The 72,089-nt window shown below is 37.2% G+C and overlaps 3 protein-coding genes across 4 annotated transcripts; all 3 read left to right on the forward strand.

Annotated features, from left to right (window-relative positions):
- Positions 1-33,089: 33,089 nt before the first annotated feature.
- Positions 33,090-36,054, forward strand: LOC149390888 (glycine-rich RNA-binding protein 4, mitochondrial-like). 2 transcript variants are annotated; one of them, XM_089620237.1, is made up of 5 exons: positions 33,090-33,232; positions 34,466-34,615; positions 34,701-34,769; positions 35,256-35,362; positions 35,617-36,054. In XM_089620237.1, exons 2-5 carry the CDS (start codon positions 34,492-34,494, stop codon positions 35,764-35,766), a joined length of 450 nt encoding a protein of 149 aa, XP_089476363.1. In that variant the 5' UTR covers positions 33,090-33,232; positions 34,466-34,491; the 3' UTR covers positions 35,767-36,054. The 2 variants fall into 2 exon arrangements, with proteins under 2 accessions (XP_089476363.1, XP_089476362.1); XM_089620236.1 differs by having other exon boundaries at positions 33,115-33,232; positions 34,474-34,615.
- Positions 36,055-40,040: 3,986 nt separating this feature from the next.
- On the forward strand, positions 40,041-47,197 carry LOC149390889 (ABC1 family protein). Its single transcript, XM_089619394.1, has 19 exons — positions 40,041-40,139; positions 40,754-40,864; positions 40,960-41,187; positions 41,750-41,836; positions 41,947-42,036; positions 42,156-42,282; positions 42,507-42,607; positions 42,901-43,069; positions 43,227-43,348; positions 43,597-43,725; positions 43,841-43,939; positions 44,037-44,094; positions 44,171-44,246; positions 44,325-44,454; positions 44,584-44,741; positions 45,490-45,562; positions 45,666-45,860; positions 46,032-46,125; positions 46,212-47,197. The coding sequence occupies exons 2-19, from the start codon at positions 40,790-40,792 to the stop codon at positions 47,000-47,002; spliced, it is 2,802 nt and encodes a 933-aa protein (XP_089475520.1). The 5' UTR covers positions 40,041-40,139; positions 40,754-40,789; the 3' UTR covers positions 47,003-47,197.
- Positions 47,198-50,909: 3,712 nt separating this feature from the next.
- Positions 50,910-51,767, forward strand: LOC149390890 (putative calcium-binding protein CML43). The gene has a single exon (XM_089620806.1). It carries the CDS (start codon positions 51,010-51,012, stop codon positions 51,640-51,642), a length of 633 nt encoding a protein of 210 aa, XP_089476932.1. The 5' UTR covers positions 50,910-51,009; the 3' UTR covers positions 51,643-51,767.
- Positions 51,768-72,089: the final 20,322 nt, after the last annotated feature.

Genomic DNA, 72,089 nt, shown 5'->3' on the forward strand with positions numbered 1-72,089 from the left:
ATTTTGACCAAATATACTAAAATAATATATTGCTTAGAACAGCAAAATTACTTCTACAATGTCGAAAGGCGATAGGCTAACAGATGAGTGTCTCATTTGAAAGCAAAATATCAATATATCATTCGTCTTATATCCGAACCCGAATATACACCTATCGTACGGAAGTATTTTATATTTTCATACGACAATAATATCTATATTTTTAGGGAGACAATAGTAATATTTGATGAGTTTTTGGTCATTGGCTCATCTGCAACGTGGCTTTCGTAGAAGGACCTACGAAAAACAGGTGGCAGTGTAAGAGGATTATTATTGGGATTAAATGCCGACAAAAATAAACCTTCATGTAGAGGCAAGTGTGTAGAGGTATTGTTTTACGTTGGAAATAATAGATTGCCTTTTGTTGTTGGCTGGTTCACGTAACTCTAGGTTGTTGGGTTTGGTGGCAGGAATTGAGTATTGACCATAACCTCATAATTAGAAGAAATTCTAAAAAGAAACTAGTTAAAGATGAATAAAAAAACAAATAGGAAATAAAATAGAATATTTATAATCCATAAATAAAAAATTACTAACGGGTTAAACTTAAATATACCCCTGCAAGGCCGTTGAAAAAAAATAAGACCTATTTATTTGCTTACCGATACGTCTGATCCGATCTACCAGATTTATAACTCAACGCCTTGACTTAATACATTTTATAATTTAAAAAAATATGAACATGATATGGCATGTTGCGATTTATCACGTGAGGGTGTTAGTAATAGAATATTAGCTTTCGTATGTCCGGCACTTTAAATAAAATTCGCGAAAAACCTTTTTTATTTTTTGAGAAATAATCTGAAGAGTAAATTTTTTATTTGTTTGAATTTTTTTGTTGAATTACGTTTTTTAAATTATTAATACAAATCTAAATATCAATTCAAACTTCTTGACTATTGGTTGAAACATTTTGTCTTGACTTTTGGTGGGATTTTTTTTTTCGTTGCTCGTGATGCCGAACCCAAAAAGAGAGAAGACCTTTCAGATTATAAACAACTTTATTAATCCAAAATTTCTCCTTCAATGTTGATGTATTGGGTCTGCACTTCTTGTCCCGCATCTAAGAATGAACAACAAACAAGCACGAGATGAGAATATATCTTAGTAGGATTTAACTGTGTCTTTACATGAACAATAGAGGCTTAAGATCAAATTGTCATGCCTCCAAACACCACTTATGAACTAAACAAATTAGGAGAGAATAGAGAGGAAGGGAAGGCCAAGCAAACCAAAAACGAAGATTAAGAGTTCTTTCTCTATCTTTTGGTGATATAAACAAGTTGCATTAAATTTGTTTTGTTCACGATACATGCATTCGACCAAAAGTACCAAACACTTTTGGGAACGTTCATCAATCAATCACCATGGCTTGTTTAAACCACTCCCATTTTGTCTCCATGCACGAATATAACACACACAAATCAACCTTTACTTGCTCAATGGTTGACACATCATTAATCCGCACAAAAGTTCATGAGCAGTGGAAAAATTACACATGTCAATCTTGTGTGATTATTTTTCTAATAGATTGAATGGAACTTTACCATCTCCAACCAGATTAGGTGGGCCTCACGCCCAGTATAGTGTACAAAAAGTACATAGGCCCAAATCAAATTTGGTTCTTAGAAGAAGGGTCGGTTTAAAACTTGATGGACCCGTATGAACAATTTAAGAATATAGCTCCGGACACAAAAGTTCATGACCTTTTCAAACTTTTCATTCTTGATAGCGATCGACTCAACTAAAAGATCAATACCGACAATCTTTCGTATCATATGCTCACATTTTTCAATTTTTTTTGTTAGATTCCAAATGTTACATCGGTCCACATTATTTAATTTCGTACTACCCTTCATGAATATGTAATTTCATACTACCATTCATAATTATAATTAAATAGAACGAGAATAATAAAATACAAATTTACCCTTCTACTTATTATTTATTCAACTACTTTATTATCTTGTGAATAAGACAAGCATATAAAGTGAGATTTCTCAATGCATGTCACAATGCTTTAGTCATTTATTTCATTCTCTAAGAGTTCCTTCACTGAGTTTCGAGCCCGGTTTATGTATCCACAATGACCAAAAATAAAGTGTGATGCGATATATATTGCATCCCAACAATCTTTTACACATATTCCATATATATATATATATATATATATATATATATATATATATATATAACTTACAAATCCATCGAGCCTAAGTCACCAACCATCCGGTTATCGATTCACCGCTGAGAATCTCGCCCGTTGAAAAATCACATGCAATGAGATGTCACAAGATGTTGTACATTGACTCATGATTAAGGTAACTACGAAAGTACTGTTTCATGTATGACATTAAGGCATGCAGCATTTTAACGGTTTGTATTTCGAACCTTGAAACGTTACTGGCCTCATTCAACATCTTCGCGAATGTGTCTCGAAGAAACTATAGAGTCTCTCAACTCTGATGCCATAAAACCTGTCCTCAAAAGTTTGTCACACGAGCTCAAATTGCGAATGTTTGTTTTGAACTAACTTGGAAGAGGTGTCTTGCAATCATGTACTGATTCTTCACTCGTGAGTAGTTTCATGGGCGTAGACAATCATGTACTTGATTCTTCACTCGTGAGTAGTTTCATGGGCGTAGACAGATATCTAAACATGAACTAATATAAAGAGAATGCATGCTTTAACTTTATTAATAACTTATTCAGCATTACACATAAATATCTCAATACACATAATAATCTTACTACATTGAATAATCATACTATGCAGAGTAGTCTCACTAGTCATAATAGAGTAGATGACATTTTCACATCTCGTTGTGGACATAAATCCCAACAAGAACAAAAACAACTTCGAGAATGAAATTTCAATAAAATTTTTCCTTTTGTCCATCCTTGAGGATGATGGACCTAATCCAAGGAGCCTTGATTCAATTTCGGTCATGAATTAGTGGAGATGATGATTTTTTTTAGCCTTGATGAGGTGTTGGCCTTGACTCAACTATTAATGGATTAAGTGACAACTTTACACCGTTTGAAAGGCTATAAATAGCCATGCATGGGCCACAACCAAGACGCACCAAAAAAACATGTCTTTTTTTATTTTGAAATAAACTCTCTACGTCTGTATCTCGAAGGCACTCAAACATATCTTTCAATAATTCGTTCGAGATTCCAAGTAGCCATTTGACTAAATAAAATTATTTCTAGACATTTGATTCACTTGTGCCAACAAGAAAATTTTAAATACATTTCTTTTAGCTTAGGTGAAGACTATTTTAGTGGTTGCTCGTGCACATGCCATCAAGATCAAGAATATGATGTTGGTAGTGTTTGTTATTGCTTTACATATTATTATGCGCATAGCGTATGTTTTAATAAAAAAAAAATTATGAACTGTGAATTTTTTTGAATTCCGCCATAATGAGTTATGTCAACCTTTTTTTAAACCTTAAGTGTCATTTCCAATAAGCCACGAGTTCCATTGAATTCATAGCGAAAGATTATTTCACTAACCTATTATGAAAGTATGCGCAATCTATCGACTCTGGATTCGACTGTAAGGTGAGAAAAAATTTAATCTCTTTCAAGAGAGTTGTATTGGATATGTGTAAACCCCTTTCTTCACCGATGATATTTATGATTCCCACAACATAAGTGTTGAAGCATGCGTATAATTGTGAAAAAAATGAATTAAACAACCAAAAAGATGTGACCTTTAAATCCATAATCACTTCAAGATTTAGATCAATTTTCATTGTGATCATCCCACCCTAAAATCAGTACTAACCAAGCCAACATTTTGATCATCTAAAAATGAGACTTTCTTGATACAAAGATGCTAGCAATATTACAATTAATATTGATAGAAATTAAAGACAAAAGCAAGGAAAATAAAATTTAGAACATAAACCGGAAATGAAAAAGAAAAGGAAGAGGTCGGCAAGGAAAGTGTCGAGGCCCGTTGGACGGTTTCCGTGAAGCTTTTTATCGCCCTCCCAGGATACAACAACTAACAAGACGAGCAATGCACCACAAGACTCGACTTCGGCGAACTAGAACTCGAGCGTCAGAAACTACCACCGGACTACAAGTAAACAAATAAAGGAAAACAATTTATGAGAGAAAGTTGGTGTTTGCTGGGTGTTCGAATGAGAGCTCACGCCTTGCTTTTATAGGCAAAGCAAACCACGGTTACAACCTTCAGACCAAACATTTAGTGGACGTTTAAGACATTTTAATGCACAAGTACAAACCGTTTAAGCATTTAAACGTACCAAAACGCTCAGCTAGTAAACTTCTTCAGTTACACACAATAACCCGATGTACTAAATGCACGATTACACTATGAATTAGTTCCCAACATAACACAAAAGTTATTTATGGAATTAAAACATTTCGTAAGTGAATTTTACAATAAAAAGATAAGGATTTGCCCAAGCCAGACCCGAGCCCGAGCCCGGCTCGGCGGCGACGCACGTGTATGGTGGGCTAGCATCCTTGGTCCAATTACTATATTGAACACGCATAAACTCTAATGGTATATAGACCATACCAATATGTTCATTCCCAAGTAATATGAGATTCTTGCATTTCACTTCACTTACATATCCATAATGTGTTTTTTAAGCATATTTTGAGCATAAATTTCTCATTCATTATAGTAATAATTTTGAAAAATAAATAATCAGCCGTCGCAATGAGGAATAAGAATACGTAAGAATTAACCTATTCCGATGAGTGGACCTCACTCAAATATTAGCTACAAATTACTCATACACTTGTTAATAAATACTCTTCATTTAACAATTCATCCAACAAAAGATACAAAGCATGTAGGTAACAAAGTGGATTTTCATCAAAATAAAAGAGCAGCTTATGTGAAGATTATAAAGGTAAACTAGCACAAATATGAACCATGACAACATAAATTCTTGGTTTGTGGTATTCGTCGCGGTCGCTTCTGTCATCCTCGATTAGTGGAGAAAGATAGAAGTTGTTTAAATTTTTTTAAAAGGATATTATAAATGAGAATAAGTATAATCGTTTAAGAAGCAAAGTTCTTAAATTTTTATGTATTTAAACAAAAGGAAATGAATAAAAAAATGGTGTATAATAAAAGACAATGACATAATCTTAATATTACTTTTTTAAGCCAAACGTGCTAAACACGTGCCTATTTAACAAAGTTTTTTATTTTAAAAGAAAAAGTTGACGAGAGGAGCAAAAATGCAAAAATTCAAAGCCGTAATAATAAACAAATAAACTTAAATTTTTTTAAAAACAAGCGTTAAAAGTGTCATCGTATATAGAGCAAAAATATAATAAATTCTAAAAAAAAGCAAAAAAAAAAAAAAAAGTACTTCCAGCACGTGTACATGTTGTGATATTATAATATAAATTTCTTAAACTTGACTTAAAAGTTGGAGAAAGATCACGAATGAAACTTTTATGAGTCGTTGTTGCTCTTAATTCAAATTAATTTGATTAATTCCAAATAATTACAACGACTTCCGATCAATGATAATGAGATAAAAAAAAAAGAAATTCTTCAGTGATATAGTTTAAAATGAAAAATAAAAAATTATTTACACACTTGATTATCTGAGATTATCGGAGTATCGAAATTCGTCGAGAGGGAGAGAATAAAAAAAGAAAAAAAGAAAAAATTTAAAGTTAAAAGGGTCTGAGGGGTATTTTGTACAAAATAAGTGCACAAGTTTTTTTTTTATATATATTTTTAAATAAGTAGTTTATTAGTGATATTTCTTTAATTATTAGGTGTATTATAATCACCCTATACAAGAGATACTTCCTCCATATTGTATAGTCCAATATCTCCCCGTATTAGTTTAACAAATAATATTTTATTTTGTAATGAGTAGGTTTAAATTGAAACTCTTCAGATAAATAAATTCGTTTAAGTTTTTGTTTTTAATTTGTTATTTGGTCAAGTTTGGATCAGTAAAACCCAAATTGCTTTAGATGATTTTTTTTTTTTTTTTTTTACCATCTTTGTAACTGGATTACCTATGAATAATTGGATAGCTGAAATAACAAAACATTTGGTGAAGCAAACGTAAAATATAATATGATTTAGTTAGTAAGTACTCATCCAAAACACATAATATGACACGCTAAAGATTTTCATATTATATTTAAAAATAATTTGTTACAACTAGTCAATTTTGAATCTTCTTTTAAGATTTTTAGTCAAAATTTTATTTTATTAAAAAAATGATACACCAAATCCATAGTAAATTTAATTTACTCTTTAATTAATTTAATTTACCATTTAGCTAATTAATTTACTACAGGACTGGTGAGCTATTATCTAAATAAAATGAGAATTTGACGATTTTTAAAACAATGGTGGATTATTGGGCTACTGGCTTAATAGTCTCTAAATTTAATCACAACCGATAATAAATGCCCTTAAAAAAATCTCACATCGCTAACTTACTAAACATTTTCACGACAAGAATTATAAATAGCAAACCCTTATGCTACTAAACATTTCAACCCTTAAGTTAGAAGATGAGGCGCAGTACGATGATGATCTTGTCGGCGAAGCAGAGCAAGAAATCGTTGGAGATTTTGTCGGCCAGCAAGATAGAGAGAGCGCGCTAGAGAGAAAGAAAGCTTTATAAGTAGAAGCTTGTGTGAATATACAGAGCATTTGAAATTCTTATTATAACTGATCGGTTAAAAAGAAAGCTCAACCACCAATTGCTTATGCACATCAGAGAAGCTAAAAATTGTTTCACGTCAACTAACTAATACACGGTGGAAAGAAGAAAAAAAAATGGGAAATAAAATGTTGACTAGAGTCGACTAAAGTTATATAACAATAACCAAATAAAAATGTGGACTAGAATTGATTAAAGCGAAATAGCAATATAAATTTATAAGTAACTAAGTTACCAAAAGGAAAATTTACTAAATAGCCAATTCAACCAATAACTTGAATCATATGTTGTTACCGATTATATTACAAATTTAGACTAATTTTCATTACACGCCTATATATAAATCGTATTTATTAATTTAATTGCTTTATGTCATCACAGTTATTCATATTTATTAATTGTTATCATATGCTCTTTTATTTTTATTTATTCTTAGGATATAAATTTACTTTATGCTATTTGTTTTTTAACGAACACTTATGTTATATTACTGCTATTATTCTTAAAAAATTACAAACTTACTGCTTATTAAAATATGATGTTTGTTGTATTAGGACATGTTTGGTTTGAGGTAATGAGAGAGAGAATGAAATCATGATTCTTTAAATTAGATTCTAATGTTTGGTTTCAAAATTAAAATAGGAATGCTTATTATAATGTAATCCCAATTCACTCATTTTAGGTGTAAACATTCAATAGGGGTACCGATAGGACGACAAATCTACTCCAGTTTCATATTTACACTCCCCAGATTACCCTCATTAAACACACACAACAAATAAATTCATGATAAAAAAAAAGCTCAAGACAACTAACCCTAGCCCTAACAAAATGGTTTCACTTAGTAAATGCACAGTCACCAAAATCTTTGCCAATCTCCATCATGGCCACTGTTCGACACCTTCTTCGACATCGTCTCCGACGCCGCCCTCCACCGACGTAGTCGTGGGAGCTGCTTTGCCGTTCACTAGATTTGTTCTCTTTGTACCAAATATATATGTCTCTTCATCGGCGACCATTTTTTATGACGATTTCTTTCTTTAGATTGATGTATGTTTGGATTGATGTGTGTTGTGATTTTTGTCTTTGTTTTTGTATTTATATGTATATGTTTTAATTCGTGGAAGAGTTTTTTTTTCTAGATTTTGCCATTTTTGAATTTGAGTTTCTCTGTTTCTTTCGCCTCCATTAATTCCGGCGAACGTCCATTCTAATTGTTTTTAATTACTGCTCTTAATTTGTTGATAAGTTAAATGTCTTGCTTTTTTTTCTACTTAATTTCACTTGTCTGTAGGATTTATATGATAGTGTGTGACTTTGTTTTTTTTATATCTTTGTTTTTTATATAAAGAAAAACATGTGTCTTTGCTTATTTATGTAATTATTTGTTATAATTTTCTTTGAGAATATCAGTGTGAATCATAAGAAAAATATCAATAACCCATAATGTTGTTCTACTTATTGTAGGATGATGACTCGATTATCTTTAGTTAAAAGATAAATAATGAGAAACAAGGAGTACTGGCTCTTTATTCACAGTGGTTGAACATTTTGCGTAGTGTTGAATGGTTCTTAAAGTTGCGGGAGACAATGATAAAAGATTATATCACAACCAACTCTCTTAGATTTCGTGTGAATGAATCACACTCATCACATAGCAAGATAAAACGTACATGTTCCATTATTTTTACTACTATTTTAATAGTAATAGTAGACAGGGAATTGAGGCTTCGTCGTTGATCTTGTGCTGCTTGCTTAAATATGGCGCGTATTATACACATAATGTAAGTCGTTTTAGCAACCTAATCTTCAAAATCTAAATTATAAAACTCTTACTTAAAAGTTCATCAAATCGAGTCCTTTAACTTGAGTGTACCCTTGAGCAACAAGTCTAGCTTTATTATGTGTAATGGCCAAACTCACCAGACTTGTTTTTTTAAGAATCAATTGGTGCCAATGATATTCACAGATTTAGGCTTTCGCATAAGTTTTCAAACTTACATTTTTTTCAATCTAAACAAGTTTCTCTTGCATAGCATTGATCTAGAATTCATCATCTATGACTTTTTTTAACATTCTTGAGCTCACTCTTGGACGTGAAGCTAACGTTTGCAATCATTTCACGGTAGTTAACACTACCTTTTCTCCGAGTCTGAATACCTTCTTCAAGGTTGTCAATGAAATCATCAACATAATGATTCTTCTAGACTATGGTAGAAGGACCTTTGCTTTCAGTTTCTTGGTCAGAGTCATGATGATCAGCCAAAGCATCTTCTTTAGTAACATTGTCGCCAAGATTGTCTGCAACATCATGCTTGACATCTGTACTAACAAGAGGATTGTCATCCTCATCAATAAAGCTTTCAGCAACATCAAGATTATCAATGGTGACCACATTAATAGACTCCATCATAGTAAGCTTATTAAAGACACGATAAGCACGACTATTTCTGGAGTAGCCAAGAAAAATACTTTCATCGCTTTTGAGGTCTAGCTTCCTGCGTTGCTCCCAATCAGCAAGAATATAACATGTGGAGCCAAACACGTGAAAGTATCGGGCATCGAGCTTTCTCCCCTCCATATCTCATAATGAGTAGTTGTAGTTCTCGGACAAAGGGTCACTTGATTATGAATATGGAAAGCTGTGTTAAAAGCTTCAGCCAAAAAATGCAACGGAAGATTCTTGGCAAGAATCATGACTCTGGTCATCTCTTGTAGTGTACGATTAATTATTTCTCTCAATAATGTTATTCTGCTGAGGAGTAATGGGAGCAGAGAATTCATGAGATATGCCTTCAGAGTCACATAAAGATGAGAAACTAGAGTTTTCAAATTCCCTCTCATGATCACTTCGAATTATGATAATCTTCCCAATAATTTCACTTTTCTCATGTTGAACCCGATTACATAGAGCTTCAAACACAACAAACCTGTCAGACTTCTAACAAATAAAATCATCCCAAGTATATATGGAGTTGTCATCCACACAGACAAAAACATATCTCTTCCCTCCAAGACTTTCCACCTACATTGGACCCATAATATCCATGTGAAGAAGTTCCATAACACGCGAGATAGTAAGATGTTGCATCATCTTGTGTGGTGTTTTTTTACTTGCTTTCCAATTTGGCATTCACCTCAATTTTCTCCTCCTTCAACATTGAGTTCATGAATGTCAATGATGACCTTTTTAGATATGATCTTCTTCATACTTCTCAAGTTGATATGGCCAATTTTCTTATACCACAATTTAGCTTCATCAATCTTAGAATGAAGCAAATTCCCTTCATAGGATTGACCTGTTGCTGGTTAGACACAACACACTCCCGACGAGTAAAGTTAACTTGCAAGTCTTGATCACATAGTTGACTTATGCTGATGAAGTTAGGAGTAAGACCACCAACTAATAGTGCATCTTTCAAGTAAGGATAACCAGGATAGTTAAGTTGACATTTACCGATGATTTTAGGTGTGACACCATCACTGAAGGTAACATGACAATTAGATTAGGGCTTGATGTTGGTCAAGTAGTTTTTGACATCGGTCATGTGACAAGAGCAGCCACTAGCAAAATGCTAGTCTCCATTTGCGGAAGCACGAAGAGATGTGTAACAATATTTGCCTTATAATCAGCTTTAACTCTCCAAACATTATGAATGTTAGAGGGTTGAACATTCAGATGTCTATGGGAGAATTGAGGGTGATGAAGATTTCTCCCATAGAGACGATAACAAAAGAGGCGTATATGATCATGACAACCAAATGGTGACAAATCTAACGAGGTTTGTTGACAGCAGACCTCGTCGAACTAATAGCAGGTTAATGCTGGTAATGTCGTTGATGCACGTTATAGCCAGATGTTTGGGACCACTTGGGAGACATCCAGCCAGTTCTTTTATGAGTGGAAGAAACAAATGTAGTCTTGCAGCTGGAACCACCACTAGTATAGCTTAAGCCCTTCATGTTCTTAGCAGGCTTTTGTGTGGTAATGATCTTGTCAAGATTGTCTGTACCAGATTTAAGCATTCTCACAGATTTGGTCATCTTATCTAGTTCAGAGGTAAGCCGCCCGACTTCACGCTTTAACTCGATAATAGTCTCCAGAAGTCTGGTTTTGTCTTCCATGAGAGATTCAACCGTTTCCTTCTGATTCTGTAGAACATGTGATTCTTCAATCCACTTACAATAAAGAGTTTTGTAAGAATCAGCCAAGACTTCATCAGGAAGTTCATCATCATCATCAAAATAAAAATGAGCATTAGCAGCGTTAGATGAATTAGCGACATCAGAGATATTATTAGTAATATAGGCAGTAAATGCAATGAAATTGGTTATCTGATGTATTTTAGTTCCTTCAGATTCATCGTAAGGGAGAGTGACATTGTAGCCACTTTTCTGCTTCCTCATAAAGTTAGGGCACTCTTTCTGAATATGTCATATCCTTCACATTCTCGGCATTAAATTCATATGGACTTGTTGGAATTGTAGGAGTTAAAATTATCACTATCACGACCAGTTCGTTGTGGGTTTCCTATTTTCTGATACTGTTGTTGGGGCAAGTTTGTCTTTGAAAATAGGTGAGACATTTCTTCCTGATTCTTTGTCCAGTCTTCTCATTACCCAGCCAAAATTCTTGGCAAGCATAACAATAACATCATTAACATCATCATCAATTTGAGAAGATACATTCTCTCTCTGATCAGTAATAGAGTTCTTGAGAGCTAATTCTTTGTTCTTCTTTTCAGCTTTGGGAAGGGACATTTCATAGGTCAAGAGTGACCCAATTATCCCATCAACTTTCATTTGAGAGAGGTCATGCACTTCTTGTATAGCAGTGACTTTCATGTTGAATATACGAGGAAGATATCTCAGAATCTTCTAAACAAGCTTATCATCACTCATAGGAACACCAAGAGAGAAAGACTCATTTGTAACATCTCGGATACGTACTTTGTATTAAAAAATAGTTTCTTCTTCAAGATTCATTCCTTCAAACTTGGTAGTGAGAAGTTGAAGACGTTGGCTGCAAATTCTAAAAGTCTCTTCATGAGCAACTTGCAGAATATTCCATGGCTCCTTGGCACTTTTACATGTGTTTATGAGCATGAAAATTTTCATATCAACACCATTGTATATATCATTAAGGGTATGAGAACTATCAAGTGCAACTTCATCTTCAGCATCATTCCAATCCTTCTCTGGTTTGGTGATAACAACACCTTCAGCATCTTTCATGGTATGGGCAGTCCAACCATTAATCATGGCTTTCCAAGTCATGCTATCAATAGATTTGAAGAAAAATCACATTCGAGCTTTTTAATAGCCATAATTCATCCTATCGAGCATCGTTGGACGATTTACAGATCCTCATTCCCTGATATTATCCATCATAAACAGAAAATGTCAACAAGACTAGGAGACCACTCCAGAGTTTGAGTGCCCACTTTGATACCAATTAAAATTATGTTTAGACAAAGACAAAAATATCGCACACAATGTAGAGTCAATGTATGCGACAGCTTGTTCTGATGTAAATGATGGATAAACAAATAAATAATGCGTAAATAAAATGACACAAGATGTGGTAGCCCAGTTCAGTGCAACGTCACCTGCTCTGTAGGGCAGTATGCCTAGTGAAAAGGAAATTCACTATATGAAAAGTAGTAAAATTACGGCAATGTACTTATATGAACAATCCAGGCTTCAATGCCATTTTCCTAATACTACCCGTGAATTTCAACTCAGGCTCACCCTAAATCTGATCTCCCCTTACTTCCACTCTCAAACATTCTCCCATGTGTATGGTAGATCTCAATATCAACGCACATGAACAAGAAATCACGCAATTACAAAACCCACAACAATTCTCTAACACTCAATGGATCAGAAAATGTGTTTCGAGAATTACACCACAAACATCACATATTCAGTTTTTCAGTCTATCGATCGTGCACGTCTAGAAACCCTAAAAGTGTGAATGAATGTCTCAAGTGCTACTAAGGGTGAAGCACACAGATTTATAGTAGTCAACAACTATGGAAGTCAATCTAGGGTTTCCTTACCTATACACGCGAAGAGAACCAATGTAGAAAGTCTTCCGCGAAACATTATGGCATTTCAATAAACTTGTCAAAAATACAATTATGCACACAGAGGGAAATATGTCTCAACATATCCTGGAGCATATTACCAGACATATTACCAGACAAACTTGCAATAAAAAAATAATCCAATAACACATGTACCAACAAAAACAGTGATAAAAAAATTGCAAGTACCAAGAGCTAGTTGTCGATGTAGATCTCCAAGGCAGAGATACTCGATGTACCAAGTACCAAGAGCTAGTTGTCAACGTAAATTTGAGCAATAATGAAGTCTGACCTTGTGTGTTTCACAAAAAGAGTTTTGTCTACTCCCCATCAAGCGTAGCCATGATCAATAAGAAACAAAGCCAACCTTTCATACCAGACCCTAGGCGCTTGCTTCAAACCTTACAAGGCCTTTTTCATCTTGTAGACATGGTCAGGATGATGAAGGTCTTCGAAGCCCTTAGGTTGAGCAACATAGACTTCTTTAGTGAGGAAGCCATTCAGAAATGCACTCTTGACATCCATTTGATGAAGCTTGAAAATTCATATGACAAGCCAGAGCAAGTAAAAGGCGCATTGCTTCCAGACGAGCATCAGGGGCAAAAGTTTATTCGGAATCCGTGCATTCTATCTGAGAGTAGCCTTGAACAACAAGTCTTTCCTTATTCATGGTGATATTGCCTTTTTCATCGGATTTGTTCTTGAAAATCCACTTGGGGCCAATGAAATTGACATCAACGGGACATGGAACAAGATCCCAGACATTGTTTCGTTCGAACTCACCAAGTTCTTTATGCATGGCAACTCCCCAATATTCATTAGCAATGACTTCTTTAATGTTCTTTGGCTCAATGCTAGAAATAAAGTAGGAATGATTCATCATATCACGATAATTAAGAGCAGACTTATCTATGGTTCTTCATCCTTCATGAGCATCACCAATGGATGGTTCTTCTAGATTCTTGAGGATGGTTGCACGATGCGAGTCTTGGGAGTCACCTGAGATAGTTGCTTCTCATTCGAGTCCTGAATAAATTCATCATCGGATGAGCCAAAAAATTTATCTTGAGGAGTTGCAGAAGTATCTCCTTGACCAACTTCTTGAACAACTTGAGTGGAATTGGTTGATTCAGAAGTTGCACATTGTTCATCATCTGGAGCATTATGTTCGTCACTATCTTTGATGGTGACATTAACTAACACCATTACAGAGTGGGAACGCTTATTGAAGACCCTCTAAGCATGACTTGTGGTGGAATAGCCAAGAAAGATCCATTCATGACTTTTAGGATCCAACTTCTGCCTGTAATCTCTGTCATTCAGAACATAACACATACTTCCAAAGATATGAAAGTGTTTGATAGAAGGCTTCGTCCCTTTCCATAATTCATTACACGTCTTCTCAATACTAGTGCGGACAGAGACCTTTTTGATGATGTAGAAGGTTGTGTTGACAACTTCAGCCCATGATTTTAAAGGCATCTTCTTTGAGTGAATCATTACTCTTGCCGTCTCCAGAATAGTTCGAATCTTGTGTTCAACAACCCCATTTTTATGTGGAGTAATTGGAGAAGAGAACTGATGAGTAATTCCATGAGATTCACTGTACTTGGAAAAAATATCTATTCTCGAACTCCCTTCCATGGTTAATGCGGATGAATGATATGCCAATCTCATTTTCTCTCTGAAGTTTAGTCCACAAGGAGATGAAAAACTTTGACAACATCTAACTTTTCTCTAAGAAAATATACTCAAGAATAGCGTGAGTAGTCATCAACACAAACAAACACATACTTCTTACCTCTAATACTTTCCACCTACATGGGACCCATCAAGTCCATGTGAAGTAATTCAAGAGGTCTTCTAGAGTGGATATGAGAAGTACTTTTGTGGACTATCTTTGTCTGTTTTCCAATCTGACACCATCCACACACAATGTTGAGTTCTCACTTGACTTCAGTAATCCCTCTAACAAGCCGACCAATAATGATTTTCTTCATAGATTTGAAGTTCAGGTGGTCCATCGTCTTGCGCCACAAATTCATCTCATCAGGCTTACTAATCATACAAGTAGTTTGAGAAGTAGACTGAACAACTCCTAGAAGGTAACAGTTTTTAGACAATCTCATTCCTTCCATGACACACTTGTTGTCTTTGCCAAACACTTGACAACCTTCTCGAGTGAACTCCACACGATGATATCTGTCACAAAGTTGACTAATGCTTAACATATTTGCCTTTAACCCATTAAAAAAGAAAGAACATCTTCCAATTGGGGTAAGCTTTTTGTGTTGAGAGTCACATTACCAACAACTCTTCCTTTTACACCATCTCCAAAAGTCATAGACTGTGTCTTGCTATCTCTCATATTGGTGAGACATTTCTCATCACCGTCATGTGCCCTGAGCATCTGATATAGAAGTACCAACTGCCCTCTTGTACCTCTGTAGATGAGTGGTAGGTTACAAGGTAATTTTGCTGCTTCATCCTCCGTTGTTGCATGAGAAGAGTTTGTTGGTGATTATTGCACCTTGATAACTATATTAGTTGCGGAATTAATTAATTACACTAACAAAAGCTAAACAATATTATGGTTATCTAACAAGATCTAGATTTACTTATTAATTATTCACGAAAGCGATGTCAAGCAACCAATAAGAGCGAGATTTAAAGATTCAGAGAGACTCACATGATTTGGATCAACTACAGAATCTTCAAGCTTTCACTCCTCCGTCTTCGGTCTTATAAAGACTATCTTCAAGCTTGAGCTCCTCATCGATTATTAGACTCGACAATGATGACACCGTAGTCTTCCGAGACGTAATATCTGATGTGAATAAGAAAGATGAGTTGGCACAATCTTTATCTCACTACGATCTAGAATGAGGTGTTTAGATTGCACCGTGTTTATGGGATTGGAATCATGGAGTTCCAAGAGGGGAGAGAGAGGTCGGCCAAGAGAGATGGAGAGCGATCTTGGTCAAATTTTTCTAATGCAAATCACTTGTTTTTTTGCCTTCTCATGAACCCCTATTTAAGGTAGTGGAAATGATATATTCTTGGTAGTTTCCAAAATATATTATTTCCATTTATTGTGTTTACACTAGTGAATCAAAGCTTAGCCCTTGGATCTCATCTCATGAATCCTACTTTCTCTCTCAGCCATCCGATCAATATCTATGAGATTTTATTTTCTGTTTAAATAGAGAATATTTAATTATGAGAGAATAAAAGAAATATCTTATTTTCTTTTAAATATTATTCTCTCATAATATTCATGAGAGACAATAAAGGACAATATCTTATTTCATTTTAAATATTTTTCTCTCTCATTTATTTGAACAACTAAAGAGAAAATATTGGTAAGTACCAATATTATGATGGACGAATTTGACACACACAGCCAAGAGGGATGCCGCAAATCCTTGTGCTCAAATCCCAAAAAAATTCGTCCACCTCATTTTGTGCAAGACCCAATTGCTTAAAATCCAATTAATTATTTATTTACTTTGTGCAAAAATAAATAAATAAGTAATTGATTAATTATTTACTTGATCAAACAATATATAATTAATACTACAAGAAATAATTATTTAATTTTGCGAATACCCATATTTCATAATTGATGCTGTCTCAATCACAATTACAGCTTGTGAGATCATAATAATGAAACATTATTATTCGAAAGTTTTTATCCGCCTTTATCAGAGCCGAATCGAGACTATGGACCTAGTATTAGAAGCTTAACAAATCCGATGAAAAGACGAAAAAAGTCATTTCTCTTTTCCACATCGATTTGTCTAATCTTGGTCAGACTCCACCTAGGTACGTAAGGATTGAACTCTCCTTTATACTAGAATTATATTTACTCATTGTGACGATTGTCCACTGATCTAGTCAGTTCGTGATCATGATCCTCCAGGTTTATCCCGTGTCGAGAAAAGTCAATTATTCTGTTATACTTTTATTGACACCTATAAGCCCTAAGCATTGTTGTTTCCCCAGCCAAAGATACTTCCGAACGTACAAACTTTGGAAGTACGCGCAATCTACCGGTTCTGGAATCAACCCTTAGATGAGAGAATATTTACCTTCTTTCAGGAAGGCTGGATTCCATATCTGTAAATCACTTCTCACTCGAACTATGTTCCGAAACTCCCAAGACATGAGCTCTGATTAGCATGATAGTGGCCTTTTAGCGAATGAGTCAAAGAGTGCGGTAACATGATCCAGTGTCCATGATCACTTCAGTATTTAGATCAAGTCTCACTGTGACCATCATTAGCGATCTCGGTTAGAGTGTCATAACGTTCCTTAAACGACACATCTACAACCAAGACCTGTCCGGGTCGTACACTTACCACAAGTGTAGAATGCTCACACTAAGTGATCAACCTCCACTTGTGTTCCACATATATGATTTCAGATTCAGCTACCAAGGCTTGAATCAATCATCGACCAGTTTTAGTTCACCGTCCACGCTCAAATGCCGTGCATGTGACTCAGTTCGATACAGAGACTATGGGTTGATGAATGTTTGATAAATCTTAATACATAAGAAATAACACTTTCGATTCGAATAAATTACAAATGAAAAAAACTTTATTTTATTAAAAATTCAGCGATAATTTACAAAAGCATCTTCTCGTGGGCAAGAATTCCTAACAGAGTTAGTTTCCTTACTCTGTGTATTACGAGGTCTGCAAGATATTTGAAACAACATGGTTTGATATGACCAGCTTTATTACAATAGTGACATACCTACTTCTTCTTCCGTATGTTAGTCGTTGGAGTGACATGTTGTTGTAGTTGCTTGAAAATCTTCTTAGATACGTCTTTCCCCATATGCTCTCCAGCTTTCACAAACTTTGTCTGACCCTGTGATGATTCACCATGAAAACCAAGCCCTCTGTTGCTTGTTGTCGATGACTATGACCCACTTGCCATTTGTCATGCAGCAGCGAGTAATTCTTGATGATGTCTTCTTCTATTACTTCAACTTCTTCATCACTGCTCGAGTCATCAGGAAGTTGTTCAAATAAGTTATGATATGTGTCTGTAACAACATTAAAAGATAGATAGTTAAAGGTTTCTTCATCCCGTCTGTTGCAGTCAGAATCGTCATCACTCCAATTGGCATAAGACTTGTTTTTCTTTAGAGTATTAGCACATTCAGCCTGGATATGACTAAATCCTTCGTGTTCTCTGCATTGAATTCCTTTAAACTTGTCTCCTCGATTCTCCTGACTATTGTAACCAAATATGCTATTCTTCTGAAAGTTGTTGCCTTCCTTGTTATGCGTGTTAGGAGTAGAACTTTGCCCTTGATCTCCACTTCTTCGGTTTACCTTCCTCATGAATTTTCCGAAGTTCTTGGCAAGTAAGGCTATTTGTTATCTAAAGTCTTGATCTTCTTATGCCCCAGTGGGAGTTTCTGCTTTCAAAGCCACATTCTTGTTCTTCTTCTCTGGCTCATTCTCTTTGAGAATCATCTCAAAGGTTTTCAGGGATCCAAACAACTCATCTATTCTCATCTCCTCCAAATCGTGAGTTTCTTCTGTTGCAGCCACTTTCATGTCATATCGTTCTGGAAGAGTTCTCAAGACTTTGCTTACTAGTTTTGCATTAGCAATAGGTTATCCCAACGTGAAGGATTCATTAGAGATATCATGGATTCTAGCATTGTATTTAGAAATCGTTTCATCTTCTTTCTTCATGATATTCTCAAACCTTGGTAGTAAGCATTCAAAGTCGTTGAGTTCTGACCTTGTCAGTACCCTGTAAACCACTCGCAAAATATCTTAAGCTTCCTTAGCGATCTCACAATTCGAGATGAGCTTGAATATGTTCTCATCTACGACATAAAATATGGCGTTCATAGCTTTGAAATTTCCATTGGCTGTTCTATGTTGCTCCTCTGACCACTTATCCTATGGAAGAGTGGTTGTTTTTCCCTTTGCGTTGGTAAGTGTAGGAGCCTTCCATCCTTTTTCAACTAGTTTTATCATCAATCACCTTCAGGAAAGCTTTCATTCGTGCCTTCCAATATCCATGACTCGGACCTTTTAAGAGTGGAGGTCGACCTATATTGTGTCCTTCTTTCATGTTCATCTTAACACAAGAAAACACGTTAGTAATCAAGTCAAATCACACTCAGTGAATCGAGTGACCCGCTCTGATACCAATTGAAATTAGTCAACGTGATTAAGTTGGTTGTTCTACTAGTGGGTTGACCAACTTTTAGAACAACTGATTGTTTTAAGCAGTTTTAATTAAGGTAATAAACAAGAAAATAATCAAACTAAAAGCAGTAAAGGACACAAAGAGAATTGGTAACTCTGTTCGGCGATAAACCAATTACTCAAGGATCGACTATATCAATAAGTCAAAGCAATATGAATATTAAGTTTGATGACTCCCTCAGAAACACCTCCGTCTTTGACTCTTCCAATGGATGTAAATCCGAGCTCCCCTCAGATTAGATACTCGTTCTCTATGGTCACCAAATCTTCTCTCGAAGATTATCAAGCACGTCAATGAAAACACACACACTCACAAATTCAGATCAAAACATTGATCACAAAATTGCAAGTACCAAGAGCTAGTTGTCAATGCAGATCCCTAACAATTTTTGGCTAACAAGTGTGTACGTGACTTAATTCGACCCCAAGGAGCTTTATTAGATCAGCACACAAATCTTTCGCGAATCTCACATAATCAAAAACCAAATATCCGATAATATATACTCAATACATTATTAACTAAAAACTAGGAAGTTTCCAGTTATATTTGTTGGAATAGATCTAGGGTTAAGAGAAGTTTTATCGCTTCTAGCAAGCGGTGGAATATAAAAAATTTCTTTAAAACACATAAAACGTTTTTACAACCTAGACAAAGTGCATGAACATATAATTTAAAATTTTAAAACTACAGTCTTTTTGAACCTATGAGTAACCACGAAAGTTTCTACCACTAGAGTCTTTGAGTATGAGTAGGATTTAGTGTGTTGGCACTTTTAAACACTATGACTCAAGAACAAATCTTTGAGCCAAAGAGCTAAAATAAAACGCTAGGTCTAATGAGGACCTAGGTGCCAAAACAAAAAGGACAAGAAGAGATTCTAGAGAGAGAGAGAAGGGGCGGCTACCACTTAGAGATAGAGAGGCTCTCAATCTCAAAATTGTGTGTTGTGAATTGTGAATGAGGTGCGGTATTTATAGAAGGATGATTACCTTCAAAAGGTTGTTTCCTCTTTTCTATTGAATATCACATATTCATGAGCAAATATTCATTTCCTCTTTTCCCATGTTGCACGTCCAACCTAGCCATCAGGGCTCTTAGATTTGTTTCCTCATTTGCTTGGTCTCTCTCTTGCCGCCCATGTACTTGCTTCTAGAAGTAAATTTTTTTCCTCTTTTTCTTTTGGCTAGTATCTTCATACATTAATGCACAAAATAAACTCTATTTCCTCTCTTTGGTGGATGGTTTGTAGGCTTCTAGAACATGCTTCTAGATGCTTCTTTATTTGTTCATGACAATATAAGAAAAGCTCATTGAGAATTTTCACATAAAATTCAACGAAATGAAATTCAATCTTCAAGGCCCAATTCACTTAACTTGGCCGTGTGATCTAATTCATTGTCATCGTATGACAATGTCAAAAAACTTATTTATTGACATTCATACCATCCCATGTCTAAAAGGACAAAATTACCATTTAGACAATTTTCGTAAAACTCGTCTAGTTCAACATTTGAACTTGTTTTGACTTAGCTTTCATGTTTAACTAATCCTCCTCTAAAGACTTGCGGTAGTGACCTCATGGATCCAAATGAACAAAGCTTGAGCTAACATGCTTGGACTCAAAAGTTCACAAACCTTTTACAAGTTATAGCTTGATGTCAACTGACTCCACTAAAGAGTTAATACTGAAATCTCTCGGTTCAAATGAATATATTTTCTACTAAAGAATTCACTTAATTTTAATGAGTGGATCCATTGAATATTATCTATGTTTACCCTTCATGAATATCATCAACTAGATGGGATTTACAAAACTACCATTTTACTTTTCTAGTTGTTATTTCCTCAACTCCTTTGTCGCTTGTGAATAAGTTAGAAACACTGTATTGACGATGGGCTAACAAGTCACATTGATTCATCAAAAAGAGTCATGACTCAATTTGGACACTGGCCAGTTCATTTATTCACATTCCAAGGAACAAATCATGAGGTGATATATATACATTGCATTTTAGCAATCTTGTACATGAATTCCATATCTATGAGATCTTCACAAAGTTACTCATGACATCTTCATAACTTAGTACTTCACCAATAGGTCTTGTCTATATCACATAGTGAATCTAGAACTCTGACTTTCTCAAATGAGAATACGTAAGCTTTGAAATGACATGTCTCATTCAGGATTGAGGTAAGCATGATGCAATTCATACATAGTGATTCCGAGATATAAGAGGTTAAATGGTTTGTTCTTATTCTGTCTCTAGAAGTGCACTGGACAATTCAGTATCTTCAGAAGATACCTAGGAAGAACTATACTCTCAATGTCCCATAACCAGACATCATAGATTCTCCTAACAATCATACTGAGATCAATAGCCCTTTGACCCTTAGATTGTGAATATAGTGTTTTAAGCAAACCATGAAGAGTTTGCTCATGCAAATCTATATTTGACTCTTCATTTATTGTTAGGTTTGTTTAAGGACTAAAGACTATAGTTTATCATAAAGCTTCAAACAGACAAGGAAGAATGGATGAACGTTTAAACTTTTATTAATTATTCAGCAATTACAAGCAAGAGTCTTCGTGAGACTTTATTACATCAAATGTACATAAGTAAAGACTACTACTTTTCTTGTAGGCACCATTTACAACAATATTCATGCGGTAGGACAATGCAGCACAAGTAACCCAAGTCTTGAACATATTCTTGCAGCTTCGCTCGAACAACTTTAACAAAATTGTTTTACCAAATTAAACCATGCCACAGAGGATCCAACAGCTCTTATACTCGTACTTATTTTTGTTGTACGGATCGTCAATCTTCAAGCTTGTAATTTCATTGAAATTTTGCCTTGTAAACTCCCTAGGCAGACCGTTGATCTCGATTAGCAACTTCTCATTTGATTGGGGGATTCCCTCTAAGTACTGAGTCCCTATCATAATGTTTTTATTATTATCTTTGATGACATGATTATTGAGGGCATATCCAGGAAATAACTGAAGCAAGACTCTATGAACAGCTCTAATTTTGAGGTCGTAATCACTACGATATCTTTGAACGTTTCCATGTTCCCATGAAAGTTAAAGTTGTACTGAGTGATTGCTTCCTCTGGAACATACCTCCTCCAACCCTAAACATCAAACAAAAAGATGACAAAACAGTTTAGTAACTAATTATCGGGAATTAGTTACAAAGTTGTCAACAATCTTTAGGGCTTAGTTACATGTTAATTAGTGAAAAGTATGTCACTAAATCCCATAGATTCACAAAGTTTCACTAAATATTTACAGGTTAGAAAAATTTAGTTACAATAGTGACACACCATAACTAGGTTTAAAGATTCATAGTGATATGCAAGTCACTACTAAATCTTTCCAAATTAGTTACACTATCGGGACTAAATCCTACAAACCTGAGAATGTTATGTGATTTAAGATTCACTAATCCTGTAAAATTTTGAACAATTTTCTAAACCCAACACATCAAAATCATCACAAACAACCTAAAACATTGTCATTCCCAAACCGCACATCATGTTTTAATAACCTTACATGCAAACTAACATCAGAGGAACATAATAATGGACAAAAATGAAGGGAGCCTTACGCTTGGACCGGGAAGATTTGGGAGTTTATGAAGCAACCTTCTTTGACGTTTCAGGCTTGTTTGGCGAAGACCTAACCCTGTACTCCGCCGTGGTGGAGAAACATCAGTGGATTTTGATTTTTTTGGAATTCTAGGGTTTGCATGCTTATTCAAAGAGCTTTTCTTCTTCATTTTTTTATGAGTTTGGAGGTGTTGCTGGGTTAGGAAATCGCGACAAAAGGCAGCATCTTTGCTGGCGTGACTTCTCTCGTGGTTGAGGGGTTAGCAAATGAGAAGAAAAGAATATAATGGGAAGAGAAGGTAAATGCGCAGAAGAAGAAGGATATACCTTTGGGCATGGTTGTGGTCATCGTTAATTTTTGGTGGTTCTCCGACGCTGAATGTCTGATGATTGTTCTCTGGTTGGCGTGAACAAAGAAGAAAAAAGAGAGAGAAATGGAAAAATGAAAAAAATGAAGAAGAATGTGATGAGATGGGGTGGTTATCGAAGAAGGGAAATAAAAAAAAGAAAAAAATAAAGGGAAATAGGAATATAGGGGTTGAATGGTAATATCATAAAACATTTTTAAATGAGGAGTCCTAGTGTTACAGGATAAAGTAGTCAGATACCGAGTAGGTTAGTCGGACTCTCGAGCAGAATGAAGAATCCAGCATCAAGCTCAGGTAGAATAGACCTAAGGGCTGTCCATTGAAAAGGAACGAACCGTTCATAAGACAAGAACGAAACCTACCGATCAGAACTTCGGAGAGAAGAGAATATCGTGGGTCAAAGACTAGTCAAACCAAAAGAAAACATGTTTCAAATACTTAAACGCACACCTTGACGGTTCAGAAATCGTGCAAAGATTAATAACCGTCCACCTCAGCGAGAGGGAAGCAGCAGTTACCTAAAAACCGTCTAGAACGTGGGACTGATCACCCCACGTTCCCCAGAATAACCGTCGGAGCCCACGACCACGAAGCTACACCAGACAAGTATAAATAGGAGCTCGCAGAGGTTCTCAAAGGACGGAACTCTTGGAGAACTTTTACTTACTTTCTTTCATTTAGAACCTCTAGAGAACATTGCTCTCTTGTATTAGATTCGTCTGTATAAAGAGAAAGTCTTGCCTAAATCATCTCTGTCCTCGGAGTCCTCGTATTCGGAGTCTGTGTATTTTCGTAAGATATTGTTGTACTAATTTTACAGGTCAACAGTTGGCGCTAGAAGAAGGGGGAAACAGCTGAAGAATATGGCTAGTTCATCCACCCCGATCACTGTCCCCAACCAGGAGACGGAGATAGAACATCACAATCGCACCTTGCCTCTCACCCTGGAAGAAATAGCTGAACTTCTCCCGGAACCTAGTCTCGAAGAACAATTCAGACAGATGCAAGAGCGTCTTTCGGTCTTAGAGGCGAACAACAGGGAGCTGAAGAGAAGGCTGTAGGCGAAGAAAGTCACACTGCGAAGCGCGGTAGTGATCCCAGATGAAGAACCCTCACACCGATCAGGGAAAGAACCCATCGGGCAGGATCCGCAGGTTAAGAAATCTCGGAAACATGCTAAAGATCGGTATGAGAGGATGAAAGATGACTCTGAATCCGAGAAGGAGCAGTCCAGTCAGGAAAAGATTCTTGATCGGTACCAGCCTACTATGGACAAGGGTCATTCAAACACTTTCAGAAATAGCATGGTAAGCTCGGAAACTGAAGACAGCGCGAGCACCAACAAAACAAATTTTAGAAGATTGGAGCGTCGAATCGAAGAGGTGGCCCTAGGTCAGAAGGAGTCTATCCCGAAAATTGGAGAAGCTGTCTCCCCTTTCACAGCACGCGTGTTAGAACACCCGTCGCCTGATCGTTTCAGGATGCCAAGCATCCCAGTATACGATGGAAAGACCGACCCGGGAGACCATCTAGACACCTTTTCTTCCTGGATGCTGTTGCAAGGGGCAGGACCAGAAGTTATGTGCAGAGCGTTCTCTATCACTCTAACTGGCTCAGCCAAAAGGTGGTATAGAAAACTAAAGCCAAACTCCATAGGATCCTGGAAGCAGTTATCCAGAAAATTCATGGAACAGTTTGTCGGCTCCAGCTCGGGGAAAACTCCCAAAGAAAGGCTGCTAGCGGTGAGACAAGCCCATGACGAATCATTGAAAGATTTTATTAATCGCTACTCGGAGCAAGCTCTTCAGGTGGACGATCTGAATGAAGACTTTAAGCTCTTTGGGATCTCCTCCGGCGTCCGAACCGAATCAGAGTTCTGGTGGTCACTTCAGAAGACTAGTCCAAAGGACTACAACGATTTCCTGAAAAGAGCTCAGAAATATATCAACGCGGAGGAAGCAAGGTTGGCGGCAAGAAAAGAAAATCCACCAAAGAGTTACCGAGAAGAGCACAGGGAGCGACATTCTGAGGATAACCGCCCACCGAAGAAGAGCCGGTCTGGAGCAGGACCTCTGAAGCCTTTTTCCAGTAAGTTCGATAAATATCATAAACTCAATACCCTGATAGAGGAGATATTTAGTCTTACACAGGACAAAGAAGATTTCCCTAAGCCAAGGCCGATCAAGAAAGATATTTCAAGGAGAGATAAAACAAAATATTGTGCTTTCCACGCGGACATCGGCCACCGCACTGCTGACTGTTTCAACCTCAAAGAAGCTATAGAAGCTTTGATTCGAAGAGGAGCATTGAAGAAGTTCAAGGCCGAACACGGGGATCAAGAGGAACAAAAAGGTGAAGCGTATGCAGAAATCTCACTCATAGTCGGAGGACCGCATGTGGGAGGAACTTCAAGGAGTGCTCAAAAGAGCTATGTAAGAGAGGCCTACGCGGGACCCCGACAAATCTTGTTTACAGCCGAACAAAGGCCCAACAAGATAGCCAAACCTAGCTCGGAGCCGATCACCTTCACAGCAGAAGATGCTCGGTGGGTGATGTTCCCTCACAACGATCCACTAGTCATATCAGCTCTTATCGGAAACAGGAATGTACACCGAATATTGGTGGACACAGGGAGTGCTGTCGACGTGCTCTATGAAGACACGTTCAGCAAAATGGGTCTTAAGCAAGACGCGTTAGCTCCTTCTCCCGAAAATCTCTATGGTTTCACAGGAGACTCGATCCAGCCCAAGGGAGTGGTCCCACTCCCAATAACTGTAGGAGAGCACCCGAGAAGTAAAACCACTTACATAACATGAGTGGTAGTTCCAGGAAAATCTTCGTTCAACGCGATCATTGGCAGGCCAACTTTGCAGTCCCTCGGTGCCATCGCTTCTGTGGAATATTTGAAGATGAAATTTCCTACCGAGCACGGGGTAGGCGAAGTAGTCGGAACTCAGGCTACCGCAAGAAGCTGTTATGCGAATTATCTCAAGGAGAGTCAGGACAAAGATGTCCACAAAGTTATGATGATCGACTCAGACTTTGACCCACGCCTTCCGAGTCGAGAAGAAATTGGCCCAGGAGATGAAGTCGAGGAAATCACTCCGGATCCGAAACAACCTGAAAAGAAACTCAAGATTGGAAAATATCTCGAATCAGGTACCAAAAATAACTTAATTTCTCTTTTGTCTAATAGCTTAGACGTGTTTGCCTGGTCACAGTCCGACATGACAGGGATAGATCCTCAAATAACATGTCATAGGTTAAATATAGATCCTAAGGAAAAACCTATTAGGCAAAAGAGAAGGGCGTTAAACTCCGAGAGGTATATAGCCTTGAAAGAAGAAATAGATAAGCTAATCTCTAACGGGTTGATAAAAGAAACTAAATATCCAAAATGGGTAGCCAATCCCGTCCTAGTCAAGAAACCTAACGGGAAATGGAGAACTTGTGTAGATTTCACAGATCTAAACAGGGCTTGCCCAAAGGATAGTTTCCCGATGCCAAGAATAGATCAATTAGTAGACGCCATAGCAGGTCATGAAATTTTAAGCTTCATGGATGCCTACTCTGGCTACAATCAAATCCCTATGTATGGTCCCGACCAGGATCACACAGCATTTATAACTGACCGAGGACTATACTGCTACACAGTAATGCCCTTTGGATTAAAAAATGCTGGAGCAACATACCAAAGATTAGTAAATCATATGTTCGCTGAATTACTCGGGATTACGATGGAAGCATACATTGATGATTTACTGGTTAAAAGCCGAAAAATAAATCAGCATACGGACGATCTTAGAAGATCATTCGAACTTTTAAGACAATACCGCATGAAATTGAATCCTCTAAAATGTACGTTCGGTGTCTCTGCAGGTAAATTTTTAGGTTTCATCGTTCATGAGCGAGGCATCGAAGTAAATCCAGAGAAGATCACAGCCTTATGGAACATGACACCACCGCGGAACATAAAAGAAGTACAAAAGTTGACAGGGTGCATAGCTGCATTAAGTCGTTTTATTTCAAGGTCAACCGATCGAAGTATTCACTTCTTTAATGCGCTCAGAGGCTCCAAGGAATTTGAATGGACCAAGCAATGCAATGAGAGTTTCGAGTCTCTAAAAGAACACTTGGCATGGCCTCCTACTTTAAGAAAAGTACAGGAAGGAGAGCCCCTGGAAATTTACTTAGCTGTATCGGAGCATGCAGTGAGTTCAGCGTTGATCAAGAATGAGGGAAAACACCAGGTCCCGGTTTATTATACTTCACGACGTCTCAACGAGGCGGAAGGAAGATACCCGGAGCTCGAAAAGCTAGCCTTCGCCCTCATCACCGCTTCTCGGAAGCTGAAACACTATTTCATCGCGCATCCGATTACAGTCCTTACAAACTTCCCGCTACGCCAGGTGCTGCAAAAACCTGATGTGTCCGAAAGACTAATGAAATGGTCGATCGAGCTGACACAATATGATATACGCTTCAGCCCCCGACCAGCAATCAAAGGACAGGCAGTAGCTGACTTCATTGCAGAATTCACGTACAGACCAATTGATTTCCCAATTTGGGACATGTACGTAGACGGAGCAGCCAACGAAAAGGGGTCCGGAGTCGGGATCGCGCTATCCAGTCCAGAAGGAGACAATGTAAAATTCGCTTTAAAATTCGATTTCAATGCTTCAAACAATGAAGCTGAATACGAAGCTATGATACATGGGCTACAAATAGCAAAAGATTTAGAAATCAAAAAGCTCAAAGTATATTCGGATTCTCAGTTAATTGTTAATAAAATGAAATGTGAATTTCAGGCAAAAGACGAAAAGATGTCGCTATATGCCGAGAAAGCCAGAAACCTGGCGAACGAATTCGAACTTTGCGAAGTCACCCAAGTCCCCAGAGCCATGAACGAAGAGGCTGATGCATTAGCGAAGTTTGCCACCCAAGGATCTGACTCGGAGTCAATCCCAGTCATCAGGATTGGGCAACCTAGCATTGAGCAGGCTCCCCACGTGCTTCAGGTCGATCAACGAAAGTCATGGCAAACTCCGATCAGGGAATACTTGCAGTACGGAGTTCTGCCCAAAGATAAAAATGAGGCTAGAAGCTTGAAATTCAGAGCTGCTCGGTATTTCTTAGAAGGTCAAAACCTCTACAAAAGAGGATTTTCTCAGGCTCTCCTCAAATGTCTAGACGAAGACGAAGCTGAATACACTCTCAAAGAAATCCATGAAGGGATATGCGGAAGTCACATCGGATGCGAAGCGTTGGCACAAAAGATCATCCGGCAAGGACTCTACTGGCCTACGCTAAGAGCCGACGCTCGGCACATGACACAAAAATGCGTCAAATGCCAGAAGTTCTCTAACATCCCGAGGCTTCCTCCTAATCCACTCATCTCCCTCTCATGCCCGATCCCATTCGCAGAATGTGGAATAGATTTAATCGGAGCTTTGCCAACAGGCCGAGGTGGATGCAGGTACGCGATTGTAGCCATCGATTATTTTTCAAAATGGGTTGAAGTCGAGCCCTTAAATAAAATAACCGCTCATGCAATTGAGAAATTTGTATGGAAAAATATTATTACTCGGTTTGGGATACCAGTCAAAATTGTATCCGACCACGGAAATCAATTTGACTGCGATTCCTTCAAAAGTTTTTGTGAAAAATATGACATTAACAAGGTTTTTTCTACTCCAGTCAGACCACAATCCAACGGATTGGTGGAGGCCGTCAACAAAACAATAAAACACGGCCTAAAAACGAAGTTAGACGAACAGAAGTCAGAGTGGGTGGATATGCTCCAAGAATTCCTTTGGTCATACAGAACCACCGAGCACTCCGCAACTGGCGAAACGCCTTTCTCCCTCGCATACGGTTTCGACGCGGTCATCCCGACCGACGTCACGATACCAAAAGTGAGAAGAGAAAACTACTCAACGGAGGTAAACAACGACATTTTAAAAATTAGTCTAGACTTGCTAGAAGAAAAAAGAGAAAAAGTCAGATTAAGAAATCTCGCTAACCATCAAAAAGTTACTCGGTATTTCAACAGGAAAGTCCGACCAAGATCTTTCAAAGTCGGCGACAAAGTCCTCAGAAGAGTTTTTCTCCACACCATAGTCCACCAGGAGGGAGCCTTCAACGCAAACTGGGAATGACCCTACATCATCCGAGAAGACTTCGGAAACGGGGCATACCGACTACAACAGTTGAGCGGTGATATGGAGAAAAACCCCTGGAATGCCGAGCACCTTCGCCGATTCTACGTTTAGGTATTTCAATTTTTAAACTTTCAAAAAGCGGCTTGGTCGCACGTACTTGTGATTTTCAGAAATTATTTATCTTTCGTTTCTTTACTCGGTGTTAAATCACATGGTTTTTATAATTCACGGCAAAATAAACTAGGCGGCAGGATAATTAGCAAACAGTTGTTTAGAAAACTTAAAATTTGAAATATACTTAGTTATACTTTATTTTGCCAAAGTTCAGAAATATTTTTTACTCTATTTCCGCCAAAGTCAGAAACACAGATAAATTAACACAAATTACAGATCCGACCACGGATCAATTGTTCAAAACCCGAGCGGGTTAACAAAAATTACATAATAAAAGATCCGACCACGGATCAATTGTTCAAAACCCGAGTGGGTTAACATAAATTAGAATGCAAAAGAAAATTAAATTCTACTCCTGGTCGCCTCCTCCATCCACGTCATCACTAGCTCTTGACTTCGAATCCTCATCAAGATTCGTAGTATCCAGAGTAGGATTCTTCGGGCCGAGGATCCGAACGGCTTCGTTTATTCCGGTGGTATAAAGGTCATCGCGCATGTTGCGATAGTCCTCGGAAGCTTTGTACTCTTCCACCGCTGCTAAACGAGCAGCCTCAAGATCTGCTTGGAATATCCGCGTAAGCTCCGATCGGATCTTCGTCGTTTCATCCCTGGCCACATCCCTCTCCTTGAGAAACGATCGTTCCGTTGTCTCAAAGATGTGAGCTCGGAACCTAGTAGTCCGACAAGGCCGACCACACCAACGAAGCTCTGTGGTGATCAAAAAGGTCAGCTACAAAATTTGTCAAGGAAAGGAAAAAGATACCGACTAGATGAGTAAAAACGTACCGAAACCACGGAGTCGGTGACCTGGTTAAGCCTCTCTAAAGGCTCAGACCCGAGAACCGCTTGGACCTTCTCGGCAGGAAGATGTTCGTGAAGGAAGGTAACGATTGGAGTCAGGTGTTCGGATGCAGAAGAAGTTTCGATCAGGTTTTTCCCTGATGAAGAGCTCGGATATTCCAAAACCTTTGAAGCAGACGGGGTCGCCCGCTAACTAGCAGCCGAAGTCTTGGAAGCCTTAGTACGTTTCGGGTTAGGAGGAACCTCTTCGGGAGCGGCTCTCTTCTTCGCCATCTGTGCAATCTCTGTTAAGAAACAAAAAGTAAGAACGAGAAAAGATTGGAACATACGCGATTTGATAAGAGACGAATAGAATGCTCACTCGAATAGGGATAATAATAATATTGATCAAGTAAGTCTGGGTCCGACAACACAAACGTCGACCGATCAGCCTCCGAAATATCAAAGATCTCTGAGTGGAGTGGTCGCTCGTCCTCGGGATACTGTGGAAGGGAACCTGGAACCAAACATAAAACATATGAGGAAACCAGAACAAAAATCTGGTCCAATTTATCAAATAAGAATTTTGAACCAGAGTCACACCCAGTTCCGAAAATGAAGCTCTTATGGAGCACCTATCGTAGGAGGCGTTCCCTTCGACCCAAAAGAAGTAATCCTTCCGGCAGGAGGCTGATCAGCCCTCTCATTTTCTAAAGGTGCCGAGATGATAATTCCTTCTGCGATCTCAAATTCCTCCCTCAGGTCTTATATATATCTCTCGGTAACCCGAGAAGTTCAAACCTTGGCCGAAAACTGGCCCTCTTTCCATTCAAAAACCAAGGCCTCATCCTCTTCCTCTGGGAGATCGACCCCAAATGTCCTCCCGCTTGGACCCGGAGTGCCTTGAGAATAGCTCTCTTCTCGGTCTTGCGAAAGGGAAAGGCTCGTCGTATCACGGGATTCCGACTCGCTCCCCCTCGAAGAAGCGGACGAAGACGATATCTCCAAGACCATGGTATCCCTACACGACATGGAAGACGAGTCAAAAATCCTTGCCTCGATATCAACCCTCTCGGACCCAGAGCTAGGATACACGCATGATTCTTCATAAGCAATTACGGGACGGTCCCATCCGATCTCAGGGACATGGTACCAAACTCGGCTCTTGAGGAAAGGGAATGTGGTCCCATCCAACAAGATAACATTATCGGGGTCGGGCTCCAATCGCCGAACGACACGGGGGTCGAAACTCAAGTCAGGACGCGCAAGTCCTCCCATAGCCCTAAGGAAGTTGAGAAACTATGATCCCTAAAGTCCGGAGGGTCCGAATACGAGAAGTAAAAAATTGAAATACAGATCACCGAGTAACGACCTTAAAACAAAAAGAAATAAATCGGATTAACGATAAAGAAACCTTACCCACAAGTCTGAAGGTCGGAAGATCCGAACAAAGACGAGAGAACTGGGAGCACAATTCGAGTAGGCAGACCAAACCGAGAACGCACCAAGAGCGAAGTTTGAGACGAAAGGTAAAATGAAGTCAAAATTTCGGAAAAGGCCTTATATAAAGACCACACAAACGGCTGGGATCAAGCTTGTCCAAGAAGCCAAACATATCTGACCGTCGAAGCGAAAAGACGCGATGATTCAACAGTACCAAAGACAAACGACGTCGTACGATATCCTGCGAAAAAGAAAAGAATATAGAATTCTACTCGGGTCATCTAGAGACGAACAAACAAAGATGAACACGGCCATCAATTAAACCGAAATAGTTCCTTACCATTTTTGCTAAAAATACTAAGAAACTGGAGGGCTGCTGTTACGGGATAAAGTAGTCAGATACCGAGTAGGTTAGTCGGACTCCCGAGCAGAATGAAGAATCCAGCATCAAGCTCAGGTAGAATAGACCTAAGGGCTGTCCATTGAAAAGGAACGAACCGTTCATAAGACAAGAACGAAACCTACCGATCAGAACTTCGGAGAGAAGAGAAGATCGTGGGTCAAAGACTAGTCAAACCAAAAGAAAACATGTTTCAAATACTTAAACGCACACCTTGACGGTTCAGAAATCGTGCAAAGATTAATAACCGTCCACCTCAGCGAGAGGGAAGCAGCAGTTACCTAAAAACCGTCTAGAACGTGGGACTGATCACCCCACGTTCCCCAGAATAACCGTCGGAGCCCACGACCACGAAGCTACACCAGACAAGTATAAATAGGAGCTCGCAGAGGTTCTCAAAGGACGGAACTCTTGGAGAACTTTTACTTACTTTCTTTCATTTAGAACATCTAGAGAACATTGCTCTCTTGTATTAGATTCGTCTGTATAAAGAGAAAGTCTTGCCTAAATCATCTCTGTACTCGGAGTCCTCGTATTCGGAGTCTGTGTATTTTCGTAAGATATTGTTGTACTAATTTTACAGGTCAACACCTAGTATGGTAATTTTTTTTTATTTTAGACCTAGTTACGACAATTTCCATTTCGAGATTACTTCTAAAAATGAGGAGCTCCACTTTAAATAACCTTTGTCCAACAAACACGCAGAAAAAAAGAAAAAAGAAAAAAGAAAAAAGAAAAAGAGAGTATATAACCAACCGAGAAGAATGAGTTTATAGTCATTATGTACAAGCCTCCCTCTAATTTTTAGACTCATTTTGTATATTTATGTTTATTATGATCGGTTTAAATTTTTATTTTATGTTTTTAGAGTATGGTTTGGTGGTGTGGTCTTAATTATTTCAGGTCATTTGGTCCGATCCGATTTGAAGAACGATTTTATACCGGCCCGAATATCCACCCCCTATTTATACCTCTAGGTATTAAGAAGATATTAAACCTAGGGGTGATTTTATAATTTTCATTAAGCTACCCCTTTTGATTATATCGTGGATGAGCACAAGGTCCATTCAAAGATTTGTAAAATAGACCTACCCGCAGAAGAACATTACCAGATAATTTCAGTAGCAATATAAAACAAATGCATAAACCCTAAACCCTATATTCCGAGCAAAAAAAAAAAAAAGTCCTACCGTTATTCATTTCTGGTCGATTTCTCTTCGTTCTACAGGTAATGCTCTTCTAAAGCCCTAGTAATTTTTGTGAAGTTCAAAGAGCCTAATTTAAGTTAACGAATTTAAATAGTTTCGGAAGATACATTTAAATGGATGTTTGATCGATAATCGTACGGGTGTCATTTGGGTGTTTGCAATCGTTTAAAAAATATATATATATTTGTTAATGACTAGAGTTTTTCATTTGGTCCCAGTGAGCGTATTTTACTTAGATATCTGTTTTTGCTTGGGAGAAATAGCTTTGGAAATGCGATTTCCAGATTTTTATACTTAATTCTGAGTAAACAAAATTAAAAAGTTCTGTTTTACTCAAGAGTTGTTTCCTTTACTTGAAAGAAGTGGAAATGAATCGATGAATGAAGAAACTGGAGTTTTCTTTTTTGTGATATGGTTTTCCTTTTGCTATAACTAGACAAGTCTTATTCTGCAGACACTATATCCTTAGTTATCTAAGGTGAACTCTTTAATTATACAAATAATTAGCAAACTAGCCAACTAAAACTAGAGGAATTTCTAATTAGCCAACGTCTTGTAAATTTTAGGTAAATAGCCAACGTTTTAATAGGATTTTTCAGTTAATTGGTCATGGCTATATACCAAAAACTTATTACAGGTTGGCTAAATGGCAATCCAAAACTGTAAATAAGGCTATATATCTAACGGACGATCGAACTTTTGAGTACATTACTTGGTAGGAGAAGAAAAAAACTTGTTGCTTTATTGCCTCAGGTTATTTTTTTTATTTTTTTTTTCTTTTAAATTTTAGGAATAACCAATACATGATTCTTAAGTTCTAATGATTATCTGAGGGTTACTTCTGGCAATATATGGGGCTCGGAAGCCTAGTCCCTTTCATATTTACACGATTTTTTTATGTATTCACTCAGTAAGAATCATATGGTAAATCACGATGAATATCCTGGGTTTAAATAAAACATAAAACTGGATTTGTCCCGGAATGGCTGGTTTTGGCATCTGATGGGTCTCAGAACGTGGATTGTCTTATTTATTGTCTAGTTGAAACTTGTGAAGCTTGACTAGATATACCAAGAATTTTTGTCGAATGTTATTGTATTTGATTTGGTGTTAGTAAGTGTGTTTAGGGGCTTGTGAAGTTTCAGTGGAAAATAATGATTTTGATATGATTGAAAATGAGGTTCTTGCATTCCTTGGTTATTTAGTCACGAGAGCCCTTATCTGATTATGTGTTTGATGATATTTAATTGAAGTCTTTCAGGTATAACCTACTACAAAGATGGCATTTTGCAGCAAACTTGGTGGAGCCTTGAGGCACAGCATTTCTCGGAGTGTACAGTCACCTGTGACATCTATGCTTAATTACGCTCGTTTCATGTCATCGAATAAGCTTTTCGTTGGAGGTAATAAAATCTGGATGTCCAGCTATTTATTTGTCCAAATCCCAATCCCTTTATTTACTGTCTCTCAATTCTGTGTGCCTTATAGGCCTCTCATATGACACTGATGATGGGTCTCTTAAAGATGCGTTTTCCAGCTTCGGTGATGTGACTGAAGGTGAGTTTCTTTATCGAAAGTACATAGATGAGTCATCTTTGAACTACATTTTAAATGCATGCTGAGAGTACATCGAGTCATCTTTGCAATTGACTAGTGTAATAGTTTGTTATTTTGATCAAGTCCAGTGATCTTAGTATCTGGATTTGTTCATAGTTACCTTTGAATTGTTGGTTGTTATGGCCTTCATGGATATGGTAGGGTTGCTAGACCGTTGTCCAACTTCATTTTGGTTCTTAGACTACTTTGACTGTTTATTATAGATTCTAGGTTATGGATATATACTGCAAAAACGGGTTCAGTTGAATTGCATAATAATCCAATTTCACCACATGTTGTGGACCTTGATAAATATTGAGTTCTCTTTTACGTGTCTTCATTTTCTGTTTTTATGTTAGTTATGATTCTCTGTTCTCAAACTTGGTTCTCTTTTTTTTTTTTTTTTTTTTTTTTTTTTTGTCTTCATAAATTATTTCCATTTTGCAGTGAGGGTCATAGTCGACAGAGAGACAGGGAGATCGAGGGGTATCGGTTTCGTTAGCTACTCGGATGAGGAAACTGCTGCCACCGCAATGTCGGCCATGGATGGAAAGGTATGAATGTGAACATTTCGAGTGAATTTGTGTCGCTAGGTAGTAAAAGTGCTGCTTTTTCTCTTTTCTTATTCGCGGATCAGACCCCTCTTATCTCGAGGATCAATTTTTTTTTTTTTTTTTGGCCTGTCAGATTTCGGTTCATTTTCTTTTGACCATTCTCAATTGAAACTTGTTCTTCTCTGCTGTTTAGTTTTTATTGCGAAATTACATACGAGTACGGTAGCGAATGATTAGGCAAATGTAAATCTCAGGAATTGCAAGGACGAAATATCCGGGTGAGTTATGCCAACGAGCGTCCTACTCGCAGCGGCGGTGGATACGGTGGAGGTGGTGGCGGTTTTGGTGGCGGTTATGGTGGCGGTGGCCGTGGCCGTGGCGGTGACTATGGTGGTCACTATTAAGCCTAAATAATAATATTTATGGGTAATTTGATATAATTTAGGTGTGACCCACATTTCATTCTGTTCTGTGCACAGCGAGTCAAAAAGGTAATTAATGTCTGTGTGTACTCGTTGATGTGTGGTAAATTTGCGATATTATTGGTTATTAATGAATTTTTCACCTCAGTCGAAGGTTTTTGTTGCAATAATAAACTTTAAAAACAAATTATGGTGTTTGTAAAATATGTTTACAGATGCAGAATAGAAGGCATGGTGACGTTCACTTGGTTGCCAAAGGTTTTTCTTCCATCATATAACTTTTTAGTATTATGTTTTTCGAAAATCAAAGGAATTCCATGTGATTTGATTGAAAGGTATAGAAAAAATCTTAATCAAAAGAGTTGATCTAGCGGTAAGGGTGATTTTTGGGACATGGTACGTCCCCGGTTTGATTTTTCCTAAATGCAACAATTAAGGTCATTGGAGTAGTCTCCCGATCGATAATGGCTGAACCTTGTGGATATCAGTTTGGTCTAATCCGGACACCACGGTTATATAAAAAAGTATAGAAAAAATCTCATTACTTAAAATGGATTTGGTTTCAAGACATATCGATCACAATATTGGCTCTTTGACACAAAAAAAAAAAAAAAAAAAAAAAAAACCTCTACAATTGGTGAGCATACTTGATTGATCACGACCAAGACACCTTGAAAAAGGAAAAAAAAAAAAGAAAAAAAAAAGAAGCACAAAATCGAAATAAAAAACTTGGAAGAGGATCGCCATAAGCTTGACCAGCACACGCCATGGTGGTGTCGCACCACCATCACACTTAGCTTAAGCAAGATTAGACGTCAATCTCCGGCACATTCATTTGAGCACGCCAACCATATATGAAACCGCACTCGAAGAGCTTCTTAATTTCCCATGCCCCGTACACCACTAAATATTTGATGAAATCTATTAAAATGTCCAATACCTTTTTTAGAGCTCTCATCTCTTCCTTGTCGGATGGGAAAATCTCGCTGTTGAGACCCTTCACATGATGCTGCTCATCCGTTCTCTCCGTTTTTTTTTACCCCAAGCGTCTCATTTTCAAAATAATGGCAGGCCTTTAAAATTATTTCCATTTCCAATGTATATAATTCAAAATCTACTATGCATCAGGACAAACTCAACAGGACTTAGTATTATGTGTTTTTTTTTCCTCTTTCATTTCCATTAATTTGCAAATATAATGTCTTGTAATTCCTATAGGGTATTTCTAAAATAATAAGTTATATTATTACAATTCCTCCTGACATGTCTTACACAGGTTTGAACGGACCGTAAAAAAAATAAGTGACTAAATAAAAATTAAGGATTAAAATGTTCAGGTCGGCGTATGTGTGCCGTAGTGCCTTACCTAACTCCGCTCTTGCTTGTCCTAATGCAACTGTGACCAAAGACAGAATTACCTAGGAGATGACGATCCATTTTACTCTCATTTTCTCGAGAAAAAAAGATTAAGATTAAAACTAAAAGGATAATTAGGCTAGTAATTCAATAACCTATTCTCTTTTAAAAAAATAGTCATATTGTTATTTTATTAAGAAAATATTCTATCAGACTGATAAAATAATAAAAAGACTTTGTTAATAATAGACTATTTTTTTAATAAAATAAAAATTTAGCTAACATGACATTAACTGACTCAAATAATAGACTACATGACCGCACTTATAACGATTTTCAAGATATCATTATTCATTCCGCATGTTAATGCGGCTAGATACATACTCCAACTTTAGAGACTTATTTCTCTTATGATAATGAAAGAAAGAGCTCAATAATGGATCAGCATTATCTTTCAAAGATATCACATCAATTGAAGTCATTGCTACGAACCAATCTATCATTAAAATGACCAGAACATCATAACCGGGTTGTTTTCTAGATTGTTCATGGTACTTTATTATCTTTACAAGTAAATAATAACCAATATAATTTTTATAATTATGCTGAAAGTAAACGCCAATCTTTTAATATTCTAGACTCATAGGTTATCATAGTTCATGATGGTTCTTGCTGTCAAGATCCGTTGAAAGCAGCTCTCAATTGGTTCGTTCCTTTCAGAAGGGACTTCTTTCTAAGGGCAATCACCAAACCAGCATATCAGACATATAACTTTGGACTCTTAAGACGACTATAGAAAACACTGGAGAACGTCTAACGCTGGGTCGGGGTTTGGTGAACTGCTCAAGTGGTTCTCCTTTCGGGAGTCGAACATCTTAATGTCAGAATTTGCACCTATTTATATCTATTTAGTGATAAGTCTGCTAGTTTCTTTGATCCCACTCGGTCTTCCTTTTCCATTTGCTTCCAATAGTTCAACCTATCCTGAAATCTCAGAGTTAATGCAAGATGAATAATGTTCTATAATGATGCCATTGAATGACCGTAGTCTATCGGAATAATAGTTCAATCCCACGAGAACTCCTAAGCAATTTCAAACAACATTAACTTTCACTGGCTATGTTCTTGAATTAAAGACCGGAGAGTTCATTATAGACCCATCGTTGCCTTGTATGTTCATTCTTTTTTTAGCGGTTTCCCCAGAGATCTTTATCATTAATGCGACCTTCATTTTGCTCATTCAGTAGAATATGTTCCATAATAAGGGTATAATAATTATTCAGGCAACATAATTATCATATAAATGCATGAAAGTGCACTTGTATTTCATTTCATTATATCATTCGATAAAAAAAATTTAGAGAATTTGATAGTTGCAACAAATATTTTGAATACTTAATATTCATAGTTGGAAATAGTTCCCATATAGAATACATATGTTATAAGAAGTGCTAAATTTAGTGTAATTTAACATTTAAATAAAAAAGTTGGTAGTTGGATAACAATTGAAAACTGTGTATAGTTTGCCCAACTCATAATTGGTGAATTCGTAGGTGAGTTACCCCATTAACCTCAACTTGAAAATTGAATTGACGATTCAAAAGGTGGGATAACGATACATAAATTATCGGAAGGAAGTCTACTATTTGCTTTTTTTTGCCTCACGAAAATACTATTTTTTGTAACTAACGGTATAGGAAAGAACTCTTCCAATAGTGTTTTGGAAGTGGAAGAAGGTTATCGAAATGCATTCCTCCCGTTAACTTCCATTAATCATTTATATTTGTATTTTTTAATTAAAAAAATTCTGAACTGTTGATAATTATACATCTAATGACTGGTATTATTTGTCTCTTATTAATTATTATTTTTAATTAAAAATTGGAAAATATCCTTTTCATCAAGCCAAAAAAATTGCATAACGGAAGTGCCACTTCCGTTAAATAATGGAAGACACATTAACAGAGTGATATTTCCACTTCCTTCCAATGCCTGGATGATACGATTGTATATCCTTTTTTCTTTCAAAGGAATTGCTTTGATTTGTTTTTATTTTTTATTTTTTTTTTAATAAAAGTAGTATTATTACGCCATAATATTAAGTTTACTAGTATTCAATATAATGTTAAAATAAGAAGAAAGGTACAAATACTCTCTTATCTTGTCAATCAAAAAAAAAAAAAACCCCTCTTATCTTGAATATAAAAAAAAGTTATATTTTGGAAAAATAAGGCCTAAATTTGTCTCCAAGAATCCAAAGCTTCTTCGCAACATTCCAACGCTATATGCCCCCGAGTTATCAACAAATTCAACACCATAAATCTGACCAATTGGCACTGGCAAGTAGAATAGAATCGTGATGAATTGAAGGTTAGGTGAACCTCGTTTTTTCTTTCTTCAAATTTGTTTTAAATATATATATATATATATATATATATATATATATATATATATATATATATATATATATATATATGAAAAAAAAAAGAAATAGTTAGCCTCGAATTTTTAGCGGCTGATATTTCCCTCCAAAGCATGTGTGTACTAAACTTGAGTCAAGGCGGCGATATTGTTTCCTTCGTCTCATTAATTATTTTTTTCCTTCGTCTTTCTAGTCGCATTTCTTCCATTCAAATTTGCCACGCTTTTGCTAATCTCACACGTCGCTCGCTCCACGTTTCCTCTCGTTTTCATATGATGTATGCAATGCACACACGCATACGTATTTATTCGTCTCGTTTTCGTTAAGTCACTTGTATATGCATTTTATTATTATTATTTATAAAACGCTTTTCGTTCTATGTGTATTTATTTTATTAATTAATTTAATTCCTTCAGTAACTAAGCTGCTGTTCTATTTTTTTAATTTTTTTTTATATATTTTTATTTTCTTCTGGAAGAAAAAGGAACGAAACAACATTCGGATCGCTTTCCAGAAGTGCCATTGGCTCTCTCTCTCTCTCTCTTCGGTTCTTTTTCTTCTCCAACGACGACTTCAGGTTTGGAATTGCGTTCATTCTTTGGTTGACTCTGCTTCGATATCTTCGATTTTTTGACGGTGAATTTCGCGTCGAATTCACGAGCTTTTGTATTCAATCCACGTCTTTTGCGATATTTGAAACCCATTTGTTTTTATTTTGTTTTGTAATCGATAATTTGTCGTTTACGTGAATTGTTCTTAATCTTAGTGTGTTCAGATAAATTCCACTTGAGGTTTATATATCAATGATTAAAACCATTTGTTAATCGTATGTAAGTTAATATTTACTGTTTTTTATTAAAGATTATAGCCATTAGTTGAAGAATTCATATATTCAGCACGTTTTCCAAATTTGTGTGCCTTTGCCTTGCCAAGAACAAGCCTGATGAATCCATGTTCATAGGATGGTATAGAATAGTAGTCTCTGTCCTGTAAAATGAATGTACCTGTAATTTAATGAATTTGGCAATTGAAAATCATAGTTTGGTGAATCAAAACTGCATTTAGAAATCTCAGGAACTTTTGCTGTACGTATGAATTACTACCCACATTGCGTTATTAGCTCTGCTCTGTAGAATTTCATCACGATGGTTGAACCGGGCAACTCACTTGTGTGTTTTTTTTTTTTTGCAGTACTTGTCGTAATCGTGTAGCGACTGGCCAGCTGCGATGGGGTGGAGAAATATCTACCTGAGGCGTGTGAGAGTTTTCACTGTCGCTTTAATCGTATACTTTGATTACAAAGTAAGATTCTCGACTTAGCCAATGAACATATTAGCCATTGTTGTGGTTGTGTATTGTGTGCGCGCACTTATTTGCTGTTTGTTTACACAACAAAGGCTCTACAACAAAGAGAAAAATTGATCCGGAAATCTAAGAGACGCGCTCTATGGGAAAAGGCTCACGAGCGGAATGCTAAACGTGTACTGAATCTGATAGTGGAATTGGAAGGTTTGTGGGTAAAGCTCGGGCAGTATTTGTCTACACGTGCCGATGTGCTTCCACCAGCTTACATACGGCTCCTCAAGCAGTTGCAGGACTCGCTTCCTCCGCGTCCTTTTGAAGAGGTCATCTTTTCTCGTACCCAAACCTCTGCAAATCAATATTTTACACATATATGTTGTGAACTATTCTATCTAGTCATATTATATGCTGTTTATAGACCCTATGATTGCATACTAAGGATTTTCTGGCTTCATTGCTTTCCTAGGGACATTTTTCTTTTGTGTACTTAAAAATTGATGAACCAGTACTGATTAGTTTGTATACCGTTTCTGAAGCATGAATGTATTTTTGGCTGTCATTCATGTTGTTTGAAAATGATTCCTTCACCGATCATATCTTTAAATAATAATGCGATGGTTCTGAAGCATATTGTTTCATGAAGAAACAAAAATTATATTAAGAATGAAAACAAAGCCAAGGATAATCTGAAGCATGACACAATCTAGATATAACAGGCCAATCTTGAATGAGTTCATCCATAGAAAAGGGCTATAATTGGTAGAGAGAGGACGGCCAAAGAGCAATTAGCTGTTGATCCTGTGTATCAGGGCAATTCTGTGTATATTGAATGCCATTGGTCTTGCAAGTACTTGATGAGTTTAGTAAAAATATTTATTTTGACAGGTCTGTAAGACGATAGAGAAAGAGTTGGGGAAATCAATAAATGACGTGTTCTCAGATATTTCAAAGGATGCTTTGGCCACAGCATCAGTAAGATTCTTGTACTGTAGTAGTCACAAATACGAATATCCCTTGGCAGTTTAGAGCACCTCTTGTTGAGTTTTTTTGGTTTTTTACTGACTGCCACATTGCATGCACAGATTGCTCAGGTACATCGTGCGACTCTGCTTGATGGCCAGAAGGTGGTGGTTAAAGTTCAACATGAAGGCATTAAGACAATCATATTAGAGGTTGACACACACGAACTTCGTTGTGGTTCTTAGGAGGAGTAACTCGAATTTAGGTTGTGTCCCAATGCTAGTTGAATGATTCTTGTGATCTCATATGGTTTGCGCTCGGGCTTGCACAGGACTTGAAGAATGCAAAGTCAATAGTTGACTGGATGGCATGGGCTGAGCCTCAGTATGACTTCAATCCTATGATAGAGGAATGGTGCAAAGAAGCTCCCAAGGAACTCGACTTCAATCACGAAGCTGGTATGTCAGTTTCTTTTGTTTTAGCTATGAACATATAGGTTGTCCTTTATGAACAGATTAAAGTAGCTTTACTGCACATGCATGCCGATAGAGAACATGTATCCGAGCTGATGAATTTATTTTCTAATAACAAACGTTTAATTTGCACTGAATATGATTGATTTCTTACCAGTTGATTCCAACATAACTGCATTACGATAATTCATGTTTGTTTATTTTTGAAGAGAATACTAGAACAGTGGCCAAAAATCTTGGCTGTAGAACAAGATCAGATGATATTGTGAATGAAAACCAGGTTGATGTTTTGATCCCAGAGATTATTCAGGTACTTCCATTGCCTCATGATCTTATGTCGTAGGAGAAATGAGGCTTAGAAAAGTACAGAATTTCGGCTATCTCAAAGCTTTGTACAAGAGAAGCCTAAGATGTTTTCACCTATTTGTTATTAGATTTAGAAACAAACTTTTATAGAAATGCTTCTTAACAGTAAAAGTACACAAGATACTTTTTAAAGCACATTCCACACTAGATCGTTTGTCCTGTAGTTAAAGATTTTTGTCATTTTTAATCCAACAAACAATTTATGTTTTTGTCCATTTGTGTTATTGTCAATGACAGTCAACGGAGAAAGTTCTCATTTTAGAATACATGGATGGCGTTCGTTTGAATGACCCTGAAGGTTTAGAAGCTCTTAATGTAGACAAACAAAAGATTGTTGAAGAAATAACCCGTGCATATGCCCATCAAATCTACATCGACGGTTTTTTCAATGGTGACCCCCATCCTGGTAATGCTCTATCTCTCTATCCGCTTATGCATTCTTTCAAATTACGTGAAATCATTCGTGTGGACCGATTGTTTACGCATAATTTAGATCAAGATACTTGATAATTTTCAATTTTTCATCATATGTACCGATTCCATGGGCTCTATGTATGATACAGGAAATTTTCTTGTGAGCAAGGAACTTCCACATCGTGCAATCTTGCTTGATTTTGGCCTAACTAAAAAACTATCTAGCTCTTTCAAATGTGCGCTGGCAAAGATGTTTCTGGCATCTGCAGAGGTATGTGAAAATCTTGATTGTTTATGGACGAAACACTATGTTCTTATCTGGGGTTATTTATCAATGAGTGAATCAATTCATTGTTGGTCCTCTTTCAGAGTCCTTCTATAGGTGTATTGTCTCATGAAATAGTAGTTCTATGAACGTAGTGATTGCATCTTCGTCCTTGGTGATTTCTATTATCTCTCTGTCAACGGTGTTGCTTTCTTTTTGGAATCACAGAGATCCTTGTAATTATATGGTCACAGGGGGATCACGTAGCTCTTTTATCCGCTTTTGCTGAAATGGGACTCAAGTTGCGGTTAGACATGCCGGATCAAGTGATGGACGTTATTAATGTATTATTTCGTGCTACAACCTCTGCACAGGAGTCTCTTGTACGTAAATGCTAGGCTATACCTTTTTTTTTTCTCTTCCCCTTTACTTGGAACACCCTCTTATATTTTACTTTTCTCTCTCCTTAATCTTTGGTTTGTCTATGGGCTTTGAAAGGAAACTGCCAAAAATTTGGCCGAGCAAAGAAACAAAAACATGAAGGTCATTCAAGATAAGATGAGTCTCAGTGATAAAGAGGCTAAACGCTTCAATCCTGTAAGTTCACATCCAGCTCTTGTACTTCACAGGCTTTCCTCTGGTTGGTTTGATCATCTTCTAGCGGTTTTCAAATGATGACTTGTTTATCTTTCAGATTGATGCTTTTCCTGGCGATATTGTTATTTTCTCGCGGGTTCTTAATCTTCTCAGAGGTAGCGTGATTGAAGCATCTTTAAAATAACGATTCTACGTAAGTCTCTAACAGTTCACTTCCGTTACGGATCACAGGGCTTTCTTCCTCAATGAATGTGCGCATAGTCTATCTTGACATCATGAAGCCATTTGCTGCATCAGTCTTGCAAGAGTGAGTTTGACTTGACCGTGCTTTTGAACGTTATTATGCTTTTTTGGTTTATTTCTAATTGAACTGTTGACCTCTCAGAAGCATTGACAGAAGACCAAGGTTCAATGACCAGTGGATCTATGACACGCCTGTGCATTCTGATTTGGAGACCAAGCTAAGAAAACTCCTAGTGGAGTTGGGAGATGAGGATAAAATTCTTGGAGTTCAGGTATGTGATCAGGGAATGCATTGGATAAAATTAGTGTTTGGAAAACAGAGAAAAAAGTAATATGTAATCATGTTGAACTCCTTCATTTTTTTTTTCAACCTAATACCATTCTTACTCGTTTTTATCAAGGTCTGCGTGTATAAGGACGGAAAGGTTATCGTGGACACGGCTGCTGGAATGCTTGGAAAATACGATCCACGTCCAGTTCAATGTGACAGTCTATTTCCAGTTTTTTCTGTTTCAAAGGGCATCACTGCAGGGATGCTGCACTGGGTGGCTGACAAAGGGTATGCATATTTTCACGTTTTAACAAATTCTTATGGTCTTTTGTGGATTTGATATTTGCTAGATGTTTTTTTATTTTATTTTGTTTATTTGTTGTTTGCTAGATGTTCATGCAACTTATATTGTATACGGTTCTAGCATGAGCACTGGAACACATCAATATCTGCTCACTATGTTCCAAGTATAAATTTTCTTATCCTCATGCACGTGAACACATTAATTTTATATGTGAAAATAACTGTCTTGGCCTCTGAGTGTTTCTTATGTTGCGATTCTGATGGAACAAAGTTAAGATATTAGGCTGTAACATTACTCAATGGTGTGATACCTGGCTGTAGAATTTCTTTGATGAAATTCAATTTAAGATGCTGTCAACTTGCTAACTGAACTTTAATGTTGCCTTTCAAATGAGATTTAATTCCTGGGAATTTATTTTGGCATTTTGTTTATGACCTAGATTCATGCCAAGATGTGTATACAACATGTGTTCATATTTGTTGGGGGATTGTCTTTGTCAATTAATTGGAAATCAGAAGCCTGTTTTGGTCAAGCAGTATTGTTTCCTTACCTGCTTGACCTTGTTTAAATAGTTTAATATGGCCACGGTGATGAGGATGTGCTTTGGCGATTCATGCTTTGTTCCAGTTGTTGAGCAGTTAATCTGAACTGGGAGTCCTTTGAACATCTTGATTTGTTTTCCGAATTGATATGTAATATATGAGCTACATTTTTTATTTTATTTTCCTACAGTAAATTGAAGTTGGAGGAAAATGTTGCAAACATCTGGCCAGAATTCAAGTCAAATGGGAAAGATCTTGTGAAGGTCTAAATCTTTTGCCAATACACTTGTTCGTTCCTTACTGAAGTCCATATATTTTATTACAGTTCAGTTCAGTAATTTGTTAGCTTTCTTCTTTTGACAACAGGTTCATCATGTGCTTAACCACACATCTGGTCTGCACAGTGCGATGGGAGATACTTTCAGAGACAACCCTCTGATATTGGGTGACTGGAATGAATGCCTAAAGTGCATCGCCGAGTCAGTTCCCGAGTCTGAACCCGGCGAGAAACAGTTGTACCACTACATCTCTTTTGGTTGGTTATGTGGCGGCATTATCGAGGTAAAAATTCAAATGTTTTATGTTAGGTGTTTGGGTTACTCAGTAACATAGTGTTTCTAAATCATATGGATAAAAACATGAAAATTGTTATACATGAGTTTCTATTGTCACTCTCGTCTGTAAACTGGATTAAACCAATTCTAAAAAAAAAAAAAAAATGAATTTCTGCAGAAAGCTTACGGGAAGAAATTTCAAGAGATTTTGGAAGAAGCCTTCATTCACCCACTCCAGATTGAAGGAGAGCTATACATCGGAATTCCTCCAGGCAATACTCATAACTTAAAATCTTCATTGGTTTTTTTTTTCCTTTCTTATTTACCGAATCTAATATCACATTCACACCCTGCACAGGCGTCGAGTCCCGACTCGCTGCCCTAACTTTAGACACAGACGATCTAATGAAACTCTCTGCGACGAGTGCTCGTCCCGATATGCCCGAGAATCTCCAGCCCGGGAACATAGCCCAGATGGCTACCACGATGCCCGTCATCTTCAACATGCTCAACACTCGAAGAGCCATCATACCCGCCGCCAACGGTCACTGCTCGGCCCGAGCACTTGCGCGGCTCTACGCTGCTCTCTGCGCCGCCGGAGCGGTCCCGCCACCTCACTCCTCTTCCTCAAAACCGCCCCTCGGAAGCCACCCACACTTCCCAAAGTTTCCGTCCCCGAAAAAGAAGCGATCATCCAAAAGCAAGGACTCGAGTCCGGACTCGGAGCTCCCCGATCACGGCCGGGATTCCAGCCCCGACAGCAGCGACAGAAACGGTGATAGCCGAAATGGCGACAAGATATTTGGGAACCCAAGGATTCACGACGCGTTTATGGGCACGGGTGAGTATGAGGGTTTGGTGAAGCCTGACGGGCAATTCGGATTAGGGTTCAAGAGGTACTACGCAAAGGACAGGTCGATCATGGGATTTGGGCACTCGGGGATGGGAGGGTCTACTGGGTTCTGCAATCCGGAGCATCGCTTTGCTATTGCAGTGACTTTGAATAAAATGTCGTTCGGCACCGTGACTGCCCGGATCGTTCAGTTCGTTTGCTCGGAGTTGAATATTCCGGTGCCGGACGATTATTTAAAGCTTATGGGGGCTGGTTCTGATGGGCAGTTAAATATAGGCACACCTGTGATTAATTGAATTTAGTAACATAGATTTCTATCGATCTTAATTATTTATTAATCCAAACACATCACATTACTAAACAATGTAGACAATCATCAATTTTTATACATATTGTGAGTGTGCAAAGCCTATACCTTTTTTTTTGTAACCCAAAAATACATGGATACGTTGATCCGAGAAATACTAAAAATATACATTATTTCTCACTTATTTGTGCTGTTTCTTTTGTTTGGTGATGAGCATGTATACTTGATAATAGGCTATGGGTTGATTAATTCTTTTTGTCTAACACTCATGGATGATTCAAACGGTACACGTATCACATACAGAGGGTTCACAATTATTATGTCGCTAGAATATATCAATGCTGCGTATATTTAATATATAAAGAATTAAGAGCAACAGTTGAGAGAACTCGTTTTAGAATTAAAAAAATTTTAGTTGTCTCTCTCTACCTCCAACATCGATTAGTTAATAGTCAAATTCTAGCTCAACTTAAATGGAGAATGTTATTTACTGATGCAGTAATTTGAGAAAATTCAAAATAGTGAAGTTACAAGGGAAAAGAAGTAAATTAAACTAGAGCCCGGTTGAAAGTTTTGGAGCTCACAATTACATGTAGAGAGGTAGATGATAAAATAATGAGTGAATTATTTTACGTGGGAAAAGTAAGTAGACAATTGATTCAGATATTGATGTCTTCCTATAGCTTAATGTTATAATGTTCGAAAATTTTCTTCTGCACCTTTGATTTCAATGAATTTGATGAAAGAAGATATAAATAGCTGTGTTTCCACATGATTTAGAAGAGCAAATATGAATGCTTAAGACATGTTTTAGCCCATCTGTGATTGAGATTGATAATTAAAACGCGGTTTCTGTCCTTCTCACGTGCTTTCTAAAAATAGTTGGGGAAAAGTATATAAAGCAATCACAAATCTGATCTGCTTGGAGATCGGAATTTAATAATAATATGGGCATTATTTTCTTTTTTTTGAAAACTGATTTTCATATCCATTTTCTTTTATTATATGTTTTTTATGGCATATAATCTCTACATGGTTCAAGGAAGGTGGAATTACAATTTTAAAAAGAATTAGTGCTAAAGGCACTTCAAATTAAATAATAATTTGCAAATTATCAATCTCTTCTGTCACAACACATACATCAATGTATCATAACGAAAAATGATAAAACTAAGTTTAGTGCCATAGCTATGGGAATCCATCAACTCCATTGATAAATTTGACTACTTAAAAGTCGAGTCCTGCGGTCCTTTGATTAGCCTAAAGTGGGAGTCAAAATTTGATCCTAACATTTTACTCTTTTTTTTTTTTTTTTGCTTGGAATTTGACCATACACGTATCTACACTAGCAAGAGCGAAAATGATAGTTGCTACTCGTATTGATAAAATTGTGTGGAATATCTCCAATTTATTCTTTAACTTTATTAGTTTTAAAGCTTCTAAATATAAAATAGGTACACAACAATTTATCATGCATTTACACTGTAACCAAGTGCTAATTTATGGTCTAATTAAAAGCTTTATGTCTCCTATTTGTTTATTAGGGCTCCTCTTCATCGAATCAAACCCTAATTCCGTCTCGTATCACCACCATAGTAAGCCTGTTGTATACTTGTATATCCTACCATCCAAAGTTGATAGGACATAAATTTAAATGATGCATTGTAAGAGTATACATAGATATCTTTCACTCTTTGAACCAAAAAAAAAAAAAAAAAAAAACCGGTTTTTTTTTTTTTTTTTTTTTTTTTTTTTTTTTTTTTCGCGAGCATTATTCTCTATCTCAAAACACCACAAAAAAAAAAAAAAATCATTTCCTACTCCATAATCAAAGTTTTAAACAAATATACTCTTACGTTTTATTATTTTCAAGAACCTAATTTTGAGCTAATACGTTTGTTTTTAGGGAGGGTCGAAGAACTAGCCCCAATAGCCGACCTCTTTTAAAATAATAGTCAAATTATTAATTTAATTAGGTTAATATCCCAAACCCAAATCTAACATTAGAATATTCCAATTTTACTTTTTCTAACCCACACCGCTGTTCGAGATCGGCGTGAAGAGATTGATCAACCTCGATTCCGACACTCTCGTCGTCGGCGAAAACAAAGACGAATCCGAGTATGACGAAGACATCAAAAAACGCTCGAGATTCTCCATTGACTCGTCGGAGCCATAGTTAAGGCTCAAATGGAAGACCTCTGATGGCCTCTTCCATCCCAATCCCGAAGACATAGTGGTGTATTGGTTTTAGATTGACGATCGTCTCGTTCTGACCAAGAGGCCTTCGATTTGGACGCCGTAGCATTTGATCGGTGCTTCGCGTGCCGGTTGAAATAGTTTCCGCAAGAGGATCAGCGCAATTAATTGGATTAACCTTCGCAGTTAATCCGATTAGCTATCATAGTTAATACGCGAAGACCTCGTGTCGAAGTTCAAGCGGCCGGATCGGCGCAACCGCTGGGACTCGCTGATGTTCAAAATCGTTTATGGAGGAGGATCGTCACAGTTAATCAGATTAACTATCACAGTTAACACACAGAACTGGACTTGCATAAGCGAGCGAGTCAGAGAAGTCGACTATGATAGACTCCCTGGCGGGACGGATCGAGCGGCTGATTAACTGTTTCCGTTGCCACTGTGGATAAACAAATAAATAAGAAACCTAGAACATAGTCACATCCTCACAGACCACATCCCCCGCTGCGCCGCCACGTCAGAAAATCCTTAGAGCCTTCAGTGCCTCCCTCGAGTATGCCTTCTTCTTCGTCTTCGTCATCGTCTCTTCAACGATCTCTCTCTCGGCGCTCACTTCGAAACGACGACGGTGGTTGAGCCAATCAGAGCGGTCTCGTCGACGACCTGGATCACCAAATTCGATCTCAAAGGATCGATGTTCTCCATTCCATCGAAGTAGAAGCGAAAGAAAACGGTGGTTGAGCCGATCAGAGCGGTCTCATCGAGGACCTTGATCGCCAACTTCGATCGCCGAGGATCGCTGTTCTCCTTTTCGTCGGAGGAGAAGTGACGGCGAGGATGAGGAAGAAGATGAATACCTCCAATTATGGGGATTCTCCTTGCCATTGAAACTTTCGATTTTGTTTGGGTGAGTCGATCCGGAGAAAAAAAGGAATTTTTGAATTTTGATTAATATTGACTATTTACCTAAATAAATTCATAGTGTGACTAATATTTTAATCCCCCGCCCTAGATAATAACAAGTCTCTTGTTTTTATCCCGTTGATATATTTTGAATTCATGTGTACTACCAAAAATAACTATCCTATTTATCTATTTTGAATTCATGTATACCACCAAAAATAACATTAGATCTGTATTTTCTATGCAAGTTGCCAAAACGTGATTGGATCGATCGATGTTTTAATTTTTTCCCATATATTAATGATATATCAATTAGATGTGTTTTCATTTAAATGGTTTGTGAATTAATGATATTTATAGGATCTTTACACGAATATTTAAAGTGGACTACAGTGTTTGAGCTCATTATCATTTATGGCCATAAATATGACGAGACGAGACATGATAGTACAAAAGATAAATAATTAAAAATAAAAATAATGATCGTCTTGGTAAACAATAACCTTATTAATTTCTTACATATATGCTAGTACTGTCCATTCTTTATCACGCCAACATCATAAATATAATATGGATCCATATAATATATACGCTCACTGTCCAGATGTACATACACTGCACTACCCAAGTAATCATTTTTCAAATGAATTATTGCCAGCTTTAGAATCTTATTGACATAAATTAATATCAAGTCAAAATTATTATAGCCTGTGGCAAACCAAGCAATATTAGCAAAAATAAAGGGTAATATCTCTGGACCATCAATATAAAAGAAAATTGCAAGCTATGCTACCATGTAACACATTCACATATATCTTTTCTCTCTACCTCTTCTCACTGGAAAATATTATTTTCCATCCAAACTCTCATATAGCCAAAAAAGAAAAAAAGAAAATGGGGATAGCTGAAGCATGTTCAAGATTAGTAGGAGGGTTTGCTCAAGTCATCAATGGAGTTTCAACAAACACCAAAACCTCAGACATGCCTCAATGCCAGAAGAGTGTCACCAATAATATTATCGGCGAATTAGATCAAAGCAATAACTCCATGCAAGCAAGAGCTCTCATCACCGTGTTTGGCATGCAAAACGACGGGAAGATCCACAAGGACAAGGCGAGGAAAGTGGTCGAGAAGCTCGGGTTGATACACGTGGAAGAGGAGGGGTACAACGGTAATTACCCTGATCATATGGCCTCGTCGTTCGACTTACCGGGAGTCCAACATGATGAAGTTGTGGCGGTGGAGGAGGCGCTTGGCGGGTCGGAGTATTTGGGGTGCGATGGAGATGGGCCCGAGCGGGCCGGGCTGTTGAGGCGGGCTTTCGAGATATTTGATGAGAATGGGAATGGATTCATTGAGGCAGTGGAGTTGAAGAGGGTTTTCGAGTGTTTAGGGTTGGATTGTAATTGGGGCATGGATGAGATTGAGAGGATGTTAATGGCTGTGGATTTGAATTTTGATGGGAAGGTTGATTTTGGTGAGTTTGAGTTGATGATGATGGGGATGAGCAGTAACAAAAAAATATGATCTTTTATTTCATTTGTTCTTAATTCTTATTGCCGCAAAGTTCTCTTATAATTGTACATCAGCTACCATGGAGTTTTGTATTTTTTATTTTTTGCAGTTGAAATGGAAATTTGAGATGTTCTAAATGTTTGATTAATCAGGAAAACAGGCATGATAACTCCCAATAGTTTGTTTCTTGTTTGATAAATGTATGCTAATTTTTTTTTTCACCCATCAATTTTAAAGAATAAATCTTAAATTTCAACATTCGATTCTTCACCCTGGGGAGTACTAAATCATATATCGTATTCTCGTATGGGATTAGCGTTATCTGCCATCAAAGTAGTTTCACGGACAGGAGGTTATTTTATTGAGTTTTCTTCTAACTATGCGGGTTGAGGAGTTCTTGAATATTATTGCATAATAGATATATGATTTTCATTTGATTAAATGTAGTTTGTCATTAGCTAATAACTGCAGTGAATTAGTTTTGAGATATTGTGATTTTAAGATCTTATGATCACCAGCTAAATGATCATTTGTTCCAAGTGTTAGGAATAAACATGATTCACTAATGCGGAAATAATAATCCTAAACGATTTAGATTATAAGAGAACACTAACAACAGATCTAATTTCTATTTTGATTAAACATGATCAATGAACTACTATTACAAAAAAAAAAAACTAATAAGGATTATAATTTACTCACATGAAATCTTGCTATTTGAATTTTCACGCCAGTCGTCAAATTTCAATGTCTTTGAGATCCTCGTGTTCTTCGTTGATGGATCGACACCAAATCTTCCGAGCCGTTCTCCGAATGAACAAGAACCAAGGTGTTGATCAACTCTTTACTCACTTAATTTTTCTAACAAGGTGTCAAAATAATTATTTCTTTCTTTTCTTTGGGAAATGGTATGAATGAATTTATCACTCTCGAGATGAGAGGAAAAATGTCCAAACAGGGAAAAAGAGTGGCCGAAATTCCAAGTGTGGAATGAGCCTATGTTAATCGAAAATTCTCATGTATCAATCCATTATTTATAGCTTTCAAGCTTACCCAAATAGAATATGCACTTGCCTGATTTGATTTGATCTTATTCTATCTAATATGATATATTTATTCTATGTATAAAATAAATCAAATATCTCCAAGATACTTTAATAAATAAAATATTCAGATCATATTTAATATTTATTTACTTATCATATTAAATTATATTATTAAGGTAATTGAATAATATAGAATATCTCCACGATATTCTAATTAAATAACATAATTAATATCTTATTTGTTTCTCATGATAAAATATATTATTTTATAAATAAAATCGTAGAGCATATCTCCAAGATACTCTCATAAATAATTTTATTTAATATATATTATTTATTAAATATTTATCATAATTGGATCATATTCAATATATATTATTTATTTCATATGTGAGAAAAGTCTCAATCCTATTCATATTTGATCAACCAAAGTCAAGATTCATGTACACCATGGTACAAGCCTACCACAAGCATCATTTGGCCTTGTGGACTGATTTAAATTGCTCTTTACAAGCCCCTTTAAATCCTAGTGATATTTCGAAATTACTTAACAATTATTAATTTATTCGTAAAGTACCTCACGAATATGAAAGATGTTACAACTAATAAATATCTCATATTTACTACAAGAAGATCCTTGTCCACCTTGTCGGAGCCAACTAATGGATGATGAACCTAATAACTCAAAGCTAGATGAACACGAGCGAGATCGTAGACAATGTTATGTCTCTTCTTTCATTTTACTAATTTTTTGTGATATTCCAGTACAATATCAAGACCGAACCTCTCGAAGTTATCAAAATTTTATTTACTTGATCTCATAGATAGAGTGTCCATTGATATAACTAGTACGTATAGTCTATCCTCTAGGTTCAGCTGGTGACACGAAAAGGGTCATATATGCCATAGAGCCACTTATGAGTTCCATTGACTCTCAACGAAAAATTCATTTGCCTCTCGTAGTGCAAATGTGCACGCAATCTAACATGTTCGAAATCGACTATCAGGTGAGTAAACATTAACTCTATTTATTTAAAGATGAATTCCACTTTTAATGTTTTTCTTCCATCACTGGTTATACCCTGGTCTCCCAGAAAATAACTATACAAGCATCTTTATAGCTGTGAACGAATGAATCAAAGAGTTGAGAATATAACCCTAATTTTTAATAGCAACTCAAGATTTAGTTCGATCTACACTATGACCATCATTTGTGATTGCGATACTTCCTACCATAAGGATCGCTTAAACGATGTACTTAATCGCAATCTATCCAGGTCATGTACAGACCAACTGTACAAAATGCTCTCATTCAGTGAAAATCTATCCACTGGTGAACCGCGTATGTGATCTCAAATCTAGCTACTCATACATAGATTGATCACTGACCAGTTTAAACGCTCCACCCAATACTTATATTAATCACATCATATATAGAGATATAATCCTAGTTAATGCATAGGGCTAAGAGTTTGATGAATATTCATATATCATACAAAAAATATTACATATAATCAAGTAATAAAGATAAATATATATTTTATTAAATTCAACCGATAAATGTTTATTATACATGCTCTTCTATTAGGCAATAAATATATAACCAAGATGCGTCATGGGCAAAGCCACGACCTTCCACCAAGGCGAACCATCAAGACACGCAATGGTCCGAGGAGGAACACGCTTGGGACTATGGTCGGGTCACGCCACCCTTGCCAGGGCCATGGTCGGGCTAAGCATATAGCCCAGGGTAGTGCTGCCAATTAGGCCGGGCCGCCCGTGGGTAAACCGGCCCGACCTTTTTTTAAAAAGTTTTGGGTCGGCCCGACCCTTTTCGGAAAAGTGTCGAGCCAAACCGGGCTTCATGAAGGGCCTAAGCTAGTATCATTTGCACATGCCCTCAAGTCCGGCCCAGTCCATGCCCTAAATAAGCCCAACCCGGGAGCGAACCGGATCTTAATTAGGCCCGGTTCGGGCCAAACCATTTTTAAATAAAAATAATATTATATATTTGTTGTTTTTATGTATAAAAAATTACTTTTGACACATAAATTTAATTATATACAAATGATATTAATATTTTTTACTAACATATTTGTTATTTTGATTGAAATTTTATTTTTTTTAATTTTAAAAAATATTTTTATATTATTTTTTTCAATATTATAATTTGAGTTGTTTGAAGCTCAACATAGGCCCTTTTCAAGCTCGGACTTCGTTTGGGCTTGAAGAAGAAGGGTTTATTTTATTCTTATATTCAACGCGCTCTTGCTAATGTGAAATTAACGTATTACTAGTTATTATGACTTGCAAGTATACTCACCCCGAAGATCTTAATAATGAAATTTGTACACTTTTTGGGGTAGACCATGTGGATTAACCCCCGCGACATTAAGTTGTCCAACATTTTGCTCGATAAGGACTTCGAGGCTCACCTTACGGACTTTGGGACCGCAAAGAGCCCGTGCGTCACGGGATCCTACACCTTGATGTGCACCATGGGCACGATATGCTACAACGACCCCGAGTACGTCCACACCTACAGGCTCACCGAGAAGTCCATGATCACTTCTGGATATAGATAAAGTCTCACTGTGACCATCATAGCGATCCTGGTTAGTGTGTCTTAACGGTCCTTAAACGACACATCAATAACCAAAGTCAGTCCTAGCCGTACACTTACCACAAGTGCAGAATGCTCCCACTAAGTGATCAACCTTCACTTGTGTTCCACATATATAATTTTAGATTCAGCTACCCAGGCATGAATCAATCATCGATCATTGTTTTAGTTCACGGCCCAAACTCAGATGCCCATCATATGATTCAGTTTAGTACGGAGACTATGGGTTGGTGAATGTTTGATAATTCTTTTATTAGAAATAACGCTTTCAATTCAAATAGATAATAAATGTCATAACTTTATTTTATTAATAATTTCAGCGAGAATCACAAATAAATCTTCTCATGTACAAGAATTCCTATCAGATTTTATCGAAGATGTCGAACAATACGATTATTGTTATCCATTGGGTCGGGCAGCTCGTGGACTAACCGGCCCGACCCTTTTTTAGATGTTTTAGGCCCGACATTTTTAAGAAAATAGGTCAGGCCGAATAGGCTTCTTGAAGGGCCTAGGTTTGGCATAGAGTGTAGACCCTCAAGTCCGGCCTGGCTTGGACCCTCAAAAAACCAAGTCCAAGCCCGGTTTGGACCTTAATTAGGCCAGGTTCAGACCCAACCCTTTTTATATAAAAAAATCTTTTGACACATAAATTTAATTTTATATTAGTGATAAAGTTTTTTTTACCTACATATTTTTTATTAATATTTTTATATTATTTTTTCATTATTATAATTTAGGTTTTTTGATACACCACATACGCTCTTTTATAGTCCGAGCTCGGCCCGTGGCCCTTAGGGTCGAGGGCTTGGTCCTTGTTTGAGCCTAGGTCCAACCCTCAAATAAAAGCGTTTGGGTCAAGCGCGGACTCCGTTTGGTCTTGAAGAAGAATATTCTATTTTATTTTTATATTCAACGCGCTCTTGCTAATAATGTGAAATTATGTTGTGAAGTTTCAATGAAAACCCCGGGGTTTGTGGCTACAGGCTAAGCTCACTGTGCCCCGCTTTTTATCCAACCCGCCTCGCCTCTAGTTCAACCAAGCGGGGTAAATAACGGCAGTTTTAATCCGTTTTCAGCTTCTCATTTAGTGTACTGTTCTCTCTACAGTGCGGTGATAATCTCGATAGCAGCTATTAGAGAAGTTGTCCTCGTTGCCTTTGTAGTTATTCTCATGACCTTAGTAGCATCGTTTTTTACACTTGGTACGAAAGTGTTTATATGCATTTTAGCCACGACAAATGCGTTTTGTGGTAGTGCACAAGGATCTCTTATATCTACATGTTAAATGCTCTTCCTTAAGAGTTGTGAGCTACCCGAATCCGAAGCTAGTGATTCTTCACAAGAATATGGCTCTCCACATCTACGAGGACATTATGACGATGACGGAGAACCTAAATTAGAAGTACATCATCAATGTGGAGTGTCGAGCACAGTCTACAAATGTCTCCTCGAGAACTGTAAGCCCATAGCAATAAAGAAGCTCCACTCACACAACCCTCATGCCCTAAAGGAATTCGAGACCGAGGTTGGGATTGTTAGGAATATCAAGCACCGAAACCTGGTCTCCTTCCAAGACTATTTATTTTGTAGTCTAAGTTTTGTTATAATAAATGCCCCTCTTGAAAAATGTATTGGGCTCAAATACAATGAAATCACATTTTTATTACTATTATTATTTGTTTATTCCTGACGCTACCAAAATCGAGTCTATGTATGGTAAGATTTTTTCGAAGATGACGAACAATACGGTTAGTTGCTATCAATTGGGTCGGGCCGCTCGTGGGCTAACCCGCCCGACCCTTTTTTTAAAGGTTTTAGGCCCGATCTTTTTCGAAAAAAAGGTCGGACCGAAACAGACTTCATGAAGGGCCTAGGTTTGGCGTAGAGTGTAGACCCTCAAGTTTAGCCCGGCCCGGGCCCTCAAAATACGCCAACCGTTCTAAGTCCGGACCTTAATTAGGTGCAGTTCGGGCCCAATCCTTTTTAAATAAAATAATATTATATTTTTTTTTCAAAATTTATTTTTTATGTAAATAAAAAAAATTATTTTGACACGTAAATTTATATTTATATTATTGATAAAGTAATATTTGTTATTTTTTATATTTCTAAAAAATTTATAAAATATTTTTAGATTTTTTTCATTATTATAATTTTGGTTTTTTGAGGCCCAATTTAGGCCCTTTTCAAGTCCGGGCTCCGCCCTTGGCCCCGATGGTCGAGGGCTTGGTCCTGGTTTGAGCCTAGGCCTGGCCCTCCAATAAAAGAGTTTAGGTCGTACCCGGACTGCCTTTGGGCTTGAAGAAGAAGCCTATTTGATTTTTATATTCAACGCGCTCTTCATAATATGAAATTATGTTGTGAAGTTTCAATGGGAACCCCACGCTTTGTGGCTATAGGCTAAACTCACCGTGCCCCGCTTTTCATCCAAATCGCTTCGCCTCTCGTTCAACCGTGCGGGGTAATGAAGAATCGTAATGTAATCTCAGTTTTTAATCCGTTTTCAGCTTCTCATTTAGTGTATTGATCTCGATATCATAGCAGCTGTCCTCGTCGCCTTTGTAGTTATTCTCATGATCTTAGTAGCAACGTTTTTTACACTTGGTGCGAAAGTGTTTATATACATTCTAGCCACGACAAATGCGTTTTGTGGTAGTGCACAAGGATCTCATATATCCACTTGTTACATGTTCTTCCTAAAGAGTTATGAGCTACCCGAATCTGAACTGGTGATTCTTCACAAGAACATCGCTATCCACGTCTACGAGGACATCATGACGATGACGAAGAATCTAAATAAGAAGTACATCATCGGTGCGGAGTGTCGAGCACGGTCTACAAATGTGTCCACGAGAACTGCAAGCCCATATCAATAAAGAAGCTCCACCCACACAACCCTCGTGCCCTAAAGGAATTCGAGACCGAGGTTGGGACTGTTGGGAGTATCAAGCACCGAAACGTGTTCTCCCTCCAAGACTATGTTTATATTTTAGTCCAAAGTTATGTTTTTTTGTTGTAATAAATACCCTCCTCAAAAAAATTTTAGGGCTCTGATATCAAGAAATCACGTTTTTATTACTATTATTATTTGTTTATTCCTAACGCTATGAAAATCGAATCTACGTATGGGAAGATTATGTCGAAGATGACGAACAATGCAGTTAGTTACTATCAATTGGGTCGGGCCGCTCGTGGGGTAATCGGCCCGACCTTTTTTTTTAAGGTTTTAGGCCCGACTTTTTCTGGGAAAAAGGTTAGGCCAAAACAGGCTTCACGAAGGGCCTAGGTTTGGCATAGAATGTAGAACTTCGAGTCCGGCCCGGCCCAGGCCCTCAAAAAAGCCAAACCCGAGCCCAGTCCGGAACTTAATTAAGCCCGGTTTAGGCCCAACCCTTTTAAAATAAAATAATATTATATTTTTTGTTTTAAAATTTTGTTTTTAAGTAAAAAAATTATAAATAAATAAAAAGTTCTTTTGACACATAAATTTAATTTTATATTACTGATAAAGTTTTTTTACCTACATATTTGTTATTTTGATTAAAATTGTATTTTTTTTCTTTTATAAAATATTTATATATTATTTTTTTCATTATTATAATTTTTGTTTTTTGAGGCCCAACTTGGGCCATTTTCAAGTCCGGGCTCGGCCCTTGGCCCCGATGGTCGAGGGCTTGGTCCTGGTTTGAGCCTAAGCTTGGCCCTCCAATAAAAGAGTTTAGGTCGGACCCGGACACCCTTTGGTCTTGAGGAAGAAGCCTATTTGATTTTTTTATTCAACGAGCTCTTCATAATGTGAAATTATGTTGTGAAGTTTCAATGGGAACCCCACGCTTTGTGCCTATAGGCTAAGCTCACCGTGCCCCGCTTTTCATCCAACTCGCTTCGCCTCTCGTTCAACCGTGCGGGGTAAATAATTAACAACCGTAATGTAATCTCAGTTTTTAATCCGTTTTCAACTTCTCATTTAGTGTATTGTTCTCTCTGCGGTGCGTTGATAATCTCGATAGCAGCTATCATAGCAGCTGTCCTCGTCGCCTTTGTAGTTATTCTCATGATCTTAGTAGCAACGTTTTTTACACTTGGTGCGAAAGTGTTTATATACATTCTAGCCACGACAAATGCGTTTTGTGGTAGTGCACAAGGATCTCTTATATCCACTTGTTACATGTTCTTCCTAAAGAGTTATGAGCTACCCGAATCTGAACTGGTGATTCTTCACAAGAACATCGCTATCCACGTCTACGAGGACATCATGACGATGACGAAGAATCTAAATAAGAAGTACATCATCGGTGCGGAGTGTCGAGCACGGTCTACAAATGTGTCCAAGAGAACTGCAAGCCCATAGCAATAAAGAAGCTCCACCCACACAACCCTCGTGCCCTAAAGGAATTCGAGACCGAGGTTGGGACTGTTGGGAGTATCAAGCACCGAAACGTGTTCTCCCTCCAAGACTATATTTATATTTTAGTCCAAAGTTATGTTTCTTTGTTGTAATAAATACCCTCCTCAAAAAAATTATAGGGCTCCGATACCAAGAAATCATGTTTTTATTACTATTATTATTTGTTTATTCCTGACGCTATGAAAATCGAATCTACGTATGGGAAGATTATGTCGAAGATGACGAACAATGCAGTTAGTTACTATCAATTGGGTCGGGCCGCTCGTGGGCTAATCGGCCCGACCTTTTTTTTAAAGGTTTTAGGCTCGACTTTTTTCGGGAAAAAGGTTGGGCCAAAACAAGCTTCACGAAGGGCCTGGGTTTGACATAGAATGTAGAACTTCGAGTCCGGCCCGGCTCAGGCCCTCAAAAAAGCCAAACCCGAGCCCAGTCTGGAACTTAATTAAGCCCGGTTTGGGCCCAACCCTTTTTAAATAAAATAATATTATATTTTTTTTTCAAAATTTTGTTTTTAAGTAAAAAAAATATAAATAAATAAAAAGTTCTTTTGACACATAAATTTAATTTTATATTACTGATAAAGTTCTTTTAACTACATATTTGTTATTTTGATTAAAATTGTATATTTTTTTTATAAAATATTTCTATATTATTTTTTTCATTATTATAATTTTTGTTTTTTGAGGCCCAACTTAGGCCATTTTCAGGTCCGGGCTCGGCCCTTGGCCCTGATGGTCGAGGGCTTGGTCCTGGTTTGAGCCTAGGCCTGGCCCTCCAATAAAAGAGTTTAGGTCGGACCCGGACTCCCCTTGGGCTTGAAGAAGAAGCCTATTTGATTTTTATATTCAACGCGCTCTTCATAATGTGAAATTATGTTGTAAAGTTTCAATGGGAACCCCACGCTTTGTGCCTATAGGCTAAGCTCACCGTGCCCCGCTTTTCATCCAACTCGCTTCGCCTCTCGTTCAACCGTGCGGGGTAAATAATGAACAACGGTAATGTAATCTCAGTTTTTAATCCGTTTTCAGCTTCTCATTTAGTGTATTGTTCTCTCTGCGGTGCGTTGATAATCTCGATAGCTGCTATCATAGCAGCTGTCCTCGTCGCCTTTGTAGTTATTCTCATGATCTTAGTAGCAGTGTTTTTTACACTTGGTGCGAAAGTGTTTATATACATTCTAGCCACGAGAAATGCGTTTTGTGGTAGTGCACAAGGATCTCTAAGAGTTATGAGCTACCCGAATCTGAACTGGTGATTCTTCACAAGAACATGGCTCTCCACGTCTACGAGGACATCATGACGATGGCGAAGAATTTAAATAAGAAGTACATCATCGGATGGGAGTGTCGAGCACAGTCTACAAATGTGTCCTCGAGAACTGCAAGCCCATAGCAATAAAGAAGCTCCACTCACACAATGCTCGTGCCCTAAAGGAATTCGAGACCGAGGTTGGGACTGTTAGGAGAATCAAGCACCGGAACTTGTTCTCCCTCCAAGACTATATTTATATTTTAGGCCAAAGTTATGTTTCTTTGTTGTAATAAATGCCCTCCTAAAAAAAATTATAGGGCTCTAATACCAAGAAATCACGTTTTTATTACTATTATTATTCGTTTATTCCTGACGCTATGAAAATCTAATCTACGTATGGGAAGATTATGTCGAAGATGACGAACAATGCAGTTAGTTACTATCAATTGGGTCGCGCCGCTCGTGGGCTAATCGGCCCGACCTTTTTTTTAAAGGTTTTAGGACCGACTTTTTCCGGGAAAAAGGTTGGGCCAAAACAAGCTTCAAGAAGGGCTGGGTTTGGCATAGAATGTAGAACTTCGAGTCCGGCCCGGCCCAGGCCCTCAAAAAAGCCAAACCCGAGCCCAGTCTGGGACTTAATTAAGCCCGGTTTGGGCCCACCCCTTTTTAAATAATTTAATATTATATTTTTTGTTTCAAAATTTTTTTTTAAAGTAAAAAAAATATAAATAAATAAAAAGTTCTTTTGACACATAAATTTAATTTTATATTACTGATAAAGTTTTTTTACCTACATATTTGTTATTTTGATTAAAATTGTATTTTTTTCTTTTATAAAATATTTCTATATTATTTTTTTCATTATTATAATTTTTGTTTTTTGAGGCCCAACTTAGGCCATTTTCAAGTCCGAGCTCGGCCCTTGGCTCCGAAGGTCGAGGGCTTGGTCCTGGTTTGAGCCTAGGCCTGGCCCTCCAATAAAAGAGTTTAGGTCGGACCCGGACTCCCTTTGGGCTTGAAGAAGAAGCCTATTTGATTTTTATATTCAACGCGCTCTTCATAATGTGAAATTATGTTGTAAAGTTTCAATGGGAACCCCACGCTTTGTGCCTATAGGCTAAGCTCACCGTGCCCCGCTTTTCATCCAATTCGCTTCGCCTCTCGTTCAACCGTGCGGGGTAAATAATGAACAACCGTAATGTAATCTCAGTTTTTAATCCGTTTTCAGCTTCTCATTTAGTGTATTGTTCTCTCTGCAGTGCGTTGATAATCCCGATAGCAGCTATCATAGCAGCTGTCCTCGTCGCCTTTGTAGTTATTCTCATGATATTAGTAGCAGCGTTTTTTACAGTTGGTGCGAAAGTGTTTATATACATTCTAGCCACGACAAATGCGTTTTGTGGTAGTGCACAAGGATCTCTTATATTCACTTGTTACATGCTCTTCCTAAAGAGTTATGAGCTACCCGAATCTGAACTGGTGATTCTTCACAAGAACATGGCTCTCCACGTCTACGAAGACATCATGACTATGATGAAGAATCTAAATAAGAAGTACATCATCGGTGCGGAGTGTCGAGCACGGTCTACAAATGTGTCCTCGAGAACTGCAAGCCCATAGCAATAAAGAAGCTCCACTCACACAACCCTCGTGCCCTAAAGGAATTCGAGTCCGAGGTTGGGACTGTTGGGAGTATCAAGCACCGAAACTTGTTCTCCCTCCAAGATTATATTTATATTTTAGTCCAAAGTTATGTTTCTTTGTTGTAATAAATGCCCTCCTAAAAAAAATTATAGGGCTCTGATACCCAGAAATCACGTTTTTATTACTGTTATTATTTGTTTATTCCTGACTCTATGAAAATCGAATCTACGTATGGGAAGATTATGTCTAAGATGACGAACAATGCAGTTAGGTACTATCAATTGGGTCGGGCCGCTCGTGGGCTAATCGGCCCGACCTTTGTTTAAATGTTTTAGGCCCGACTTTTTCCGGGAAAAAGGTTGGGCCAAAACAGGCTTCACGAAGGGCATAGGTTTGGCATAGAATGTAGAAATTCGAGTCCGGCCCGGCCCAGGCCTTCAAAAAAGCCAAACCCGAGCCCAGTCCGGAACTTAATTAAGCCCGGTTTGGGCCCAACCCTTTTTAAATAAAATAATATAATACTTTTTGTTTCAAAATTTTGTTTTTAAGTAAAAAAAATATAAATAAATAAAAACTTCTTTTGACACATAAATTTAATTTTATATTACTGATAAAGTTTTTTTACCTACATATTTGTTATTTTGATTAAAATTGTATTTTTTTTTCTTTTATAAAATATTTCAATATTATTTTTTTCATTATTATAATTTTTGTTTTTTGAGGCCCAACTTAGGCCATTTTCAAGTCCGGGCTCGGCCCTTGGCCCCGATGGTCGAGGGCTTGGTCCTGGTTTGAGCCTAAGCCTGACCCTCCAATAAAAGAGTTTAGGTCGGACCCGGACTCCCTTTGGGCTTGAAGAAGAAGCCTATTTGATTTTTATATTCAACGCGCTCTTCATAATGTAAAATTATGTTGTGAAGTTTCAATGGGAACCCCACGCTTTGTGGCTATAGGCTAAGCTCACCGTGCCCCGCTTTTCATCCAACTCGCTTCGCCTCTCGTTCAACCGTGCGGGGTAAATAATTAACAACCGTAATGTAATCTCAGTTTTTAATCCGTTTTCAGCTTCTCATTTAGTGTATTGTTCTCTCTGCGGTGCGTTGATAATCTCGATAGCAGCTATCAGCAGCTGTCCTCGTCACCTTTGTAGTTATTCTCATGATCTTAGTAGCAGCGTTTTTTACACTTGGTGCGAAAGTGTTTATATACATTCTAGCCACGACAAATGCGTTTTGTGGTAGTGCACAAGGATCTCTTATATCCACTTGTTACATGCTCTTCATAAAGAGTTATGAGCTACCCGAATCTGAACTGGTGATTCTTCACAAGAACATGGCTCTCCACGTCTACGAGGACATCATGACGATGAACGAAGAATCTAATTAAGAAGTACATCATCGGTGCGGAGTGTCGAGCACGGTCTACAAATGTGTACTCGAGAACTGCAAGCCCATAGCAATAAAGAAGCTCCACACTCACACAACCCTCGTGCCCTAAAGGAATTCGAGACCGAGGTTGGGACTGTTGGGAGTATCAAGCACCGAAACTTGTTCTCCCTCCAAGACTATATTTATATTTAAGTCCATAAAATCAAATTTTAATGTAATGTTAAAATATGACATTCAGTATTTCAATAATGTCAAATTTTTTTTTTATTGGAGATTCAAGTGTAGCGTAGTTCTCAAACAACGTCGACTATTTCACACCACTCAGGGCCCAGGAATTGAGTCTGAGGGAAATTTGAAAAGTATTTACTCAAGAGGGGTATGTATGAAATTCTCACATAAATTTTTGGTTGAAATTACAAACTCCATAAAAAAAGAGATAAAAGGTATAGATTTCAAAAATTCGGGGGGACCATATCTGCCAGTGCTCACAGTATTATTCCTGGAAGCAAATGATTATTAATCTGCTTCTCACGAGTCATGCTTCATGAATAGCCGAAAAATTGGGATTACGAATTATCAATTAGAATTGGAAGAAAAAAATGAAAAAAAAGAATCATCAAGTAGAAGTACGAAGACCTTGACACTGACTATATTCGATCCTTTGTTAAGATGTTGAGCAGGTAATTAAATTTGTTGTCTTTATTCTTTATGTCGTTTTTTCTGGGTTATTTTATTTTTCAAAAGTGTCGTTTCCTTTTATTTCAGAATTTCAGTCTTTTAGCATCATATATTCCTACTTTGTAAATAGTTATGCCCATTTCACGCTGTTTTCTAGAAATGCTCTACATATACATAAAAATAAAATGTGAGTTGGTTTAGATTTTAGAATGAAGTTGAGGCATATATGTCTACCGTTCAAAAAAAAAAGGGCAACCGTAACTATTTCTCAAGAGAATATGTGTTTTGGTCATTATGTGTTGTACCGGTTGTTGTCGTAGATGGGAGATCTTGCCGTGTATTTTGTATTTTCCCCTTTTTTTTACTGATAAAAATCAAATACACAAAAAAAAAATACTGTCCTTACTCTTTTTTACGATGCACTTTTTCACAAGCAATTGACACGTAGCTGCGCAGACTGATATTTAATGTACCTGATTTTTTTTTTTTTTTTAATAATGTCACATGTTAAAAATGTTTATTTATCAAATACATATAGAAAGAAAAATGTGGCAAATTTTTACATAGAAAAATAAAAAATCATCTCATACCATATGAGTATAGAATATATATATATATATATATATATATATGTATATTATATACTCATATGGTATATATATATATATATATATATATATGTGTGTGTGTTATAGTACCTTTTAAAGATATATAAACATTTTTTTTCTTCACTCAACTCCAAAAAATCGAGAACCTTTGTAACCATAATCGAACTATCATAATATTTTAAAAAAATATAATAATAACAATCGAATATGAAATATGTAGCTCGGGGTCAAAAGTCGAGCACGCTCTACATGACTGCGAGCTGCCGATATATGGTCGTCGTGGTCGATAATATCGAGAAGACCGAGCTGTGACACTGCAAGCTCGACACATAAGCGAGAATGGGATGAAGATGCTAGTGAAAGACAACATGATCCTAGACCTGAAGACAGTGGAACATCACACAAGCGAGAGCTGCATTCTCGAAAAAAAACGTGTGCTAGTTTCTTGAATGCGAGTAGAGAGCTGAAGCAGAGAAGCTTGAGCTGGTACGTACCGATGTATGGGGACCATCTCTTGTCCCTTTACTCAAGGATCTCGCTACTACGTGATGTTCATCGACGACTCCACGAGGAAGGTACATATGGGTTTATTTCTTGAAGAATAAATTTGATGTGTTCGCTACCTTCAAGAAGTTGAAGGCGATAGTCGAGCTGGAGACGAGCTCGAAGGTGAAGTGCTTGAGTTCAGACAACAGAGGGGAGTACGTCGACTCCGACTTCAAGCAGTATTGCGCTGAAAACGGGATCAAGATGTTGAGGATGATCCCATGGACTCCTCCACATAACGGAGTAGTCGAGACCGAACTCTGAATAAGCGACCTCGAAATATGCGGATTCATTTCGGACTGCCCAAAACATTCTGGGCAGATGCGATCAAAACGAAAATCTTCTTGATAAATCAAGGACCGTCCGTCCCATTGGGTTTCAAAATTTCAAAAGAGGCTGGACTGGAAAGAAGGTAAGGCTTTATGATTTGAAAGTGTTTGGTTGTTTATCGTACGTTAATATTGATGACTCTGTTCCGAGTAAGCTCGATCCAAAATCTAAGGAATGTTATTTCATTGGTTATGGTAACACTGAGCTCGGCTATCGTTTCTGGGATGCCAAAGCAATGAAGATTGTTTGGAGCAGGAACATCATCTTTAACGAGAAGACAATATACAAGGACAAGCCAAAGGGGAAATCGGCGAGCAAGGCTCCTGAGGGCGAGAAGTCGACGATCGACCTGAGAAACTTCTCGACGATCGAGCTGAATGAAGACACTTCGACAACCGAAGAGAGATCAACCCGAGTTGAACACGATCACGAGATCGAAGAAGAAGAAGAAGAAGAAGAAGAAGAAGAAGAAGAAGAAGAAGAAGAAGAAGAAGAAAATAACGAGAACACCGAGCTCGAGGTGAATCAGCTGGCTCCGACACCGAACTGTAGATATCGACCAGAGTTAGTAAACCGGTACATATATTTTTTCATCTCTCAACTATATCCTCCTTATTGACAGATGAGAGCCAGAATGCTATGAAGAGGCTATACAGATCGATGCATAGACCAAATGCGAGTTTGCCATGAAAGATGAGATGGATTTGTTGCTGGCGAATAACACTTAGGAGCTAGCTGAGTTTCCAGCTAGGAAGAAAACATTTCACAACAAATGGGTATGCTGGATAAAGGAAGAGAGCAACAGAAGCTAACGGTTCAAGGCAAAATTGGTGGTACGAGGCTTCCAACAGAAAGAAGGAATTGATATCACGAAAATCATCACACCCGTAGTCAAGCACGTGACGTTCGAAACCGTACTGGAACTAGTAGCCAAAAATAATCTGCATCTCCAACTGATGAATGTGAAAACGCTATTTCTTCACGGTGATCTTGATGTAGAGATCTACATGAGGTAGCCCGAAGTCTTTGAGTTAAAGGATAAAGATGAGCCTGTTGGCATTGATGCCCACAAGAAGAGTAGTAGTTGTTGCTTATATGCATTTTATGTAATAAAGTCTCACAAAGACTCTTGCTTATAACTGCTGAATAATTAATAAAGAGTTGAAACTTTCATTCATTCTTCTTTATTTGCTTGAAGCTTTATAATAAACCTTAGTCTTTAAATAAACCTAACAACAAATGAAGAGTCAAATACAGATTTGCATGAAGAAACTCTTCATGGTTTGCTTAAAACAGTGTATTCACAATCTAAAGATCAAAGAGCTATTGATCTCAGTATGATTGTTAGGAGAACCTATGATGTCTGGTTACGAGACATAGAGAGTTAGAGACTCGATAGTTCTTCCTAGGTATCTTCCAAAGATACTGAATTGACTAGTGCACTTCTAGAGATAGTGTAAGAATAAACCTTTTGTGAAGATCTCATAGATATGGAATCCATGTATAAGATTGTTGAAATGCAATGTATATCACTTCATGCTTTGTTCCTTGGAATGTGAATAAATGAACTGGCCAGTGTCAAAATTGAGTCATGACTTTTTTGGATGAATCAATGTAACTTGTTAAATCTTTGTCAACACATTGTTTTTAACTTATTCACAAGTGACAAATGAGTTGAGGAAATAACAACTAGAAGGGTAAAATGGTAATTTTATAAGTCCCATTTAATTGATGATATTCATAAAGGGTAAACATAGATAATATTCAATGGATCCACTCATCACAATTAAGTAGAATTTTGAGTAGAAAATATATTCATTTGAACCGAGAGATTTTCAGTGTCAACTTTTAGTGGAGTCAGTTTACATTAAGCTAGAACTTGGAAAAGGTTTGTGAACTTTTGTGTCCAAGTATGCTAGCTCAAACTTTGTTCATTTGGATCCATGAGGTCACTACCACAAGTCATTAGAGTAGGATTTGTAAAACTAGTAGCTAAGTCAAAACAAGCCCAAGTGTTGAACTAGACGAATTTTACGAAGATTGTCTAAAGGGTAATTTTGTCCATTAGGACATAAGATGGTATAAATGTCAAAATAAGATTTCATTGGATTTGGGCATTGAGGATTGAATTTCATTTTATGGAATTTTATGTGAAAATTTTACATGGGCTTTTCTTGTATTGTCTTAAACAAACAAAGAAACATCTAGAAGCATGTTCTAGATGACAAATTTCGTGGCCATCATCAAATAAAGAAAGAAGGAAGTTATTTTGTGCATTGATCTATGAAGATAGTTGCCAAAAAGGAAAAGAGGGAAACAAATTTATAGCACATGGCTATATGTTACACGTTTAAAAGAGAAAGGGAAAGTAATTTTCAGCCTTGGTATTATTATGATAAGAATAAGAAACAAATATTGTGCTCATGAATATGTGATATTCAGCCATAATAGAAAAGAGGTAATTGCATCTCTTGCATTAAATTGATTCAAGGCAATTCCTTCTCCTATAAATACCACACCACATTCACAATGTTAAAATAAGTTTTGGTGTGCCTTTCTTTCTCCTCTTGGCCGTGTACTCCTATTTCTCTCTCTTCTTCTCGCTCTTTTGTTTTGGCACCTAGGTCCTCATTAGACCTAGCGTTTTGTATTAGCTCTTTGGCTCTAAGACTAGCTCTTAGGTCATTGTGTTTAATAGTGCCTACACACTAAATCATTTCCAAGCTCGAAGACTCTAATGGTAGAAACTATCGTGGTTGCTCAGATTCAAGAAAACACGAAGGAGATAAGCTTAGTGGAGGGACGAGCGATTCAACCAATCCACAAGCTGCTCAACGCTCAAGCTTCAACCGAGGTTGGTACCGAGTGAAAACTCATTATAGTTTTATTTTAGATTACATATTCATGCACTTTGTCTAGGTAGTAAAATCGTTTTACATGTTTTAAAGAATTTTTTATTTTCCGCCGCTTACAAGAAGCGATAAATTATTCTTAATCATAGATCTATTCCAACAAACTCCGCAAGAGTCTCTACGGGCTGAAACAAGCCCTAAGGTAGTAGTACAAGAAGTTTGGCAACTTCCTGAAGCCAGCTGACCGCTGCTGCTACTTTAAGAGACTTGAAGACTCTTACATGATTTTTCTTCTCTATGTCGACGACATGCTGATCGTAGGTGCCAATCTACATGAGATTGAAGAGCTGAAGAAAAGACTATCCAAAGTGTTCGCGATGAAGGATTTTGGAGCCGCGAAGCAAATCTTCGGGATGAGGTCAAGAAGACTAGATAGAGCATCGAGCTCTTGCAGAAGTAGTACGTGAAGAAAGTACTCAAGCGCTTCAACATGGAGGAGACGAGGTCGGTCAGCACGCCGCTGGCCAGCCACTTAAAACTGTCCAAGGAGCAATCGCGAGTGACTGAGGACGAGCTGGCGTACATGGATAAGATCCCCTAGATTTCGGCCACTAGAAGCTTGATGTACACAATGGTGTGTATGAGGCCGGACATTGCTCATGCAGTGACAGTTGTTAGCAAGTTTATGAGTAACTCGGGGAGAGAACACTGAGAGGCTGTGAAGTGGATCCTCTGATACATGAAGGACAGCTCGAGCTCGGCATTGATATTAAGGAAGTTCGAGCTGAAACTTCAAGGGTACGTGATGCTGACAATAAGGGCGACGTCGACAACAAGAATAGCAAGTCCGGATATGTTTACACATTTGGAGGGACGACTATCTGCTGGTTATCAAGGTTGCAAAAGATTTTTGCCTTATTGAGATGGGAGGCAGAGTATGTGGCCATCACCGAGGCAACATAGGAGATGATATGAATGCAGACATTTCTGCGCGAGCTGGATCAAGACCACGATGGAAGCACGTTATACAGTGATAGCCAAAGTGCCATTCAGTTGGCAAAGTGCCATACATAGCTGCGATACCACTTCATCAGATCGACATTGGAAGATAAAGTGTTGGTGCTTGAGAAGATTGTAGGAAGTTAGAATCCAGCTGACATATTGACAAAGTCTGTACTGTATGACAAACTGAGGTTATGCTCGACCTCAGTGGGAATCATTGCATGATGATGGGAGTCGCCGCTACAAATGGAGACAACTGATGTGATTGGTCTCCAAGTGAGAGATTGTTGGTGTGTAGAGCCTAATTGGTCGCTGAGCTGACGAGCTGAAGACTAACGCTGAACTAACGAGTTGGAATAGGTCGATCACCGAGATGGGATTGGTCGTCGAGCAGACCACGTCAAGCTGGAGACCGGATGACATGTGTAAGTCGTTTTGGTCAGAAATTAGGTCAAGAGTATTATGAGTATTTCAAGCCTATCTGTTGCATTATTTGTTTCTCTATAAATATGTTGTAAGCGTTACTTGTCCGTGTGGAAAAAAGACAAGAGAGTAAAAAGTCGATATAGAGATAAAGAGTAAACGAGTTTTGTAAACACATTTTCTGATTGAGTTTATTGTAAATTTGCAACGACAAAGTGGGCGTAGATCTCGCGTTGAAATTGAACCACTATAAATCTTAAATTTGTTCTTTGCCATTAGTTTTATTTCAATTTCTGTTTTGAATTTTATTTCAAGTTCTGGTTTGAGCGGTTTCAGAGTGAAATCCCAACATGTGTTTCATGACAACCTAGACTAAAAGGTTGTTTATAAAATCGATATTTGTATATCATATAAGTTATATGTAACCAATATTTGTTATATGTAATCGATATTCAATTACAAAACTATCTCGCTTAATTTAAGTATCTAATTACAAGGTCACTTTTGCATGCATTATGACTGTCAATTCACATACATATTTACTATTTTGTATATTTTTCATGGGATTATTATTTTGTATTATGTATGCCAAAATTAGATATCCTGAAGTTCCAACTTCCAACTAAACACGGCATATTAGACTAAAATATTTCAATAAATGAAAAAAAAAAATCAGAAAAAGAATATTTCTCAAATATATTACGTACGTACAGTTGGCACAGCACGATTTTTCTACTTGCCAACTCCGTCTAATCTGTTTATTGTTTTACGAGTATCAGATTTGCCTAGGGTACAGGAGACACAAGGGAACCCGATGAGTTAGTGAACTGTGTGGTTACACCGACAAATGTGTTTATAATATTAATACTTGGGTTTCAATTTTCCAATGAAAAATAATAAAACAAGCTGCACTATTTGGTTCCCTAATGTAACGTTGTCATTAATTGGTACTTGTACTGTACAAATATCTTCATCTACAGATCCATTACTCGAAATTTGATTTTTTAAACGTCATAATGTACCTCAAATTACAAAATATTGCGAGAAAAAGCTACAAGCTATATCATCTCTTCATTTTCCATCATATATATATATATATATATATATATATATATATATATATCTATAAACCTTTTAAATCTCACAAGGGAAACCATCATTCATAATATAATTGCCGAAAACTTAGTCAAATATTATCTTCATGATGTACATTTTCATACAGGTTATAATCATAGCCTATGTTTTTTTTGCTTTTATTAAATAACCCCGTATATTTTATAAATCTTAAAATTTATCCCCTTATTTATATTTTAAATAATTTTCTTATGTCTTATTAATATATCAAAATTGGTATTATAAATTACTTTATTTGAATCAATCTTATCAAGGCGACTCAAAGAGATTATGAACCTAATAACACAAGCATCAATAAATGCGATTAAAGTCGAACATTCTTTCTCTATTTAAAGAACTTTATTAATTTTGATGCTATTCCACCATAAACTCTGAAGTGGAATCTCGTTGTTGTTAGAATAATTTAATCAATAAATAAGTGTTCATTCATATAATCATTTCATAATTATTGATCCTCCAGATTTACTCATGTCAAGTCAGATATATTTTATCGTCATATCATTCGAGACTCATTTAAGACCAA

Source organism: Urtica dioica, chromosome 7 (genome assembly GCF_054948205.1).
Source record: "Urtica dioica subsp. dioica isolate 48M chromosome 7, U.dioica_male_clone48M_v1_H2, whole genome shotgun sequence".
NCBI classification, from domain to species: Eukaryota; Viridiplantae; Streptophyta; class Magnoliopsida; order Rosales; family Urticaceae; genus Urtica; species Urtica dioica.

Coding starts and splice junctions, on each gene's coding strand:
- LOC149390888 (XM_089620237.1), top strand. CDS start 34,492: ATGGCATTTTGCAGCAAACTTGGTGGAGCCTTGAGGCACAGCATTTCT. Junction 34,770..35,255: donor CTTCGGTGATGTGACTGAAG/GTGAGTTTCTTT, acceptor TCCATTTTGCAG/TGAGGGTCATAGTCGACAGA. Junction 35,363..35,616: donor TGTCGGCCATGGATGGAAAG/GTATGAATGTGA, acceptor TGTAAATCTCAG/GAATTGCAAGGACGAAATAT.
- LOC149390889 (XM_089619394.1), top strand. CDS start 40,790: ATGGGGTGGAGAAATATCTACCTGAGGCGTGTGAGAGTTTTCACTGTC. Junction 42,037..42,155: donor TTAAGACAATCATATTAGAG/GTTGACACACAC, acceptor GGGCTTGCACAG/GACTTGAAGAATGCAAAGTC. Junction 43,349..43,596: donor TGTTTCTGGCATCTGCAGAG/GTATGTGAAAAT, acceptor ATATGGTCACAG/GGGGATCACGTAGCTCTTTT.
- LOC149390890 (XM_089620806.1), top strand. CDS start 51,010: ATGGGGATAGCTGAAGCATGTTCAAGATTAGTAGGAGGGTTTGCTCAA.